The 72,089-nt window shown below is 45.7% G+C and overlaps 2 protein-coding genes across 2 annotated transcripts; both read right to left on the reverse strand.

The window, feature by feature from the left end:
- Nucleotides 1–26,464: 26,464 nt before the first annotated feature.
- On the reverse strand, nucleotides 26,465–28,632 carry LOC135918871 (protein rhomboid-like). The gene is made up of 2 exons (XM_065452563.1): nucleotides 28,258–28,632; nucleotides 26,465–27,139 (listed from the first exon to the last, which is right to left on the reverse strand). Exons 1-2 carry the CDS (start codon nucleotides 28,630–28,632, stop codon nucleotides 26,465–26,467), a joined length of 1,050 nt encoding a protein of 349 aa, XP_065308635.1.
- Nucleotides 28,633–32,006: 3,374 nt separating this feature from the next.
- Nucleotides 32,007–34,687, reverse strand: LOC135917511 (rhomboid-related protein 2-like). The gene is made up of 2 exons (XM_065451090.1): nucleotides 34,165–34,687; nucleotides 32,007–32,659 (listed from the first exon to the last, which is right to left on the reverse strand). Exons 1-2 carry the CDS (start codon nucleotides 34,678–34,680, stop codon nucleotides 32,081–32,083), a joined length of 1,095 nt encoding a protein of 364 aa, XP_065307162.1. The 5' UTR covers nucleotides 34,681–34,687; the 3' UTR covers nucleotides 32,007–32,080.
- Nucleotides 34,688–72,089: the final 37,402 nt, after the last annotated feature.

Here is a 72,089-nt window from a genome sequence, read left to right on the forward strand (position 1 = left end):
ACTGCCATAGTAGTTGCTTGAGTTACTGCCAGGAGAAGCCTCGCAAGTCTTGGCCCGACTGAGTGCAGCTGAGACCGGCGAGTACAGTTGAGTGAAGTCAAGTTTGTTCGCAAAATACAGGCTCTCCGCATAGTGATTTCGGAGGGGACTTCAAGAGAAAAGACAGAAGCGTAATGAAAGCCTTGCTGAGTTTGCGTGTCGGCTGAAGGATAATGTTTCCAAGTGGATGAAAGAATCAGGGGCGGATAACGTCAGTAAACTTGCAGATTTATTTTGCTTAGAGCAGTTTCACGAGACCCTAACGATAACGTGCGCCTCTCTGTTAAAAGGACAGGCAACAAGGTGCGTCGGTAAAGAGTGCAGCACAGCTGGCCGATGAGTACGTAGAAAGTCGTGGTTTAAAGCCACAGAGCAGTAGCGCCCAATACGATCAAAAGCCTTCCCAACGACCACAATCTTGCCCTCGAGGGCAGCAAACCACAAAAACTGAAAATGAAACAGCTAGCTCTGGAAAACTAGTTAAGCCGGAGGAAGAAACCTTTCCGATTTCCGCCACAAGAATTCCGGAAGAGAGCCAGGTGCTGAGTTACGACGATGAACACATTGCAAAGAGAATGAAACAGCTAGCTGCGGAAACGTAGTTAAGCTGGAGGAGGAAATCTTGCCGATACCCCCTGTGGAAATTCAAGAAGATGGTCAGACTGAGGAGCCGCCAATGGAAAGAAAAGAAAGGCACTCGGAAATGAGCACCCCAAGGAGTGCTAAGAGAAAGTGGCGTCCGAAATTGAGGAACGCGGCATAAAAGGCAACGTGGCCGAATAAATCGAAAGCCGCTAAACCGTGTTAAAAAGGCGCGTTCGTCGTTTGGTACGTTTCGAGTCAGAACACATCTGAGACGCCAGACGAAGAAGAAAACAAAGCGACGTCCGGCGCAGAGGAGGACAAAAAGCAGCGTGCAATTATGGTCCCCTTCGTTGATTTCTAACCTGTACGACAGGCTAACCTGTACAACACATAAGAGTGCGGCGGTAAGAGAGAGAGAGAGAAAGGCAAAGGGAAGACATGGAGGTTAACCAGAGATTATCTCCGGTTGGCTACCCTGTACTGGGGGTAGGGCAAGGGGATGCAATAGGTGAGAAAGAAAGAAGGATTAAAAAAAGGAAAGAAAAACAAAAAACCTAAGCACACACACGCACGTACACATGAACTATTTCTGTGGGCACTGTCACGCAACCCGCAAAGGCATTCCTAGTCTTACGCAGTGTCACCGCAGTGTCACCGTATGAAGGCGCTGCTGCGATACTTGAAAGACACGGGACTTTCTGACAAATTGTGACAGTACACTGTGTGGCGCAGGACAGTACGGCGGCGGTAAGGCGACGTGAAGAGGTCATACCAGGAAATGATTTCGTAGTGCTGTGCGTAGAAGGCATGTCGCCAGTACTTTAGGTGTCGGTAGTTCGTAGCGATGAGAATGTTCTACGTACACTTTGTGTTCCCTGGTTCACAAGGTGGACAAGAAGGGCTTTCCGACCGTGCCCGCCTCGAGTATGGTTTAAAGAAATGACTCAAACGTCGGCTATTCGGAAAGAATAACAGCGATACAGGTATTGTGGAAAGAACAGTTTGTTTGTTTTCTTAGTTTTAGAATTTGGTTAAACATTTATGATCTCCGATCACACACGTCGTTTCGATAAGCCAGTTTTGAGCTTTGTTTAGACAGATCGTTTAGAAGCTCGCTGATATTCTGAAAGAGATGGTTTTCACGCGAATAAAGTTTTGAAACTTTGCTCGATATGTCGTTTATTCATTTTAAGCAGATAGGCCTTTTTTTTTGTCTGTGACATAAACTTGCCCCTCTGTGTCTGGGTTATTGGTTAGAAACCTGAGGTGGTGCGCTCGAGTATCAGGTAATTTACACAGAGAAACAAAGCGTTGGTGCGTGTCTCACATGTGTATTCATAAGACGGCTGTGTTTTGAGTACCACTTAGAGCGTGCGTGGAAGTATTAGAACTAAGCTCGAATCTTTGTGTAGTTTTAGGCGCGTAATTTAGGCAACATACCTTTCTTATTTCTGAAGTGCGGGTCCCTTGTGGACAAGAGAAAGAAAAGGTTAGTGGGTGAGTCGCACGAAAGTGGAAGATTTGCGGAACCGTATTCGGAATATGTGGATGGTTTTGAGAGGAAAGCTTTGTCTTCACGGCCTATGCTTGTCTCGCTGGTTTTGCATACATTAGCAACCGTGGCCTAGGTGTCGTCCTTGCTAAACTTTGTTCAGCACCTCTAAGAAAGAGTGCTTGTCCGTAGTATGAGCCTTTCAAAAGCTAAGAAGCTGTATTTGAGGCACGAAATTCACGGTCGAGAGCAACCATTGCCATCTTACATGCCTGAAGCAAATGTCGGAAAGAACGGGAGACGGCTCAGAAGGAGTCTCATTTTCCAGGATGTTACGCTTCACTGTGTGCGGCAATGAATGGAACGGATGCCGTGCGCCCGAGACATGACGTGCCTAATCGTCGTGCTCGTCAACATGAAAGACTTCTTCGCTGGGTGGGTGCGACGGGATTATGCACCAATGCAAAACCTACTCTCCTCTCTCCTCCGTTCACCACTGCTACGCCAGAAAGTGGTTTCCCTGTTCTTCTGTGGTTGTCGACCAGTGTGTTGACCCGACGTGACCTCCGCTCACCACCTCTACACCATTGAGTTGTTTCTCTCCGTGTTAGTCTCTGTGAATTATCCCGACCTGACCTACGGTCACCACATCTAGGCCAAGCAGTAGTTTCTCTCTTATTTCCTCCGTGTGGGCTGACCAGTGCGTCGACAAGGCCCTCTACCCCGAAGCAAGAAAGAATGAGGTTGACCGGATGGTGTAGGATATAAGAAGGCCAGCAAGACACCAAGTGGACATGTTCTCTGCCCTTGCTTGCGGGAGCACGCATGCCGAACGTTTCTGTACTTTTTGTCATGGAGTGCACCGCTCACCCGCAGTGGTGGATTAGACTTCTGTTATCTGTTTTTACATGATCTCGTCTTCCCTCTCAGAGCCTCTCCAATGGTCAACATGGTTCTAGCTCCAAGCAGACGCTGTTGGAAGTCGCCGAAACTCCATCCCCGTAACAATTGATGGAAGTCTTAACAACTGGTAAGCAGCGGAAGGATATGAATCTACGAGCCTCGTCTACTAAGTCCTAATTGAATGCAGCGTTTGCGTTGGTCTACACCGGATTCTCGGCTCCAAGGTGGTGAGTGTGGGTCTTTCTGTGCTGAGTTTTGCCAGGTTTTGTTGAAGGATTGGAACGGAACGGGTAATCCGAGGTATTGTTGTCCCCTACGCTCGCGGACAACTTTCTCTGGCTATAAAGGTAAAACTACGGAGCCAAAGCGTGCACAAGCGAGAGCGCTTCTGAAAAGAGTACCGTATTTTCATCCAAATTAGTTTAAGCGGGGAGAGAAAAAAACATAAACACTTTATTAGCGACCGCTGCATAACACAAAGCACTCCGCTGAATGCAAAAGTTTGCTTATTTTGTGGCTTTTTCCTTCCGCGTCTGGGCAAACATGAAATCGTCGCGCGTGGAAGCTGCGTCCATTCAGCGTCTGTTCCAAGCAACCAGAAGCACTGTCAAACACTGGCGGACTACATGGCGCGGTAATACATGAACAGAAGCTCTGCCCCCGTATGCCTTCATAGCCACGGATAGTTGTCCGCGAGTATAGTTAGGTTGCGACAATGTGCTTGTCTACAATATAGAGAGAATTAAGTGCTGAAAACAGCCATGAAATTGAAGTTCTTGCGCAGACCGGTGTTGTTGGAGCTGGAGAAGGAACTGCAACTGGCTGTCACTGACGCACTCCGAAAAGCACACTTGATTAAGGATATTCTTACTCTAGAGGCTGAGGAAGATGAGGTTACGGAATGCCTAGAGATCGTTAGAAAGAGGGAGATTGCAAAAAGTCAGGCAGACGAACATGAAGAACGGGAACGTACAAGAACAGAGAGAACAGGAGCATGAGGGAAGACAACACGCACTTGAATTCAAGCGCCTCGAGCTTGAAATGGAACGCGCTTGAGCAGCAGGGCAGAGTACCGAAGAAAACCGTGCCGAGGGGTGGGGGGGGGGGGGGGGGGCGAGCGCTCACCGTTAACGATGACAGAGCTAATGCGGCCCTTTAAGCTCATAAGGGGTAATAGTTTGTTCTTTGTGATCTTCGACCGGATGCGCGAGATGCAAGGGTTCTCCCGCGAACCATGGCCACAGCCTCTGGTCGTATTGCTACCGGGCAAGGCGACGGACGCAATCGCTCGCTTAATCAGACAGAAAGCTGAGGATTATCATAAGGAAAGTCCCGCTCGCTGAGGAAGTGCAGGCTGTTAGCAGAAGAGTTTGCATATAAGCTTATATTAAACATGGAGGAATGGCTCAAGGAACAAAAAGCCTAGGGTGATCAGGCGAAGGTTGTTCAGTGATTTGCACTTGAACGATTTAATAACCGGTTACCTCAGAAAATAAGGTAATGAATTCAAGATAAGCGAGAAGTTAGCATGATAGCCGGAGCCGCTGAACTATAGCCGAGAGGTGATGGTAACAACTTTATTGCGATTCTGCTCAGTTATGATCTGGCAGGCCCGAGTCCTAGGATGGCCCCTTACGAGGAGCGACCCTTTCGGCCCAAGCAACGAGGGTGTTTTGTAGTTTTTGATCCGGCGTTCTGAGCAGCTCCTCCCTCATATGCTGTGAGGGACCTGGCGGATGCGACCTGGGAGGGAGTATGCCCTCGCACCTCCAACAAATGTGATTTTAGGTAGCCAGTGTTTGATTTGTGCAGCTTTGACATATTGGGTTCCATTGCCCGTTGGTAATTATGGCCAGCCAATGTGGGTTGGGGAACTACTTAGTTTGCTTTCGACGCAGGATCGAGGCTTGCGCTCGCGTGAGGCTTGCCTTTGGAGGCGGGTAGATTCGCCTTTTTTGTAGTAATTTGTTATCTCGTGGTATTTCGTTGGTGCCTCGTTCATAGGATCCTAGTCTGAGGGGCACACCTCCCGGTTGATTAGACCTCGGGCTACCCAGTCCTTATCCTTATTCCCTTGATTCCCCGAATGGGCAGGGACCCACACGAGTTCAACAGTATTTTCGTTTGTAATTTCCCGTAGGGCTCGCGCTGCACAGACGCCTATGCTGCGTCTCGAAAAGTTGACGATTGCCGTTTTGGAGTCGCGTGATAGTTTGCACGGAGGTATTCATGATGGCTAAAGCAATGGCTGTCTCTTCGGCTTCCACGGTGGACGACGTTTTTATGATCGTGGCGTTGAGGATACTTCCCTTTCCGGTCATGACGCTCACTACATGAGTTTGGTGATTTTCCTTTGCTGCATCGACATAAGCGGTGTGCTGGTTGCTTTGGTACCTTTCTAGAAGGGCCTTGGCTCTGGAAGACCGCCTCTTGTCGTGTCTCCCAGGGAGCGTGTTCTCCGGTAACGGTTTTATAACCAAACGACGTTTGACCGCACCGAGTAATGTTGTTTTTCCTGCTGAATTCATAATAGGATTCAGCCCGAGTTTACTTAGAATGACCCTGCCATTTGCGGTTCTGGAGAGTCGTTCACGTTGGCTGTTTTATGGGCCTCCACGAGTTCTTCTAGGGTATTGTATATACCTAGCTCAAGTAATCTTTCAGTGAAATTTGTGACGCGTCGGGCTCGCGAAGTCAGCAGCGGTCGAAAAGGCGATCCCGATTTCAGGCTGTGCAGGCGGAAGCTATAAGCTAGAAGGGAAGCTAGAAGGGAGGAACCAATGATGGAGGGTACCTCAAAATCGAATACTTCAAGGTCTGAACGGACCCCTGAAGCTAAGAAATTGGAAGCGAGGAAACCCTTTCTTTGCTACAACTGCAACAAACCAGGTCACATTGCTGCGCGATGTAACACGGCAAAGGTAGTGTTTTTATCGGTCGGTTGCAATGACGAGAACATGAAGCCACTCGAACCGTACATGCGTGACTTGGAAGTGAACGGGAAACCATGTCGCGTACTGCGCGACCCCGCGGCATATATGGATGTAGTTCAGAGCTCTTATGTGGAACCTTAGACGTTCACAAGTTCATGCGCCTGAATAAAGAAGCTGTTGAAGCTCACAGTGCATGTTTTCCGATTAGCAAATGTATCTATTAAAGGTCCTTTCGGCACATTTGCGACAGAAGCTGCCTTACTCCGCAGTACCTATACCTGTTCTCAAGTAGCTCGGATCAGATTCTGCCCGAGGAAGGGCTAATGTTCGGGGAGGCTAGCGTGATGACACTAATGGGAACGAAAGCTCGCTAGTTAACTGGAAAATCAGTCGCGGAAACGGCACTAACTGAGGTGGATGCCAGTTCGGAACCTTAGGAAGCGGAGATCGCGAATGCGTTTTCGTTCGAACCGCAGAAGTTTGGATCCGCTCAAGCAGTCGAGTTATTGGAAGATCAGTCGCCATATTTGTTTGTAGCGCCTACGTCGGAAGGGCTACAGCGGCTGCTAAAGGCACAGAATTCAGCCTTGACGTAAGAGTAAAACAAGGATCCTCCCAGCCTGTGGAACATCTGAACAAATCTGAACGAAGGTGTGGCACGGATAAACGTGAATTTCTATGAGAGAAGCGACCTACTGTACTGAAAGTATGCAGATCGTAGCGGTGTTACACTTCACTAGCTAGTAGTGTCTGAGGCTTATCGACAGGATCTTTTGCGCTTGTCACTGGGAAGCTCTTAAGCTGGTCACTTAGGTGTTCAAAAAACTAAGGTTCGACTATTATAGAAGTATTATTGGTCATGTTGTTTCCGCGACGCAGAGCGATTTTAATAAGGACTTGCGTCACTTGTCAGTGCGTAGGGAAGCCGGGTGAAAAGGCCAGAGCGCCAATGGCGCTAGTGCCGATCATCACTGAGCCCATTAGCGGCTCGAGGTCGACACAGTAGGCCCACTTCCAGTAACAGCCTCGGGATACCTTCATCATTTAACAGCCATTTGCCCCGCTACTAAGTTCCCCGAAGCGGTCCCACTTAAATAACTGAGTTCGGTGGAAATAGTTAATGCAGTCGTCTCAATTTTCGCACGAGCTGGTCTTCCCGCCGAAGTACAGTCCGACCAAGGCACCGTGTTTACTAGTGCCCTAACGTCGACCTTTCTAGAACGATATGAGGTAAGGCTCAGTTATAGCTCAGTGTGCCATCCGCAGACCAATTCCGTATAGAAGCTACACTCTACTATGAAGCACGCGTTAAAAGAGTTGTTCTTCGTAAGGAAGACAGAACGGGAGTGGTGCTTGCCTGCTACCATGTTTGCGCGGAGAATTGCACCTCATGAAGCAACCGGTTTTTCACCAGCAGAGCACGTATACTGCCGCTCAGTTCGCATATCACCGCTGCGCATGGTCCGCGAATCCTGTGAAGGACGCGGGGAAGACAGAGTTGTGGTCAAATACGTGCTTAAGCTACTAGAACGCTTAGGGAAGGCGCAGAGATTGTCGAAAGAGGCCACGTCTAAAGCCCAGCATAGACCCAAAGTGTATTACGACCGGACATTCAGGATCCATTGATTTGAAGTCGGCAATAAAGTAATGATTCTGCGACCATCGCAGAAAAACAAGCTCGAGGTGCAGTGGGAATGTCCCGCCAACGTAGTTCAGAAACTGTCGTACACGAACTACGCTATAAGCCCGTCTGGAAAGCGGAAGAAAGAACAGGTTTATCACTGTAATCTGCTCAAACCTTACAGGGAACGGGAAGGAGTTCTTATGCATGATGGTAAACATTCCCGAAGAAATTCCGGTAGAACTTTCAGGGTTCGTGTCAATCCCTACCGGGGAGGCTAGGGAACAACTAATTAGGGAAGTAGTCTCTAAGGTGCAACTGGAGCCTGAAGGAATGACAGAGTTGCAGAAAAACCTGCAAGAGTTTCAGTGCTTATCTGTAGATAGGCCAGGAAGGACATCGGTTCTTACAAAGGACATCGGGCTTACTTCTTCGGAGCCGCTACGTTCAGAGGCTTATCGAGTGTCACCACGCGAACGTGAGATTATGGATGCTGAGGTGGAAAAAAGTTTGACTCTAGATGTGATCAGGCCAGCCAGGCAAGGTGTTAGGGGGCTCACCCCCCTTAACCAACTTCCCATATCCCTCTTTGCAAGGAACGAGCAGCCCATTCCTCAAGTCGAATCTATCCGAACCCTAAGATTACTGATTGACAAGCGTAAATGCAACGCCAAAACGCTCACGCGAATCACGACCAAAACCGAAAGCATGCTGAGACTCATTGCTAGAGTATCCGGACAAAAGAAGGGACTAGGTGAAGACAACCTCCTCAGGATCCATCACGCTTTCCTAATGAGTCACATCAACTATGTAGCCTCGGCCCTTAACTTGACCAAAACCGAAAAGAATAAGCTTAACATTCTCATGCGCAAGACCATAAAAAAGGTAGGGTTTACAAGTAACCACTTGCTCGGACAGGTTAAGCAAACTCGGTATGCACAACAACATTGATGAAGTGATCGAAGCGCAGGTCACCGCTCAGGTAGTCAGGCGCTCATCAACCAGTGCAGGGAAACACATCCTAGAGGGAGCCGGCATGGTTCCCAGAATTCTCAACGAACAAAAAATCACCTTATCCAGGGAGGCCCAGGCAATCTTTGTGGTCAGCCCATTCCCTCAGAATATGCACCCGCAATACAATGTAGGGAGGCGATAAGCCCGAGCACGGGCGATTCTACAGAAGGCCGGCGAGAATCAAGATTCGACTGTCTTTGTCGACGCGGCTCAGTACGGCAAGTCTAGCGCATTCGCGTTGGCAATCATTGAAGGGGAAGGGGAATTACGCCTCTCGGCCTCGGTTAGGTTAGCTACGAGAGGAGTCGCAGAACAGGTCGTCATAGCCCTGGCCTGACCGCTCGCGCACCAACGTTTTCACAGACTCACGAGCGGCCATCAAACTTTCGAATAGGGTAACCTAGCCCGATAGGCTGCCTCCATTCTGGGAAAGAGAACAAACCTTGGCACTCATTTCATCTCTTGGTTTCCCGCCCATATGGGTGCGGCCATTCATCAGAACATACCTAACCTCAAGGAGCTTGCCCATGACCGTGCGCGAGATCTAGAGGGCTTATGGGGACAGGATGAAATCCAGCAGAACGATCCGCTCCTTACTTTTCATGTAATAATCTCTCACTATCGGCTTAGTAGAAGGACCTATCCTCATCCTCACACGAAGTTGGACAGGTCTCAGACAGTTTCACTTAGAATGCTCCAGACGGGCCCATTCCCCTCGCGGGGCTTTCTCAGCCGTATCTCCACAGACATTGATTCAAGCTGCCCGGACTGTAATGACATTTATTCTTCCTTAGCGCACATGCTCTGGCAATGCCCTGCGCTACTTCACGGCTCTCTATCCAGCGAAGCCGACTGGGAAGAGGCACACCGGAGCCCATCGCTTCATACACAACTACAGGCAATCCAGAGGGCCCAAGAAAGTGCGGATCATCACGGTATTCCTGCCCCGACTTGGACGTGGCCAGCGGCTTTCGCTGGTCCCCGACAGGGGCCCCCGCTGAAGCTCCTCGGGATCAAATAACGTTCACTGTCTGTCTGTCTGTCTGTCTGTCTGTCTGTCTGTCTGTCTGTCTGTCTGTCTGTCTGTCTGTCTGTCTGTCTGTCTGTCTGTCTGTCTGTCTGTCTGTCTGTCTGTCTGTCTGTCTGTCTGTCTGTCTGTCTGTCTGTCTGTCTGTCTGTCTGTCTGTCTGTCTGTCTGTCTGTCTGTCTGTCTGTCTGTCTGTCTGTCTGTCTGTCTGTCTGTCTGTCTGTCTGTCTGTCTGTCTGTCTGTCTGTCTGTCTGTCTGTCTGTCTGTCTGTCTGTCTGTCTGTCTGTCTGTCTGTCTGTCTGTCTGTCTGTCTGTCTGTCTGTCTGTCTGTCTGTCTGTCTGTCTGTCTGTCTGTCTGTCTGTCTGTCTGTCTGTCTGTCTGTCTGTCTGTCTGTCTGTCTGTCTGTCTGTCTGTCTGTCTGTCTGTCTGTCTGTCTGTCTGTCTGTCTGTCTGTCTGTCTGTCTGTCTGTCTGTCTGTCTGTCTGTCTGTCTGTCTGTCTGTCTGTCTGTCTGTCTGTCTGTCTGTCTGTCTGTCTGTCTGTCTGTCTGTCTGTCTGTCTGTCTGTCTGTCTGTCTGTCTGTCTGTCTGTCTGTCTGTCTGTCTGTCTGTCTGTCTGTCTGTCTGTCTGTCTGTCTGTCTGTCTGTCTGTCTGTCTGTCTGTCTGTCTGTCTGTCTGTCTGTCTGTCTGTCTGAGACACGACGTGCCTAATTGTCACGCTCGTCAACATGAAAAGTCTTGTCCATCATGTGGGTGCGATGGGACTATGCACCACTGCAAATACTACTTTTCTCGGTCCTCCGTTTACCACCCCTACGCCAGGGTGTGGTTCCTCTCCGTATTTCTCTGTGTGGGCTGACCAGTGACCCGGTTGACCCGACGTGACCTGCGCTCACCACCTCTACACCAAGAAATGATTTCTCTGCGAATTCCTGTTTGTGGAATTGTGACCATTGCGCTGCCAAGACCCGCTACTATGGAGTAATAGAGAATTGGGTTGCCCGGCTGGTGTAGGGTATAAGAAAACAGCGAGACGCCACGTGAAAATCTCTGCCCTTGCATGCAGGAGCATGCACGTTGCACGTTTCTGTAGTTTTTGTCTTGGAGCGCACCGCTCACTTCTAAAGATGTACTAAACTTCTCTTATTTGTTTTTACATCATCTCGTCTTCCCTGCCGGACCTTCTCCGACGGTCAGCCTGCTTCGACTTCGAAGCAGACGCTGTTTAAGGTCACCGAAACCCTGTCTCCATTGCAACTGGTGGCAGCTTTAACAAGGAATACAACTTCGAGGTCAAGTAAAGGGAGCCAAAATAATAATGCAGACAGCCTGAGCCGGGGATTTTGAGCAATGAACCCAGGTTGTTCCGTTAAGAAAACACACGTTCTGTACGTATCGCTATCAACTAATTTCTGTCTTGCTGAGGGCTAATCACAAAAACAACAAAAAGCTATAGGGGGATGGAGAGAGCGGTAGAACTTTTAAAACCGATGTGGGGCTCATAGCGTCGGGCAACCGTGTCGCTCGCGCGCGCCGGTCAGAGAGAGAGAGAGAGAGTGTGTGTGTGTGTGTGTGTGTGTGTGTGTGTGCGTTCGTGTGTGTGTGTGCATGCGTGTGTGTGTGTGTGCGTGTGTGTGTGTGTGGTGTGTGTGTGTGTGCGTTCGTGTGTGTGTGGTGTGTGTGTGTGTGTGCGTTCGTGTGTGTGTGTGCGCGCGCGCGCGTGTGTGTGTGTGTGTGTGTGTGTGTGTGTGTGTGTGTGTGTGCGTGTGTGTGTGTGTGTGTGTGTGTGTGTGTGTGTGTGTGTGTGTGTGTGTGTGTGTGTGTGTGTGTGTGTGTGTGTTCCTAGGAAGAACACCGCAATGACGCGGCAGTGGGACCTCAGCTATCAATTCGGAAGGGAACATCGATGCCTCGGGCAACATGACCGTTGCTCACCCTCACGTCGAAGGTCCTAGCGGTGGAGGTGTCTGTTACGTCTCAACACGGCCAAGGGCATTAAAAGAGCCCTGAACCATGCCTCGGGCCGGTCGAAATAACATAGCACGCGGATAAGATGCTCCGCTGTGAACATCGCCGTGAAGTTTTGCTGTCGTAAGCGCTACGTAGAGCTCACAAGCGCATAGAGAAATCACGTATCTCTCAAACGGTCAAGTTTCAACAGAAGCATGCCTCCTTACTCTCATGGAAGGGAAAAATTGTCATCCACCCGAATTGAACGCGCAGATACGCAGATACGTTTCTGATAAACCCACGCGGGTTTATCAGAAAGGAAACCTCGCAATTGAAGAAAAATTCTTCCTGTTCCGGGACTCGAACCAGGAACCAACGCCTTTTCGGGCCTGTCGCTCTACAATCTGAGTTGTACAGGACTTGCCGATTGCGGAACGAAGGCGAATTAATCGACGACTTGAGACACTGGGACACTGTATGCGGCAAATCAGTTCTGCGGAAGCCTACAATGTGAAGGAAAGCACACGAAAGGGAAAAATTGGCATCCACCAGAATTTCCACCCACTCGAATCGACATCCACCCGAATGGGCACTGAACGCGGCAAATCACTTCCGCAAATTTACTTAGAGAAGCTAAATGCCTTGACTTCGTGTAATGCGGATATTGTGGGTTTGGTCACCCCCGGTGATATTTTACATTTTCGTCCACTGTCGTCTCTTTTTTATTCATTATTTTACACATTTTCCACTTTAACCATAACTAATTACCCCTACCATGTTCTTGGGTTTATTGCTTGTTGCTTTTATATGGTCGTCATTAAGAAAAATCGAGCGCCTTTGTTTGACTTCTCGTTCACAGATGAGAAAAAGAAGCTGGAAGTCGGCTTCTCTGTCCAAAGTTAGTTGAATTTCAAGTTGACCTTCACTGCAGTACACAACGCAATGCTGTGAAGACGTATCATGAAGCAAACTAGACTGCGTTTTAGGAGATTGTTCATTCCGGCAACATTCTCTTTCATGTATCTTCCAATAAGCTAGTACACCAAGCACAACTGCACAATATTCATAGTTTAAATAAAGGCTTATCTGTATGACATTTTAGCTTTTAACTCGCCATCAAATTGACTTACTCCGATGAAACTTTACGAAAACTTGCTTTATTCTCATTTATGTGGAATCAAAACGCGACATATTACCTATACAATCATACTGATTCAATTACAGTGATATTAATGGAAACGAAACAAAAGTAGGAAGATAAAGCACAAATGTTCTAATCTATTCGAAACGGAGCGTTCGCGAGACGGTTAAATAAATTCGATATGTCTAAATGGAGGTATACGAGGGCGAATCAAAAAGTCTTCGCCCCTATTTTCATTTAAAAAATAAGGTACATACAGGCGATTAAAGTTTACGTACTGTTCTACGTACATTGCATTATACTTACACGTAGGCCCACACCGGTTCAGAGAATTGTCTCACCGCAGCACTAAATTTGAGATGCCCCTGTGGTAGAATTCGTCCAGCTGACTGTGGAACCACCGTCGGACTGCGATCTGGGCCTCATCGTTGCACGTGAATTGCTGTCCTGACAGGAACCTCTGCGGACCGAAAACGTTGAAATCATAGAGGCGAGTCCTGACTGTATAGTGGGTGATCCAGACTCTCTCAGTGAAATGACCGGAGCTTGTCAGTCAGCGATGCCCTAGGCCTCCCCGAACGCTCATTGTCATGCAAGCCTTCACGGCCTTTTGCGAACTCACAACACCACTACCTCACACTTCTCAAAGCGAGACACCTTTCGCCATACGTGGGCTTCATTTCCATGTGGATTTGGATTAGCATTCTTCCATTGCTCTGTAGAAAACGAATCTTACTTCGTTGCTCGTACGCCGTGGACGTGTGAAGCCCAACCGCGATCTTCAGCGACTGCCAGCAGCGCCGTGCCGTGAAGCTACCTGCAGATATGGCCGGGCCGGTCCAAGAACGGTCCACTGCTGGGAATGGATATCTTGACTTCACATTTACAGCAGTAATTTGGGTAAAATCGGATTCGCTTCGTGATTGCCTTTACTTTCGTCGTAATCTTTGTTCTACGTAACATTTATTGTAGTGCAATATTTCTGTTTAAGCATTGTGCAGATCACCACATTGACTGTTCATCAAGTTAAACTGCTCATGGTTCACAAGCTTCTATACCGAAATCCAAACACCAGCTCATGTGGATTCACAATTGACTTATCGACGCGGCGATGTTCTAAGCGCAAGTGCAATATGTCATGTTTGTCGTGGGATACAATAGATATATGGGCGCAGAGTAGCAGGATAGATATGTAAATAAATTTGTTATTTATATTTTACGCATAGGAAAATGGCACGGTCACGGCAACCCTATGTAGTGGCTGACTCGGCAGTCCCAAGAAACTCCGACATAGGCCATCTCACGATGGCTGTCGACGGTAATACGATTAGCATTCAAACGATGTATCGACACAATGTACGGCTGAAAACAGCTTTATTTAGGATCTGTACTGGACATTCAGAGATTTGCATTCCTTTGAATATATCCGACGTACACTGCCTTCAGGATCGGCCCACGTTGCTTTGACACTCGCTCGCTAGGGTCGGCCATGGCCATGACGGGGTAACGGTCACTGTAGGACGATGACGCAATTGCGAGGAAGGAATGATGAAGGAATGACGTCGATAGGACGACGACAGCAGTAGAACGACGATGGCATGGCTATAAAGTGATGTATCCGAAATAATGATGGTAATATAACGGCGACAGCGTGATGATAATGTGATGATAATTAAGGAGTGAAACGAGTGTGTGACTACGATGGCGTGACGATAATGGCTGACGGCGATGTATAACAATTGTGGCAAAACGAAAGTCGAATAACGATGATAGAACTACGCCCACTGTATTACGGTGAGGGTATGACACCAGCGGCGTGGCGACGACAGTATGAACAGTATGGCATGATGCATGCGAAATGATGACAGTCCGACGGCCACTGCGACGGCATGACGACAGTATGACAAAGAATGCATGAAACGACTCTATGACAACGATGCAATGACGACAATGGCATAATAATATCGGCATAATCACGATTGAATGAAACCGCTACATGAGGCCTTTAAAAAATAAATATAGAAAGGGAGCACATAGCAAGCAAGACAGATCAGGCAATATTATCTGTAGGTCGTCCATAATATTTGAGTTTGAGATTTGAGCTGCTGGCAACAGATTTTATTTTCTCACTGTGTGTGCCTTGTCACTCTCCGCATGCACGTGGCCGGATGTCGAGGCCTTTTGCGTCCGGTCCAAGTGCTGAGCTCACGGAGACACGAGTATCTGCGACGTGCGGGTCACCGAGGGTTGATATTGGGCGCACACTTTTGTTTGTAGGCCTACTTTCTTTTTCATTTCCTGAGATAAGCCTTACTCCTGGTACCGTATCTTACGTCATGTTATGGAACTTCACGACAACATGCCGACGTGTTTCATGTCTGTTTCCATCAGCAGCTACAGGAAAGCTCCTAGAATCGGCACATAATTCCCCCACCATCATGTCCGCGTTGTTACTTTAGAATTGGCAAGGAGCCATTTCCTGCGCTGAAAAAGGTTTGGGGAAATCATGCAAGGTATCTAATGTACAGTTTTAGGATGGTGACATAATGAAGTGACATTTTACACGCTGCATGCCATAAGCGGTGGCTCGTCGATAGTGAGCGTGATGCATGGGAATGTATAAAGTGTGCAGTTCATTGCTTGCTTCCAAACGTTTCAGTTTGGTTTTGCTCCCACCGAAAACGTCGAAGGTCTTCAAGACAAAGGGAACTTGAACATGAGCAAGTAGTAGAATCACGTTGTGGCCTGTATGGAAAATATAGTGCCCAAAATAATATACTTCAGCTTAAACAACAGCAGAAAGAGAGCAAGAAAGAATGATAAGGTGGCGTGCATTTTCTTTTCGTTTTATGCAACGTGAAGTTTGGAGTACTGTTAAACTAAGGGCTTACTACTAGACGTGTAGCTTGCGCCAGGTATTAACATGACACTTAAAAGATTTGAAGCACATAAGGATCGTGAGGTTAACATTTGCAATATTTTACGATATGTGTGTGCACCAAGAACATCTAGAACATGTGCCAGTCTTCAAATTTCGACTATAAGAAGTAACACTCCTCTGCTTGGATGTAGCTAGCTGGCATCTGAATAGGGCAACAGTTTTGCGCGTGAGTGTTCCTTCCCTTAACTCAAGGTCGTGTTTTGAACAGAAATTGCTGCCGATAAGTTGACAGCTGCCTATAGGTTGACAGAATGCTGAATTCGTACTGACATTGGTAAAAAGAAGTACATAAGAAAATATGCTGAGTCCGTTACTTGGAGGCGACTACAAACAGAAACTTATACGAGTCCCGTGCAACTAAAAACTTTCTACCCCGATATATACGAGAGCGATATGTGCAAGCTATGCAAGTCTGTTAGAGCCACCCTTCAACACATGTTGTGGGGATGTGAAATATATCAAAATAAAATGGCAGTCTCCCCAGAAAATCTACGGGCGTGGTGGTCGGCCGTGCTGCTCAGCTCAGAACTCCAAGACCAACTTTGGGCCGTCCAGCGAGCCAAGGAAGCCACACAGGAGCAGCAGCTCCCAGTGGCCATCTAGGCGGCCCCAGGCCCGGGCCTCTCAATCGCCGGATTCCAAATAAAGTTATCGCATCGCAAGAAAATATGCAAGCTTCGAGCACTCGAACTGCACTGAAGCCTTTCCGCACGTTGATAGCGATGATGTAACGCTTCTGGTGCGCAGCCGATAATATAGCAAATAATCACAGTCGTGTGTAACTACGCCACTATAAAGGCCGCACAACTTTAACTACCTTATGTAACGGCAAGATGAGCTGTTTATCCGCATCATACACTTCATGCGCGGTGCGTCGAAGATCTTTCCCTGAAACGGCTTTCACTTAAAACGCGGACGCTTACAGGGGACACCGCTTTTATTCAGACTTCAACAAGAAACAGCTCGTGTACCAATCCTCCCAGTTAGGTTCTTCGTATAAGTGGTGGAGCAAGACAGATGCTTTATTCAGCGCGCATCAATCAAATTCCTAGCGCCAGCACCGCCACAAACATAACCTCGCCAGGTTTAAGCGTACGACTCTGGCACGCTTGGTGCCAAAGTCGACCGCAGCGCCGTGGTGGCGGGAATAGCAACGGGCCGTTTACTGCGCATAAACGAAGCGAGGAGTTCGGAAACTGAAAAAAAGTATGTATCAACGTTGGGCATTATAGTGCGCGATGCGCACTGTATTACTTCGGAAAATGAAGTTGCTTGCCGGAGAGATTCCAGGACATGGGAGAGCCCATGTGAATTAGGGGCGTCTGGCACATGGTAGGCATGTCTTTGCTTACAAAACAGCTTCATACACTTTCATTTTCTTCGTCGTCACGTACTGTTTTCACAATGGATCCTCGGTAACCGTCCACCAGAACGTTGATTTACTAGCATGACAAGCATGGAACACATTTGAACACAATGACTTTTGAACACATTTGAACAGAATAAACAGAATGCCGCATGAAGAAGTAGCTGACTTTATCCATCAGCACTGGTTAAGAGGAAGCTTTAGCTCGGGCCCAACTCCGACGCGGCCTATTCAAATACATGTAAAAACGCAAAAACATTTTTCTGAGATAACCCCTGGACCGATTTTGATGAGATTTGTTGCATTTTAGAGAGTAAGATAAATTCTAGTGACTGTTGGGAGCAGAATTTTGATTTAGGGCTTGAATTTTGTTAGAAAGATTTTCAAAAATTTGAAAAAAATAGAAGTTTGAAAAAAAATAGAAGCATGAAGTTTACAAACTAATAGCTCTGCATCAAGAACAGATATCGCGGTTCTGTAAACGGCATCCATTAGATCATTCAAAGCGGACAAATATTATGTCATTTTACATCTTACGTGAATTTGTTACATTGTTTACGAGGGTTCTGCAAAAGTTGTAATTACATATTATTACATTTTTCGAGGTTCATGTGTAACATATCAATTTTGTCCGAACATCGATGTACGAGTGAGGTGAGCATATATGCTACCGCATGATGCCTGAAGGAACGTCAATCCAAGGTGCTGGCAAGTGCGTGGCGTCTCCCAGTAAACATGGCTCAAAAGATGTCACTTTCACTGCAACAGAGAGGTGGCGCCATCAGACACCTCGCGTCGTGTTTCACGTTGTTTTGGCATACCGGTGACAGATGGTACCACTATATTGCAGTGACATCGTGAGCATCCTGTGCTACCATAGGCTTGGCCTTCATTCCTCGATAGCGAGAACCGATTTGAAGGAAACCGCCGAGGTAAAACTTGAGCTTAGCTGCCGAGGTGATACAAGGCGTAGCAAAATTCTACAACGCCCTCTGCTTCCCAGAAGGAGGTAAACGAGTTATAAACAGCTATTCACCTCTTTCTGAAATGGGCAGGTCAAGGCAGCGTCGAGGTAATGTACAGCGATGATGCAATTTCCGTTGTATCCATGCAACGAAAGCCTGCTGGAGATTTCGACATAACCGCTTTTGCAGCGAAATTGCGCGGATCCAACGCGCATTTTGAAGTCTACATGAGGCGAAGGTTTCGTGAAGCTATTAATTATATGGTTTAAAGAGGCCCTTAACCAACTCTCGGGCTTAGTGAAACAACATAGTCCGCAGGTAGCATACGCTGCTGTGAACATCTCAGCCAAGTTTTATTGTCGTGCGCGGTGAGTGGAGTTCGCGAGCGGATCGCGAAGTCACCTTTGTTTTAAACGCTCTTGTCGTGTGAAGAGCGACAAGAGCGTGAAGACCCTGTCTTGAGCGTGAAGACCCTGTCTTCACGCTCTTGTCGATGCACTATTTCGTCATCGGACTCACTATGTCGTCATTCCCTTAGACGGCTGCTATTGGCCGATACCTCACCACCGCGGCTACATGGCGTAGATACCGCGGCCGCCGCGGGGTGCCGCCACAAGTCCACTGGCTAAGCGTGCTGCGGCTCGCCGAGGACAACCGCGTTTGGCGTATGTTTAGTGCGTCGTAGGCACCAAAGCCGGAAGTCGTGGCGTCTACGTTAACATTCAAAATGAAATTTGAACTGCGCACCACTGTGGCATTTAGAAGGCGAAGGGTTGTGGGCGCACCCCTCTGCGCCGTAGCCTTCGCAGTGCAAGGCATCGAAGAAGAAACGGGAACACAGCGGAAGCCGTATTTGATTCCAAATAACTCCGCTTCTGCTGAACGCGCTGAAATACTTATTGCGGCAAATTATTTCTGAAAAAATAACTTATTTTCACTGCAAATGCCTTTCTCTATTTCGATGAAAAGTGGTTCGTGGCACCTTTAAAGGGCCCCTCACCAGGCCGGGCCATTTTGAGCTGACATGCGCCGTGCATACCATGCGCACTAATGATCGTGCCCTAAGCTCCGCAGAGAGAGCTGAAATTTCAAAACAAACGCCGTTTGCCCTTCTCCTCTCACTGTTTATAAACATAGGCCCTGGACGGCTTCCGGTTTTGCTCATTGACGTAGTCCGCAAGATTTAGTGAGCAAGAAAGGCATTGGCTGCGCTATTGACTAGAAAGAGTGCGTTAAAATCTAGGCCCGCAGATTTTCAACAATTTTCTTCCGCACATAAGAACAATTTTACGGGTGAACGTTGCTAAGTTACACGAGAAGCTTTATGTGTTCGTCTTGAGGCGTAATGCGCATGTCTTTTATCTGAAAACTTTAAATAGGCTTTCCACCAATAAAACAACTTACAAACGCACTTGGTGTTCCGGAGCAGTAGACTGATAAGGCCCATGACCGGAATTTTCTTTGGGGCGCGCTCTCGCTGCAGTTATCGCGCGAGTGAAACCGTCTATACATGGCAGTGCTGCGACGCCGTTCACAGTGGCACGTAATTTCTAGAATTATTCAAGGCAACATCTGTCATTTGCCTCATCTGGTGTTTCAGTAGACGAATTAAAGTTAAGAGAAATTATGAAAGACACAAACCGAACGTCTGCGTGTTTTTGTTTTACTTAGAACCACAGCAACAGAGATGTACTTCCGTTTCGTCAGCTTGTTCCCCCGTCGTGCAGTCGCGCGCGCAGACAAACAAACTATGTATTTTTTTTTTTGCCGTACTCCAGCGCGCGATCATGCTCTGTGATGCGCTTACGTCTGCCTCAGTATTCGTGTATCCCTGACTTATCCCACAAGTCACGTGTTCTCGTGCAAAGCGCGCAAAATCGAGTGCTACGCGAAACGCGACAAACGCAACTGCTCGCTCGCGCGCGACGCCGTCAGCGGAAGTGTGCCACGCAGGAAGAAAGCGAGGGAAAAAAAATAAAGGCGGGGCCCGTGACGTTTGCGTCAAGCGATCCTCGAGCTCAAGTTCGGGAGAATGCAGGAGAGGAATCTCGCTTGCGGATGCTAGAAGGGGCAAATGGAGAGAGTGTCTCTCGTGGCAGTGGCACTCCCCTTCTAAAACCATGGATTCGCGGCACTGAAATATTTCCATCTCAGCTATTAATAAACCTATTTGATGAATTACTGCGGCAGAACGCTCCCTAGAGGGAACGTAACAACGTCTAGCGTATAACCGAAGGCGGGCGGCCCTTTAAAACAGTTCTCCTTCAAGTGCAACGCGTTTTGCTCCAAGCGATTACGTGCCTGCCCAACTCATTAGCAAGATAGAGAACCCCCAGCCCATTACGCGACCCCTTTGATCTACGCCACCGCGAATAACCATGTCTCCTGGATCAATTTGCTTTTCATGACGCCATCACCGGGATCAGCGCAGTTTACGATTGCACAAACTCTAGGGCCGACCCACCTTATAAACTACGCAAGAATCCGACCGAGTACATGCACCAAACCACAAGAAAGGGGACATACAAAGCTTCGTGTAAAAAAAAAGAAAAACAGAACATGCATTTAAAAACGTATATTTATTGCATCGAGAACATTTTGGACCCTTCCGTTTTTTTTTTTCACTATTGTATTGCATGGGTACTACATATGAGGCTACATACATTCCTATTTGTTATATCAGTGCTGTGTGACCTATTTGAGAAGACAGCGGCAGCGGCCAGCATGGTCAGCAGCAGCTACGGCCAGCAATGTCCCGGGGGGTTCACCTGGCAAGCTTCGCTTTAAAATGCATATGCGCTACGTCATACAGATGACGCCATCGGCATCCATGCGCATTGTGTATGGAGTGTTGTTCTCTTGGCTGCGCCACATTTTGAAAAATTGCCTGTGGCAGATAGCACAATTCGAGCCATTGATGCAATTACTCGATGATGCGCTCATTACTTCTACGAGAAGTCGAAATTCTTACTTGAATAAATACCTTAATTACGCTAGTTAACTTTTTAGTAAATTGCGTTACCATACACCTATTTCAATACATGAATTCCATTCTGTGAGTTGGCAAGGCGTATCCTTTTGGAACGAGTTTTCAGGGCCACACCAGTTTGGAGATATGAATTTTCAGAGTGTCCGACAAAATGCATTGGTGCTCCGTTACTTTTGTACTTCAATGAATAAAACTCGGCGTTCTTTAAAGAAGTAACTGGAACACCAATGCATTTGGTCGGCCACTTTGAAAATTCATATCTCGAAACTGATGCGGCCCTGACAACTCGTTCCACATGGATACGCCTTGCGAACTCACCAGCTGCTGTTCATAGATTAGCATATGCGCAGTAATATAATTACCTAAAGAGTTCATAAGCGCAATTATGTTGTTTCTTACTTAAGCCTCTTCATTTCGCCTAGAATTAACGACCGCCTCATCGCGTAATTTCAATCAAGCGTTAGGATTGTACTGTCTGACAGAGGCAACTTTATAAAATTTGGAGTTGCTAAATAAAGACCCTGCAGATTGCCGCAATTCTGTAATGTAACGGTGATATGGCACTAAGCAAGAGATAATTCGTTTGGATATTAGGATGCTACATCAAGCTTTGTAAAAGCAAGAAGAAATAAAGTTACGAACTGACGAAACGTGAGCGCTGACAATTAGGGTTATTAAGATCACCTCCATATGTCTCGCTCGACGTTTTCCTGTTGTGGGCTAACAATTTCATTTCGTGTGACCAGAAATCAAGGAAGACACAACCATATAGATTCCTGTGGAAGACGCCGAAATATGTACCTCTTTGCTGTTAAGTTTTCAGCTCCATGCAACAGCACACCCAGTGCACGTTTTATTTCTTTTTATTTGTTTTGTGACCTGCAGCCCGGGTCAAAATTTTTCGGACCAGAGAATATCGTTACACGTTTCATTTCCCAAATCGCCATAGCATGCAAAGCCGGACAAAACACTACATTGTTCCCAGCACTTTCCAAGCCACGGGAAATAGTCAACCTTTTCTGTGATTCCGCGATCCGCAAATCTTTCATGCCAGCTGTACGAGCCAACCTGAAACAAAGAAAAAATAAAGAAACAAGACGAAATACAATCCACCTGTTTGTCGTTTATAAGAACAGAGGTCGTCGAGGACAGCAGGTGCATTTTTTTAGTCAGCTATTGCAGCGCAAAGCATATGTTTCCTGCTCAGCCTTCGCCGGTGTTTCTTCTATCTTTCGTTCTTTGTTTTTCTTTTTTTTATGCTTGTCAACTTCGCGGATGTCCTTCGGCAGCCGTGGTACGTAGATGTACGTGCGGAAAGTTTTTGTCGTTCTGGCGCCTAACGAAAGAAGAATGGAAACAACAGCTGCATTCATGTGTTAGTTATGGCGACTGGCAGCTGCCCCTCCACATATCTAGGTCCGCTAAAAATCACGAGTGGGAGGGTTGCGTTGACTTCAAAATGAAAGGAGACGCCATTTTTTGTTTCATCCGAATCTCTGGGTGATTATTATGGCATTCGTCGGTATCTGCGTTTATAAGAGCGACACGTGCAGTGTTTTTTTGTTGGTGGGGACCAGGACTGAAAACTAAATTCAAGGCAGATCGAAACAAATATTTCGAAGCATACATGGAGCAGGCGCTACCAAATACACAAGCGCCAGAAAAATCAGAATACCTAAAGCTTTAAATGCACCAGGAACCACTGCACGGGAACACTCACGCTGTGCAGAGGTAAAAAAAAACCTCGAATAACTTTCTTTATCGTTATTAAGGAAAGAAAAATATTAAGGTAGATAATGGAATCGAAGTCCTCTTTAGGGCTCCATCTCGATGTATCAAACACTACTATAAAAAGATTTACAAAGCGAGATAGAATTTAATAAATAATAAAAGAAACGCTGCACACTTTAACACAAGTCACCCGGGTTATCCCGTGTATTTGGCTGCCACAGAATGCTCCACAGCAATGTCTAGGATGTCTTCAAAGCCTTTCTTTCCTGAAATACGGTGACACTTGTTGTGCCGGTAAACATCGTCGCTGCAACCCTCAGTAAACAAGGCAGCTCTAATTGGAGTGGCATACCAGAATTCTAGCATGTATGGTAAAGTCGGCGTTGCACGGCGGATTATACATAATCACCCGTACCAGTGCCCAATCACTGTGATAAAGCAAATTTCATGCGCATTTGCCAGCGTAGAGAAATAATCACCCACGAAGCCAAAGAACAAAGGCATGTTAAGAAAGCTATAGGGACTGCTTGTATCGACTTAGCATTAAGAAAGACTGAGCTTATCCAAAAGCAGTCGGTCTGGAAAGTAAACACGAATAAAGCCTGAAGACGGAAGCAGTATTGAATCGCCGCTGGATCGGTCGTGGGCGTCGGAGAGTCTGCAGCGTAATTACTTCAGGTAAGGAAGAGAGCCAAGAACACAAACGTATTAAGAGACGGCAGCGGGATCTCGCTGACCTCTGCTTTGTCTTGCCAGTTAATGAGCCCAAGCAAAAGATGTCCACGTCCTTAAGGTGCTGCTCTATTGCACGATCGTTTATTTTATCTTAAGTACAAGGTGTGATCCTAAGCAACTTTCCTAATTGAGCTCGGAAACCCGAGAAGCTTTTCTGGATAAAAGCTTCTATTAAAAAATACTTTGCCTTCATAAGCCATTGTTCCTGCAGAAAATCTCCTCATTTTTCTTTACTACGAATCCGGCCTTCGTAAGTATTTAACTTTAATTATTTGCATGAACCTCTTACAACAACAACAAAAAACGTGAATATAGTGAAACAAGACAGGTTTGAATTGTGCACATGCACATATTTGTTTAAAAAACGCATGAACTGCACAAAGTTAGTGTTCAATATTATGTTTTTCGAAAATGTGAGTTCCTATTGACTTAATTGAGCTTGTTTCTTTTCTTTTGTGGTATATCCAAAAATTAAAGGAAAGGAAACAACTTCTTCATCTGCCTCTACACGAAGGTTCATTATGCGCAAAGGAAAGCATCTCTTATTTCTTCCTGCCTTTTCTCAATTTAGATGGCAGCTTAGGCAGATATAAGTGAATCAAAACCAAGGACAGCGGCTTTATGAAAAACTCGGTCTAATGATTAAAATTACAAATTGTGTCGCACTAATTGCCGCGAATAGAAAACACTAGCGTTCAATATTTATGTCATCCTCGAAGTTACTTGACAAGTTTCGGAATTTCTGATCGTTGATCTTCGAAGACCTGCCTTCGCGAGCCTTTGTGGGATGCAGACATTTTTTAGGCGCGTATTTCGACAGGCATGCATTTGTATGCGTAATCAGATTCGCTCGTAAATTTAATCATGTGTTTCTTTCGTAGTGTTTCATTGCCCGGTAATACCTGTGTGAGGAACGCGTCTCTACTTATGCGTGCATGCAACCTCCCGGATTCTATGTGTGTGTTTTTCCAACTCCGTGGTGTGCCCTCTTGTGTTTATAGGTTAGACATTTCATTAGGAATTTTTTCACCTATAGGTCAACACCTGGGCAATTTCATCATTTGTTTTTAGAATAAACCATAAAGTTTGAAGACTTTGAGAGTACAAGAATTAGAAGCCAGGTTTTTTCAGTTCAAATGAAAGTACTCTTTATTTTTTTTCGCAATGTGGTGCCGCATGTTACAAGCACACAGGCGAGGCATCATCATGAACAAACACATGCACAAAAACTGCAAGTGCAATGCTGAAAGCGCTTTCAGTACAGAGAACTGGGTGTTAAATAATGTGTTTTTATATATTTGTATAAATGAGACAATACTCGAACAGGGCACAATAAGCTCTAATAGAAGAATGAAGGTTAGCACTTTGTCGAGTGCACTAACATTCACTACAAAAAGACACAAGTGCCACTTTTGCTAAACAATGTAGTCGTAATATAAACCATCCATCAGTTCATTAGTTGGTAGATAGACTGTCTGACGCTCTTCTCTAACAACAATTACCTGCATTCGTGTGTGTTGCCCTTTGAGCAATCTAAGTACACTACATTAGCCATTATGGTGAGCCTCTGAGTTGCTCCCAATAAAGCGCCTTTTTTTTCTTCTTTACCATGACAAGGCTACTACCTCGCCAAGCAACGTCTACTAACACTATAACAGTTAATGCCTCAGGTATGTAAGCAGCTCTGAACACCGATGTACACAGTAGCCAAAAACAGCGCAGGCATTCCGTTAAAACACTTGAGCTCGAAGTTTTATGGTCAGAAGCAAGCATGACTGGGCAAGTGACCACCAATTTATAAGCGTCGATAAGCTACGTGGGTGCTCCTCTGTCTCAGTCTCTGTTACTATTATTTTTTTCTTGGGTGCTGCGGTCTGCAGCGCTGCTTAAATATTTCTGACAAGCGCTATACTGACCCGACAAGCTTCAGTATTCTAGAACGGCTCCCTGAGATGTTCGCACATCTTATCCTCACAACATGCATATACATGGGATGCGGGCTGGTATATCGCGTTTCCCCAAGATCAAAAATATAGGGCCTGTCTGTTTCCATAAAAAAGGAATGCCCTTTCGAATCACTTACGATCTTTGTTTACGCGGGTATATTGGGAAATGCAGTGCCTCCCTGGTGCTTCTTTTATACTTGTGGGCCATGAAAGCTCCGGCGCCCAATGAATTCGGGGTATATCTTTACTCTTTTTTGTACTTATCCTGTAACGCTGCGCATGCTGTGAATGCAATGCAGTATTAATTTGGACATACCGCTAAATCCTGGTTACGTTGTTCGGAGCTCCGACTACGGTAAATGATGCCCGCGTTTCTTTCCGCCCCCTAACGAAAGCGTTTGTTGATTTGTTTCCTCATTTTGATATTAACCAAGAATACTTTATTAAGCATTCTGTAACGTCTCATAAGGATAATATGCGAAATCTGCGACACTGCGCATGACAATGCAACCTGGGCGCATGAGAATTATTCTCCAAGCGAACTGTTATTGCTGCCCGCTGAAAAGGGGGTGGAGCGTCCTCGTCGCAGCCACGTAGAGACCTGTGATTGCATTAGACCGCTCTTCGTGACGTAGACAGACAGACAAAGAACTTTAATAACAAGGTCCTGAGAAGCTTTGCCCTAGGGCAGAGCTGCGGGCCGCTCCCACATGGGGACGGGTAGGCCGAGCCTAACCGCCGCATCGTGGGCTCTCTGGACAGCCCAGGTTTGACGTGAAAGGTCTGAGCTCTGGATGGCAGAGCTCCATTCTTCTTCTGTGATGCGATTGGGTCCCTGTAACGAGGGGCATCGCGTAGTTCATTGAAATTACAACAGGCTTGTTATCATCTAGCGAAATCCTACGACGCTTTGTGATTGACTCAGCACTATGGTCGCAAAGGAACCACTGTTTGAGCACCAAAACTTCACGGCAAACTACTCAAAAGTTGTGCACTTATAGTCAGTACTGCTTTAGGATTTTTTAAAAAATTATGGTTTCTCTATTTCTTTTTTGCACCATTGGCAAACTCTCCTCACATACGTCCTAATACGTCGATCCCCTTGTGGCCTGCCAAAGCGAAAGAACGATCACTGCCCAGTGAAGGTATTTGATTATGCCATAAACCCACTTCTCCCATTTCTGGCCCCGGTTCTTGCGCAGGATCACGATGCCCATTGTGCAGCCAACTACGACACCGATAAGGTGAGGCAGAGTGCCTATGCTCTGCAGGCGATTCAGGTAGTACACCTGAACCGCGTCGGCAGCGGTGAAGAGGAGGACCATGGCGACGCGCCCAACGACTCTGCCGAACTGGGAACGGTTGACTAGGACGTCGACCACGTGCGCCCAAACTACTGAGTAGAGAGCCGCTGAGGCCCCGAGGGTGAAGCAATAGCCGCAGATGACGTTCAGTTGAGCGGCGGCGAACGCTCCGGCCACGTAGATGAACGGTATCTTCCAGGGACTGTGCAAAAAGCTGACGGGGAGGCAGAACAGCATCTGGATCACTACGCTCGCTACAAGCGACAGTCCGTTGTAACTGACGAGCACAAACGATACGTTGCGCCAGAACTCGCGCTTGCGTTCCACCGCAAGGACGAGCTTGTCGACGAAGCGAAGGTAGTCCTCGACTTCCTTGGCGCTGCTCGGACAGCACCAGTGCAAGTACTGGAAGTACGTGACGACCTGCGCCACCGAGATGAGGACGAAGAACAGGACCTGCAAAAAAGGCAGAGGCAGCTTGAGTGCCTTGGTTCGTAAGACACTGTAACGAAGCACTTAAAGCTACAAATACAGCAGGAAAGTTTGTGCCAGAAACGTCCGGCCGAAATCTCGCGTTCACTCTCACATCTAAAGGATAATCTGCCTAGGTACGAGTCATAAAGAAAGTACAGAACATGTTCTTGCCATCGTATCCTCGTATTTTGCTTCCTTATCAGTCTTTATTGCCAATATGTGCTCAGGTCTCTTCATTTTGATTTGTTGTATACATGGGCTGCTCTAATTACGCAGTATTCTTCTGGGATCACGCCGTAGCAATTATCACACTTACTCGTGGCCGCAATCAAAAATCATCCTCTCGCAGCTGAACAGGGCGTGAATGAGCGAAGCCCGTTTGTTACCCTCTATGGACAGCCTTAGTGTCAGCGGGAGTTTACATTACTCTACGTAAACATTGTAAACACTGCATTTCAAGTGCCAGAGCAGCAGTGAACGATACAGCAAATACATTTGAAGTTTTCATACTTTATAACACTGAAGCGAAACGCATTCGCGTTTGTGTATCTTAAAAATGCATACGTCACTGTCAACTAAGTAGTACACGAAAATAGGTGAGTATTAAATCCCTCTAATCGTTTGGTACTCCGACGAGCGAAATCAGAGGATTTCAGCCTTGCGGGACACATAAATCGAGCTACAGGACATTTTGCTTAATGCGCGTGCTTCAGGATTATGTCGGCAAGCTGCAAAAGGGCATTTGTCCACCGCTTGTACATGACACAAATAGGCTTGACAAGGAGAAGAAGGTTTTTCTGGATGCGTACGTTTTGTCAACTCTGGGCGCTGCTACAAGTCGTTACGTAAGCATGCAAGAACATACCTTAAGTCGAATGTCTTTAAAAACAAGTTAACCACTGCTTTTCTTCCTAAGGCTGGTCTGGAAGGCTCGAATTATCCAGTTTCGAGCCGGGAAACAAAGCGTTCATACATTTTAGTCACCTGTGGCCTTTCCTATAAACCAATGTGACATGAGCCAGCAGCGTGTCTGTGTCGCGTTTGCTGTGTCTCATACCTCCCGCCCTTTCTATCGTGGTTCACAGCGTTGTGAGCATTACCTGAAGCAAAAAGAGGGGGTAGTCGACCATGGCCAACCGTACCACCCTCGCCCGCTGCAGCTTTCCGGCGTAGACGTTGGCGGCCGCCGTGACGACCCTGTGGAATCGCCTCTGTCGGACGGTGGCGGGGCGACCAGAGGTTGTGATGAGGAGGAACTGTTCGAGCGTGAGCCAGCTCGTTTCGTCTTCATTCACAAGCTCATTGAGCTCCTCGAGTACACTGGCAGGGCACTTTGACATGGGTTTGAGGAACGCCATTAGTTCCGCTGCATAGGCCTTGTCGCCACGCTGTAGCTTCCTGTAGATATCGGCCCAGAAGGGAATCTCCTCCAGCCATATCTTCTGTTTTCTGGCCGCCGCCATGCCACTTCCCATGTTTCTGATGCTGCTCGAAATAAGCCTGTTTTTTCCCGAAACGTAGCAGTTGACGCGGCGAGCGAGTGCGGTCGACCGATGCGCGCGTTTCCAACCGTTGGAAAAAGAGCACGCTCGAGGGAGTCGACGGAAAAGGTGCTAGTACCAGGCGCAGCTTGGCTTTCTCAATTTGGTGGTACATGCAGATGTCCTCTATTCAGGGCGTCACGGAAAACATGAACAACGCCTTTGTTTCTTGTATTTTACCTCGCGCCAAGGAGATATCAGCTCATGAATCTTTCGTCATATTTTTTTTCGCACGATCATGCCGAAAGCTAGAGCACGTAACAACATACGTTGCTATGGTGCACCGTGGGCATGGTGCCGCTACCATTGAATTTGTTGATGACATGTATTGATCAACATATTAAGCGTGCCGAGATGTGCTAGGTGACGAGATGTGCTAGGTGCCGCGATGCTATCTTTTTGGACGTCTGCGTCTGATGCTTTTCTTTCTGCATACATTAAAGTGAAAAGTGCTCTGACTTTGAACTTTCCCAAACAACAATTTCTCTTTCCTTCAGTGGCTATTGTTTTATAACAGACTGCCACAACACTGTTGTGTCTGTGCGTTTGAAACTATTGCAGAAATCGCAGACGTTTTGCCTCATTTGAAATAGCAACTAATTTTCTGAATACTCCCGTTTTTGTTGAACTATTAAATTGTGCGACCTCTGGCTGCCCCTCTACCAGCTGCCCCACTACCAGCTGCCTCTCTGTCCTTTAGCTAACTGGCTGGCAAAATACATGCTTTACTGAATGCAGCATTGAAATTTCGAGCTTTAGGAGGAGCATGTTAAGCTTTCGGTTGGTTACGAATGTGTAAAGTTTTCATGGCAATAGTGAGCAACCCTTAGTGGCGACATGGTAAACAGAATACACAGTATGAAGTACATGACTTAAAAAGCCTTGTTCTGGGCAACTGTGAAAAATAAGGGGGGGGGGGAGAGAAAAAAAACAGCATTTGCCAGCTTACGCAAGTGAAGGCTGCACGCATGAACAAACGTAGTATTGATGCACGAATATTTCTTACGCACTTTCCGGGAGCTATGTTTGTCTCTATGCATGTCTATATCTGACAGTTTTCCCGCCAACCCGCCGAGTCACTGGGCAGTAAGTGGTCGAAGGGGCAGATTATCGGGCTGCTGTGCTGAGCGAACAGTGTGCCGCTGATTGAAAAACTCTTTCAGGCCGACTTGCAACACTGGGTTTGTGCCACTCCCTCTGGGCTGACCTTCAGTGAACCTCTTTAATGACAACTTGAGTCACATGGTATGTGCATTTAGGTGCGGGCCGCTCTTGAATAAACGTCTTTGGCGCCAATGTGGGTAACACAGGCGTGCACTACAGGAGATGTGCCGCTCTACACTGCTGAAAAACATGCCTTATGTTTCTCCTGTGCTGAGTGGAATCAAACCCACCTCACAAGGGATCCGACGCATTAGGAGGCTGCGTCACAAGTACACTGGGTATGAACTAGATTTTATTGGACATCTTTCACGCCAGGGCTTTGTCAAGCTGCGCATTGGATGCACAGGGTATGTGGCGCTCTGCAATGAACCTATCGCCAGCTTCGGTCAATGAATATGTGCCACTGGGTGTGCGGTAAAGGAGAGAAGAATTCTCAGCGCCCGCGGGCACCGCAGCGCCACGCTTCTCGTGTCGGAGGCCACACGCGGACATCACGGCATAGCCACTAGATGGCGAAGCGTGTCGAGAAAGAAGCGCAATAGAGGCGTCCGGTTGCTAGATGACGCGTTTCGCAGGCGCCATGTGTCTACAGCGTGTCTCATAATCAGAAAGTGGTTTTGGCACGTAAAACCCCATAATTTAATTAATATCACGCAGTAGTGGCTGGCATCTGCCTGCCCAGCAAACCATGCAATGCGCAGGTAATTGCGCATTGCCTTTGTTAATTATAGACAAGTCATGGTCCCGAGCCATGTCATTGGCACATCTTGTCGCACGTAGGGCTTCCCACATTTTAGCGGTATGTCGTGTATAACGCCCGTCGCACATTTCAAGTATGGCAAAGTGTGGTTTTTCTGGCATCCTGACTTTTTGCCAACGCTGCTTATGCTCGGACACAGTTCAGCCAACTTGCGTGGGCCCGAAAAAACAACTGGCCCACCAAGCCTAGTAGCGACTTTCTTCAAGTTGTGGGAAAGTTTGTGGACGTATGGCACAACTGCGGGTTTGCATCCTTTATGGTCAGGGCTAAGGATATGCTTTTTCACCTTCACTTTCTGGGGCAATGTTTTTCACACCACCTATATACGACCGAGTTCGGGTATAGCCGGCTGTGTGTAGCTTCGTCAACTGCTTTTCCAAGCAAGCCTGCCTCGCGTGATGGCACGACTTCATGAGAGCAGATTCAAGGCAGGCAAATAGTGGCTATTCCTCTTTTAACTAACTTTGAGTGTGTCGAATCGTATGGCAGAAATTCCTTGTGGGCAAGTGGGCTCCGCTGCAGTATAGTCCTAACACTTAACAGTTTCAACGGTGGCAATATGCTGTGTCGTTATATTGATTCAATGCTAACGCGTTCCCGTCGACAGTCATCGTGAGATGGGTTGTGCCACAGTTTTTATTATTTGGTTCTTCTTATCGTGACATACGAAGTGGAAGTTTACAAAAATCCAGAGCGCATAACTTTAGCATGCACAGAGAGCCAGCTTCACGTATTATAGCATAGCTGGTGATTCTAGCATAACCTCCCCATCTTTCTGCACCCGATTTCAGTCTCCTATTAATGAATGGCCGACTTCAACGTGTCGTTTATAAATAAGGTAGACTTACGTAGATACTTTCCATAAATTTGTTTCTTAGCAGTGGTCGTAGCATATGGTCATAATTTTGCACGTCAGCAACGGGAGTTAACAAGACAGGGTCACTTAAAAGAAGCCGAATGCAGCCATAAAAACACAGGGCTAGGGTAAAGCATTTATTTCGGAGTAAAGTCAAACATCTGAGCAAAAGAACAAGGCCATTGGACGAGCAGCTTCCTGGCGACAGCTTTCAAGCTGTCGGGTATGCTTACAGCAAGGGCGCAAAATGAATGAGTGAAAATTCTGAACCGAGCTGATGGCAGTCTAATATTGCCTATAAATGCTGTGAAATCTGGCATCAGCCATTCATTAGGGTATGTTGGGTGTTGTAAGAAGCAGTGTGCAACAACGATATGTCGCCATGTATCGATGAAATTCCAGTTTAAGCAAGTTGTAGGTTGCTAAACGTTTCAGCCTAGTATGCACAGAACCATTTCAGCGAAGTCCACACAACGTGGCGACCTTTTGCCTGCTTTGGGGAGAGAAATGCAGCAACACTGGTATGGACATGGTCTTTATTTAAGTAGTGATGTGAATTTTATTAAATACACAATGTGTCAACAAGCACGGCGACACATACGTCAAAAACAGGGGCGCCTGTGTCGCGCAGAGTTCAGCACAGGAAGCCCTATCACCAAACCAGCCAGCGCCCCACCATAGTGACCAGCGTAGCTCAACACCTGTCCATGGCGGCTCTGGGGGCCCCGTAAGATCGAGTACAGGTCGTTCAAGTACACGAGAAGCAACATGGCTATTCTGAGCCCAACCAGTTCCATGTCCCGGATGTTGGTCAGGATGTGCGCCAAGTGTGCTGTCTGAAGGGAGTAGACTCCGCTCGATGAGCCCGCAATATATGCATCGGGGTTTAGCAGCGACTGCGCTAGCGGACCGCACAGTAGCCCGCTGACGTAGACGAGCATAATTGGGCCCCACGAATGGACTACTTCCAGTGGGAAGGCGAAGGCAATCTGGAGCAACACGTTGCTGCCAAGGTGCAGGAAACCGTCGTGAACGAGCGAGTAAGTCAGGAACCGCCACAACTCGCGGCGTTTGCGCGGGTTGAAGATGAGGGAGCTGTTGCAGGGTAGTTGGCAAAGCTGCCGATCCTTCGTGAATTCGGAGCACGAAGGCACCGCGCAGTGGTAGCTAAACGTTGCCACCTGCAAAAAAAGATGTTCTGATTTGAAAGATGATCTCTTACGCTTTTGTTGGGAGTAAATCTGCCACACAAAAAACGACTGTGACTTTATACTTTCGATAACGTCGGCTTGCTTCAATCACACAACTTAGCAAGAAAAACTAATGCCGCGCGCTGAGTGCAGTAGCAGAGCATCTATCGCTTCCAGCATCACATCAAACAAAAGTAAACAGATTATCGTTCCGTGGCGAAATCTCACCTTCGCGCAAACTTATCGAAGAGACGCTTCACGTTCATACATCATCATAGTGCGACTCTGTTCGGCAATTCATACGAAGTGCTTTACAATTCTGAATGATGAGCAAAACAAGAACAGGGTAAAAGCGGGAGCCAATGTATCGACAAGTGGACTTCGTGTACCACCTTGAGAAAGACAGGCCCACTTGCCGATACGTCGGCTTGCGCTTTTACCTTGTTCTCGTTTTGCTCACGGTCTTGAATTTCCATATCCCACCTTCCCCGTATTTTCGTTGGATTTACAATTCTGAGTAATTCATGTTCCATTATGTTCAAATCACTATAGCCCGTTGCTGGGGCGTATAGTGACTTATTAATTTCAGTGCTTCCGAAACTGTTGTCTCCGCACATTGTTGTGCCATTACCACAAGCCCGGATTCCGAATCTGCAAGATGCAGAATTTATCCTGCGAGCGCCCCAATTCTCCCTTGAAAAGTCAAGATGCTGAGCCGTCAGGCAGCGGTGTCCTGCAGGAGAAGCATCGGCAGGCAACGTGTTCAAACGTGTCAGCAAGTGCCAGACAGCCCGGCGCCGCACCTCCTATTGCCTGGGGGTCACCGCGCGCGCGAACTTTGAACCGGGTGGCCAGCGCGGTCGCTGGTTGGACCTCTTGGACGAGCGCCGAGTGCTGACTTTGTATTGGGCCGTTTGAGTGACAATGGTTCTCGGGGAGTATAAAGCCGCGAGCCGGCCGCCTCGAAAACCGGATCCGCCGACCCACCGGGAGACAGTGCCGCTCTCGACTGGGGTGAGATGTGTCACGCGCTTTCGCCGGACGTCGCCGTGCGGGAACAGTCGCGTTTGCTGTGAGATCTCGACCCCAGTGCCGACCCGTTCATGTCCTGTATAATGACCTGTATATAGCGTATAAAGTCCCTTTTGTTATTCTCGTCGACGCCTGGCTCGGAGTCTTCGCTACCAACGCTCTGTCACGAAACGGGTGACGAGCGCTACGGGACTACAAAGTCGTAATAGTGGTGCAGCGGTGCAAAGTCGTAACAACATCAAAGCCGGCCAGCGGCAATCCCTCTCGGCGATGGTAAACCTGCGTCGCCCTTACATTGGTACAACTCAGTTCAAGTCACCGGGGTACCGGATATCTTCCACTAGGTCCTGAGGCACACGTAAACGCAGTAGCATCATAACATTTATCTCTTAGGCTACTTAGGACGGAAGCTTAAAAACTTATTGACACCTTTATAATGAGTTATCGTCAAGCGTCCAACGCACCTGAACCAGTGAGACGATCACGATGAAAAGGGGAAAGTGTGCGACAACGCCACACGCCGTGGAGCACATCTTCACTCTGATCAACGGATCACTGCGTTCCGGCAACGAGAGACTCCCAACGCGCTTCAGAATCGCTGATTGGCGGCTGCGTTTTCCCACGACGAGTATGGTCGAGAATCGCAGGACGTGCAGCATCCAGGGCCTCGATTCGAGGTACTTTCCGGCATGGTAGGCGTCCCGACACTCCCGCAACGTCAGCGAGTCCCTGCCTTCGGCTTCGGAACTCTCCACGTACTCTGTGAGAAGGTCGCCGGTACGGCAGCAGCCCAAGACCCGTCGAAGGTCGCTCACTTGAAGCCTTGTCGAAGTCGGTGCCGGAGCGCTCATCAACAGGTCGACGAGCTGCTGGTAGTCGCCGCGGCTCGCTTCAGTTGCACATCCTTCCCGCAGTTCGTCTACGTCGTTATTTCTTCCTGGAATTTCCGGAACCTGGGCGCCCTCGAAGTGTGACTCCATGTCTTCTTCCTTTATGATGATGGTGATAATGCTTCTCTGCTTTGGTACATACCCACTAAGGTGGATTGAGAATCATGTTACGGGGAAGAGACGCGTAAGTTAAATAGTCATTCAAATGAGCCAAAAGGAATATGCAAAAGTAAGGACGCTATAACAAGAAACAAGAATATTGCATAATTTTGCAGGAAGATTAGCTGAAACAAATTTATGGGTACGGTAGGTAGGATTAAATGGGGCCTAACCGGAGAGGTTCAATGCATTACCCCACCAGCCACTCAATTCCACTTCTATGTAAGAAATAAAATTGCGTTAACGTTGATAAAAGGTAAGGAATAAAAAACCATTTCCTGCAGCGACACATTATGAAACACCGCAATAATAAAACGAACTGGACGATCACTTAAATTAAGTGAATTGATCAATTTAAGTTGAATAGTAGTTAACAGCAAGCTCTGTTGCCATATTTTCGAATTATTGCAGTTACTGTTACTACTGAAATACAAATCCCACTGACGATCAGCTCACCTCTTAGCGTAAGTGCGGGTCTGTGTATCTATTAAAGTTGTTCGACCCAGAAATTAACAGCATGTGTGCCTATAAGTGTGCTTGATTAGGCATCTCGCAAGCACTAACAGTGCTTAGCCACAGCAAGTGAAATACAAATTTGGAAATACCGGAGAAAGCTAACAGTGTAATTCCTAAGGGAGATTCGGGGATGACTGTCCTAGCGACTTAACACAAAGTTATGCGCAGAAAAATCTTGTCTAAAATTCCACTTTGTGGAGAAGTAAGACCAGCGAAGCTGTGTGTGTCGGCCCCTTCATGGAGAACTGCACCTCCGCCGTGGGTCTGCCCGGTATCGCCCTATCTTCGGGATCGGCCCATGTATGGGGAGAGCTTAACGCCTGCTTCACCTCCAACGCAGATCGGCCGGACATTGCACTATCTTCGGGATCGGCCCACGTATGGGGAGTGCTTAACGCTTGCTTCACCTCTGCTGCGGGTAGACCGGGCATGGCACTATCTTCGTGATCGGCCCAAGTATGGGAAGTGCTTAACGCTTGCTTCACCTCCGCCGTGGGTCGTCCGGCCATTGCACTATCGTTGGGATCGGCCCATGTATAGAGAGCGCTTAACGGCTGCTTCCCCTCAGCCGCGGGTCAGCTCAGCATTGCAATATCTTCGGGATTTTTTTATGTACGCAGACATGATAGTGGAGAAAGTAGACCCTAACAGCTTCGCTCTAAACGTCAGCGGAATTGCGACATTGCACTTGCGGAAGAAGTCCAGCCTCGTAATCATATATATATATATATATATATATATATATATATATATATATATATATATATATATATATATATATATATATATATATATATATATATATATGCAGGTTGGTCTACATAACTTGAGCCAAAGTTTTCAAAATGAAAGGCACTGCGGACGCGAGTTGAACCGAGTGCGGCTATTTATTATTTTCCCCTGAACTTACAGCTTCGATATGTTTAATTAATCAACTTTTTAAATATTGGCTGCAGACCCTAAGTGTGATACGCAAAGTTCTAGAGCACGTTGAGAAACCTCTCAATAAATTGTTTCCAACGCGACATATCTCACGTGGTCCTTTCTTCCGCGTTCCATAGAAAGCCTGCGAAATAACAAAAAAAGCACGGGACGGGGCTATTGCGCACTTTTATTGTGCTGCTTTCAAGTGTGCAATGGATGAACAAGGTCGGCTTCAGCGAAACTGGTCCGCGACAGGGCATTATGTCTGGTGTAGGTATCGGGGCATGCGGCTTTTATCGCATGACGGCGCAAACGCGTGCTGCTGCCGAAGCGATAAAGCGTCTAAGGAGACGAAAGAGAACAAGAACATAGTTATTTTTTATGCTTGAAATACGCAAGAGCTGGAAGCCTGCCGACGGAGTGTAATGGGGTGGGTTGGAGCGGCTGCGTTAGGGCCGGAATGATTTTCCAGTGACCTTAGAATGCAAAAAGCGCCCTTTGAATATAATGCGTGTTCGAAGAAATCACCATCTGCTGCAATGAACGTTTGGCATCTCATAGGCACATTTTCCTAGGCGCTCTTGATCACGGTATCATGGATGGAGTTGAAGACTCGTCTTATTTTTTTTTTCTTTTGGGCTCTCTGATGTTGTGGTTGGTGTGCGGTATACTTGATCCTTGATGTAGCCCCAGAGAAAGAAACAAGGGGAGTTCAATTTGGCGACCATGCTGGCCAAGCAATGGGCCCATGCCGTCCAATCCACTGATGCGGGAATACTCCATGCAGCCATTTGCAAGCTTTGCTCCTGCCGTGCGTGGAGCATCGTCATGCTGGTACCAAATATCTTGGATCCTATGTAATGGAACTTCGCAAAAAAAAATCCTCAAGCGCCCCATCAAGGCTGTCGTTGACATAGCTTTCTCCTGTAAGCGTGTTATCAAAAAACACTGGACCAATGATAGTGCCACGGGAAATTCCCCACCACACATTAACCGACCACTGATATTGGTGATGTGTCTTCTAAACCCAGTGAGGGTTTTCATTGTTTCAATAGTGAGCGTTGTGAGCGTTGTGAGTGTTCACTGGGGCATTACGCGAGAAGGTAGCTTCAATGGTCCACAGTATATTATTCCCAAAGCCTGGGTCCTCTTCCGTCTTGATTAAAATCCAGTTTGGAAAGTCTTTTCGCCTTTGGAAATCGCGAGACTCCAACATCTGGTCAGCTGCACGTGGTAAAGGTGACGTTGCCTCTTCTTAAGTATCTCTCCACCCTGAAGACTTTGACAATCCAGCTTCAGCGCCCTCTCTACGAATAGTTGCATGTGGGTCTGAAGATAACTTTCACAGAATATCTGTCTCCACGTCCTTGCCCAGGATTGAAGATTTATGTCGTTTATTCGTAAAAGTCCCAGTTTGTCTCAGCGTTTCATATGCGCGCACAATCGTCATTGAGCTGGGACACGTGCCTCGATGCCAGCGTTGAAGTACATCAACTGCGTCAATCATCCCCTTGACACACCTAGAGCCAAAACCAAATGCGCTCTTTCCTCATTGGAGTAAACCATAGCTGCTACTCAATGTACGTTGGTCACAGCCAGATAGCGTTGCTGTGGAGAACACACAGGGATACGGGCACCTTAGGAGCAGTGGACATATTGCAGTTTGCTGGGATTGATTCAAACGAGGCACATAAGTCTGATCCACATCCGGTTAACTGGAACAGCCTGCAAGCGCTCCCTCAGGGACTGACGCGCCGGTCATGGTGCACAAGTGTGAAGCCAGACGCTGCCACCCGATACTGCGACCACGAAGCGATGCAGACATGCAGGGTGGGAAATCAAAAAAGAAAGTCTGGTAAACAGTAAGTGTGAGAAGGAGAGCAGATGGACCCAGTGTGAAAAGAGTCATCGTCTCAAGAAGACAGGCGTAATCTTCTTTGAATATAGCGAAGGTTTTTTTTTTTACCATTAGCTTTGTCCCCGCGTGATATATGCGCTCTTATACGAGCCCTAAGGTGTGAAGTTGTAGCATCATCGTTCATTTCGAAAACTACTACAAGGTCATTTGTGTACAAGGGCAAAATTGTAGCAGCCGTCATCACCTTCCATCGTTCCCACGCGCTTCGCCCTCCTTTCAAGTACCATTAAAATGGTAACCACCGGGGTTGCTCAGTGGCTATGGTGTCGGACTGCTAAGCACCAGGTCGCGGGATCAAATCCCTGCCACGGGGCCTGCATTTCGGTGGGGGCAAAAGCAACCGTGCACTTAGATTTAGGTACACGTTAAAAAAACCAGGTAGTCGAAATTTCCGGAGTCCTCCACTTCGGCGTGCCGCATATTCAGAAAGTGGTTTTGGCACGTAAAACCGCATAATTTTAATCAAAATTATGCTTTCGTCTTTTCTTTTTCGTGGCCTTAGACGCTTTAGCTCTTCGCCAACGCTTGGCCAGCAACACACATTTGCACCGTCATGCAATAAGAGCCGCATGCCCAGATACCTACACCAGAAGTAACGCGGTGTCATAGGCCATTCTCTCTGCAGCTGACCTTGTTCATCCATCGCACGCTTGAAAGCAGCACAATAAAAGCGCGCAATCACCCGTCACGTGGCATTTTTTTTTTCGCGGGCTTTCTACGGAACGCGGAAGAAAGGACCACGTGAGATACGTCGCGTTGGAATCAATTTATTGAGATGTTTCTCAAGGTGCTCTACAACTATGCGTATCACACTTGGGGTCTGCAGCCAATACTTAAATAGTTCATTAATTAAACATAACTAATATGCAAGTTAAGGGGAAACTAATAAATAGCCTGAGACTCTAGGTCAGTGCCAACACTATGCATTTGGTTCAACTCGCGTCCTGAGCGCCCTTCAACTTTAACACTTTGGCTCAAATTATGTGAGACAACCTGTATATACAAGAAGAAAGGGAACCGAGTAGCCCGATTTGTATTAGTCATATCCGGCATGAGAAGCCAACAAACAATGAGACGAAGGACAGCAAAGCGAAGCCCCAGAAAGTGAATGGGAAAACGGCGCCACGATAGCTCAGTTGGTACGAGCGTTGCACGCGTAATGCTCAGACGTGGCTTCGTATCCCACCAGCGGCCATTTCTTTTTACGTCTACTTTCATTTCCATCTATCAATCATTTCTTTCACTCAAATAAGAACTCCAGACAACTTTCCCTATGCTCTCCTTGGTCTCATTGTTTGCTGGCTTCTCTTGATATGAACATATATATCTATATATATATATATATATGGTTGCCACCGCTAGCCCTCAAGCAGTTATCTCTGCTTCTCCTAAACAAGTCTAATTTTGACCTCATACACATTTACATGGACGGTTCCATAAACTCCAACCGCTCTACCGGAGCAGTCGTTGTACGATCGAACGCCATCACTTTGCAATTTTAATACTCTCGCAATACCATGTAGACCGCAGCCGAAATTGCGGCTCTTCAAGGTGCACTCAATTACGTACTCCAGCAGTCACCAAATTGTGAGACCATTTTCTGCGATTAGAGGGCAACCGCAAAGCTCCGCTGTTTGCCTGCGTCATGGGTCACATGATCAGCTAGTGCATTAAATATGCGGGCTCATCACCACGCGGTCGAGAAAGGACACGCCATTGCATTTCAGTGGTTGCCAAGTCACTGCGAATTGTCGCCAATGACAGCGCTGGCGAAGCTGCGTGCTCGGCTCGCCAAATAACGTCAGCGGGTGCATATGAATAACACTTTCAAGGACGGATGCTACGCGGCAACTTGAATCACTTGTTCGCCACGACACACGTATACGATTGAATTCACCGGGTTTCACTCGTTCACGCGTGGACTCTCTCGACGCCAGCTTGCGACTTCGCATGCCACCTGGACTCTCCCGTCGCAAAACAACTTTATTCTCGAAATATTTTTAAAGCGCAAATAAGAAACACATCACAACAAGGTCATACACAGGACAGGTGCTACTTTGAACTGAAAACAGCTGAAAATAGTTGAATGTAGTGCCTGTCCTGTGCATGACCTTCTTTTTGTGACGTGTTTTTTTTTTTGTTTGCCCTTTAAAAATATTTGTCAAGTAAATATTTGTCAAATATTTGTCACATGAATATGTTTTCCGGAAGCCATGCTGTGCTGACGTGAAAAATGAATTAGATTTTAGAAAATTGACTAAGTTAGTACACATTATGTGCTCGAGCAGTTTACAACAAATACTATTTAAAGAAATAAGCGGTAATTAGTCGAGCACTCTTTATTACCAGATTTATGCAGTGGAACGACCTTCCCAATTTTCCAATGTCTGGGAAGTGTAGACGTATCCAGTGGCTGTTGTAAGGAAGGAAGGAAGGAAAAAGTGGAGAAGGAAAGGAAGGGAGGTTAACCAGTTTAGCTCAACAGGTTTGCTACCCTACACATGGGAGCGGGAAGGGGGGGGTGATAGATGGGGAGGAGAGAGAGAGAGACAACATAGCACAGCACACACATCGTCAGTTATAGTCCGTCACTCTTGCGGGGTACGTGACATCACTGTCACAGCCGTTTTTGACTGCTGGAAAATTTTAGTTAGTATAATGGAACTGTAAACGCTAGTATTTTCCAAAAATTTTGTGATAATACTACTGTTTTGTGATAATACTGATAATAACCAGGAGAAGAATCATTCTTGAGTGAATCAATCAGTAGTACGACGCCAAGTGGTTCAACAATCACTAGTGACATAGGTAAATGATTGTGTGAGCTCGCAGTAGGTAATTCATTATGGCTATCTACAGATAAATTTTTAATGAAAGATTCGTTAAGAACAGTGGCGCCATGATTTTCACTAATCTGGTTACCGGATGAGTCAATCAAGGAAATATGGTTGTCGGATGGTGGGTTAATGACTCGCCAAATTTTTTTGCGTTAGTTTGTAACATAGACGGCAAAACGTTAGTAAGAAAGTTATCTTTAGCGTATTAGAGCGCACCTATGTAAATGGTCGATGCACATTTGTAAGCAGCGCAGCGCAGGTGATTAGTAGGCAGACATCTGGCGGCACGATAGAGACGTTTCTTTCGGTTAGATAGACGTTTGATATAAGCATTGTGCCATGGAGCATGTGCGTTTGAAGTGATAAAGCGAGTAAAAATATATTTCTTTGTTAGACGTTCGACTTCAGCTACAGACATATGCCAGTTCGACTGCACTGAACGGGTACCAAAGTTGCTTAAAAAGATGTGTAAGAATTGTGCAAGTTCACAGTTAATCATGTCAAAGTTTGCTTTGCTGTAGTCCCGTATCGTTCTCTTCTTTTTTTGCATTTTTTGCTTCTTTTGTGCATTAAATAAAAACGAAAGTAATGAATGATCACTGATTTCCTGTGTATAAGCTATAGCGGTAGCGAAGCCTGGTCGAGTCGTTAGTAGTAGATCGAGAATGCTGGTACTGTTATTGGATGTCCTGGTCGGCAACGTTACTGGTTGAGGTAGAGTTAGAGTAGAGTTAGAGAAAAAACTGAACATACGTTAAGAAATTCACACGGTTGTGGCAAAGAGGGCAATGAATAAGATGGGTTTGCGTTCCATATCCTACTCGGAAAGTTGAAATCTCCTCGTAGAAACAAAGGATATGAGCGAAATCGTGTACAAACTATATTATTTGCGTCATACAGTTCATTGATATGTGTTGAAGATGAGGAGGGAGAGCGATGGCATATGCCTAATATAATCTTGTGGTAGCCAATGGTTACTATAGCCCAGACTAATTCGAGTTCAGTGTTAATATGAATGTATGAAGAAGGAGCGTCCTTTGAAACGGCAAGAAGGACTCCGCCTACCCTACGCATTGTCCGATCACAACGGTACATGTGAAAGCGGTTCGCATCGTCAAAGATTTCATGATCACGGAGAGCTTCGTGGAGCCATGTTTCCGTTAAGGCGACTATATTTGCGCTACACGTGCCAATAGCTGATGATAAAAAATTATACTTGTTTAGTACACTTCTAACGTTAGAAAAAAGAACTGATAGCTGAGGACCTGATTTGCGGCCAACTCTCCTCACGCGTTCTCTAGGTAGACGTGCTAGCTGAAGAAGTACGGGCATGACTGGCATGCTCTATGCGTTTATTAACCTGTAGAACTTCATCGCAGTCTGGAAAATACATGTAACATCTCTTATTAATTAGCAATTTGTTGTAACATAATTTAAATTTCTGGGGAACCGGGCTGAGCTTTCCCAAGGTCAATGAGTTTTTTACGAGCATGCCGTGTTGCGATTTAAAAGTCTTCGCTGGCTGTGATGTTCTTATCCTTTAATTGATTACGTAATGACAGTACTTTTTTTCTTTTATTTTGAAATTAGTAAACTTAGCGACAATGGGACGACACTTAGAAGGTAGAAGGTTACCTAAACGTTGCGCTCTTTGAAATGGTTCACTGAGAAACTTGTCAGAAGCGGCAGCAATAAATTTTTTTTATTTTAGTTCAGTTTCCTGCCAGGTTTCCTTCGAATCGGGAATTCCAGGAAAGATTAAGTTGTCCCGTCGCGATCTGTCCTCTAGATCGGTTAGTCTGGATTGCAACTGATTATTCTGATCGGTGAGTTCTTTCAATGATTTTTGCATACTACGACGGGTTGTGTTAAGAATTCTAATGGCATTAAGAGGAGGAATGCTCTCAACAGTTGTTCGCCCTGTATCTGGCGCAACTAGACTTCCGTGAGCTTATGTAACACCTTCGACGGCTTGGAGTTAAAATGCATACTAAAATGCTATCTACACAAGAGCGAATGCAGAAATACGCCAACAAGAAGACAATTATTGCACTACCGCTCATCATGCCAGGCTATCTTTTTCATCCTCTACGGTGATTTACTCACCTGAATAGCAAATGACGTGGCATGCTTTTACTTGTACTTATGCCACATGCACTTATGCCGCTTTTACTTGCACTTGCCTTACTTATGGCACGCATTCTTTCTCGTGCGATAAAGAAGATGTACATGTGCAGGGTAAGAGATGCCGCCATTTTATTAGCTGCTAGCCAGAATATCAAAGCAAGGAATATATATATATATATATATATATATATATATATATATATATATATATATATATATATATATATATATATATATATATATATATATATATACAGATATGATGCGAGAAAAGCCGACAGGTGGAATATTATATCTCAGCAAGAAATTGGAAGACCGTGATGTGTGCTGCATTTTTTGGTTGTGAATCTACCTCATCTAGCGTGGAACTCCCCAAGTCCTTACTAAGCAAGTTCAGTTCAGTTATACCCGTTGTGGACAACGAGCTTACTTTAGAATTACTACAATGTCCAGAATAACATTTAATGCTTTCCGGCAGATAATTTAGTGCTTCTTCGTGGTCACAGGTTTATGCGACATGCAAACCAAGCGACATTACATGCGGACGAGCAGAGTTGTAAAAGAAGGCTGGCAAGCACAATATTTCGATGCTTCCTCAATTAGCATGTACCGGTCAGGTCAAGTCCGCGTTCGTACAATATTTGCATTAACGCACGTTGGACAGGGGATGCACGGAAACGCCCCTTTCGCTTCGTTTCCTTCCTTTAAAACGTCCTTGGGTTGATTTCACGCGAAATCTCGAGACATGTTCAAGGACAAGGAAGGCGAACTTGCTTTCTTCGTTACTTTTCCTGCATGAGAACGAGCGAGCAGGTTTGCCACCGACACCATATGTCGAAACCAGCTCGTTCAGCCAAATCCGCGCTTGACAAAATCGACTCGACCGGCGCTGATACAAATCGTGGCCCATGGATGCCCCCTCACGAATAATTGTTTCGTGTGTGCCTCTCTCTTTTTCTTTGTCATTTTGTCTCCAAATGGCAGAGCGAAGAGTCCGCGATACCTGGCCGAGCCAAGGTCGGGTCTCACTTCACCTACGTCAAGCCTTCCAAGGTCGAACACCCGAAGCAAGGACATGTTGAAACGCGACGCGCGCTGAGCTTTTTTAGCGAGTCGCTGTTCTACTCCGCCTGTACATGAGCAGACAGTCACGCTATAGAGGCGGTACTTTCCTGCCCTCTGCGGGAAGCGCTGACGTGAAGAGATAGTCAATGCGATTCAATTGCTAGCGGCCCAGAAGAATATATTCCGGGCATGCGGGAAGAGTTCGTGAAAGAAGTTAAGCAGTCAGACCAGTGATACATGACGCATTCGTGCGTTACTCAGTAATGCCAGAGTGAGTGGAGGCCCCCTTTGGCCTTGAGGACTGCCTTGCTACGGAGCGATCTCTGTGTTGTGGTAATATTTACTCGCTGGACATTTGGCTCTTGCAAGGGGAAGCAACTCCCGTTTGTTGAGGCAGGTACTTCACGTGTATACCCCGAGCAAACTGGCCTGTTGGCTTGCCAGTGATATGGGTGCACAAAGGCAGAGCCAGTACCTGGGGCGGAATTCACTAAGCGAATTTACGAACAGATTTTGCTGCAATTAAAATCTTATTGGGCGTTCCCAGAGTCCCTGATAGAGCTCCGCAGAACGTCGCCCACTCGTTTTTAGCTAGATCGTTGGTGTGGCCTTGGGCCCATGGTCTGCCAAGAGAGCGATGCGCTGTCTCAGGCGTTTGTTTAGACGTTGTTTTTACCACGTCCTGGCTAGTTTCCGCCTGTTCTCCCATAGGCCGACCTGGTGAGAGTTTATCACCGATGCTTTCACTGTGCGCTCAGTGGCTTTGGGGGTGTCCCCATGCACTTGTTGAAGGATTTTAGTGCATTCCCGCATTTTGGTAGGGGTGGTATCCGACACTTCCAGTGCCCTTTAAGTTCTCTTTAACGAGACTGGTCGATTAAATTGGTGATTGCTATTTTTCGCCGTATGCTGGATGTGCACAGCATTGTTTTGATGATGTCGTGATCGCTTCCCAGGTTTTTGTCGTAAATAAGGCTAGCGCAAGTAAGTTCGCAAGTATGTATATAGCCAGTCCAAAGGTTATGCAATATTCAACGGTGCAGCACCACGTTATTTTAATGTGCTCGCCCTTCTGTCTCCTATCCTCGACACTCTCGAGTGTTGAGGAGCGTAGAGCAATAGGAAAGGCAAGATAGGAAGGTTCGCCATTGCAAAGACTGGACGGAAACACGGAGCGCCTTGCCATTGTCTCTTCTGCAACACAGTAAAAAAGGAGTAGGATTGAAACTTTTGATGTACGCTGGAAGCAGATATTTTAAAATGAAATGTGCATATTTCTTGTTATTTTTTCATGTAATTTCTTCTCTCGGGTAGTTTTCAATATCCATGCTTCTTAGCTATGCTTTTGGAATAGCGGGCTCATCAGTAGCCAAACTGCTCGTATTTTCATATTATTAAAAGAGAACGACAAAATGTATATATTTTGCCCAAATATTCGAATGTTAAACAATTGTTTGCCTTCGATTATCCCAGTATATATTTATTCGCTATTCCTGCAGTGGCTTAAATTGTTCAGCCTCTACGTTACACAAGTTACAAGTGCTTGTACGTGTGGTTGGGAGATTAATTTCGTTGTTGCGCAGTCTTGATCCACATTTGTGTGCACCCGGTGCCTTAAACCTGAAAGGCCTTGTACGTTGGCAGATGTATACATGTACCGCCCATCTTGGGGGACCGCATTTTCACCGGCCAACAATTTGAAATTATCCGTCAGCACAAGACCCGCCTGCGTGATTTGGGACTCACTGGAACGCTATTGTTGATTCTGCCTTTTCGTCCTTGTTCTCGCGTGACGGCACGACGCGAGTTGTGTTACACTTTCGAGAAGATATGCGAGCACCAGCGTTTACGCTGGAAACTTCCACGAGTGATGCATAAAAGCCGACGCTTTTGACCCGTAGATAAGGTTTCGACGATCGCCAATTGTGCATGCTCGCCGCTGTCGCTGTGGATTGAGTGTCGCCCATTTCCGGGCGTAGATTCATTCAGTAGACAGTCTGTTTTCGTTGCTCACAGTTTTCACTGCTGTCTGCTTCTTCGCCATCGCTCCAAGTGACAATATCAGCCCTTACAAAAATCATTGCAGACTTGCTGCAGAAATTCTGCATACCCCGAGTCACCCGGGATGCAGAATATCTGAAGACAGGTGACAGACTTTCTGTCACCCCCTGTCACCTACCAGCGCCCAATTCGTACACGGTAGTTCGGAACAGCACTAGTGCTGTTCCGAACTACGTGTTTTTCTTTTTAAATTAGGTAATATTCCATTACATAGAGTTCAGGGAGGTCTAACTACTTGGATTCTGAAGCTTTATGCATAAGTGGCGCAAAATCATCATGTAAAGGTCTGGTGGCCAAGAACGGTCCAAATAAAATTAATACCCTTACTAAAAGGTAAAAATATGCGTGCTTAAAGGTGATGCAAGGCGTGCTACAATTTGTAGGCCTGTCACAAAGCCCATATACGTCCACGAGGAGAGGAGGAACGCGTGTGAAAGCTACGGCGCTGAGGACTGTCCGGGCCGGTGTACCAGAATTTTCTCCTCCGATAAGCGGTGACCGCACAGCGCATCTAGAGCTGGTCTAGAGCTCTTTTTTTATTTTAAGCAACAAACCTACAACATTACTGAAGATTATGTCATTACCGCCCCATTTATAAATGCTCAGGAAATCTAAGTTAGCTAAATTACAGCTGCTGTGAGGCGCTGTTTCTTCTCTTGCTTGAAAATGCATGCGCGACTGCCACCGTAGCGGCGTATCGTACGCTTCGATTACGCTAATTGAGAGAGAGTGAGAGAAAGTATACTATTGTGGCTCGGGGTAACGCTATTGTAGCGCCACCCCGAGTATAGTATAAGTATACTATTGTAGCGTGCGGCAGTATGAGCGGAAGAAAAGGGGGCTATTTTGCATTATTTGCACTGGCTCAAAGTTCTTGTGCCACACTGCATCCCTGTCATCAAGGCAACGGGCCCTTCCTCCTTCCCTTAGCTCTTCAGAAGTGGTTGCCCTTGTGCTGAGCTTCAAATATCCACTGGCAACCTTGACCTCTTCATCTCAGGCCAACTCGTCCAACTATTGTATTAACCTTCAAAGTTCCACGAAACTGCCGGCCCCTTCCCATGGACCGAACCGAGAAATCCGGTTACGCAAAGCACCAATACTGTGGCCGCGACGAAAGCAGAATGCGACGCAAGTGACGTCAGCACCCACACCGCCTCGCACCTGCCGACAATGGGTCGTTCAAGGGATTTAGGGCCGATTTACGCTCGAGCCGCCCCTCGCCGCAAGCCGCACCGCACGCTTGCGGTCGCGCCAAAAATTGCACGTATCCAGCACTTGTGCTGGATACGTGCAATTTTGTGCAATACGTGCGAAAGGGGTCACAGGAGAACGATAAACAAGTACACCCTTCTGTGTATAGGGAGGCAAGGAGGTTACACAGAGGGAGCTCTGATTAGCTACCTTGCACGGCGGCAAGGTGTAATGAGATACAAATTGAATGAAAAAGGAGTACAAACGGTGTGAACCACGTTTGCAATCCCATGGCAGCAACAATGGCAGATAGCGTTGTTAAAGTGTAATATGTAGAGCTGTGGACCTCAAATATTGACTTCTACATGGAGTCCCTTTGGCAGCACTTGTCTAGGATTCTCTGTTCTGATACTGTACAATTGTATCGATTATATCAAACACTGCGCACATGAATTGGCTCCGGGCACTATATCAACTCCAAGTGAATGCTCTCCCCTTAGCGGCCGCGCCTAGAAACAGCCCATCCCGGTTCAAAATTGAAGTGAAAGAGGGCCCCCTATAACGGCATGCGCGAATGCCTCGTAGCTTTCAAATCATCGTGATGCCAAATGCTAATTTCGAAATACAAATATCGAATACTTTCGAATACAAATTTCGAAGGACTCGTTGTGTAGAATTAAGTGTGCCATCGCGATGGAAAGACAGCGAGGTATGGTTTCATCTTTTCGCCAAAAAAAAGCAGACGACGCGCATCGTACAGCGATTTCGACGAGAAACTTCGCATTGGGAAAAAGTGACGACTGATCATCATCATCATCATCATCATCATCATCATCATCGTCAGCCTGGTTACGCCCACTGCAGGTCAAAGGCCTCTCCTATACTTCTCCAACTACCCCGGTTATGTACTAATTGTGGCCATGTTGTCCCTGCCAACTTCTTAATCTCATCCGCCCACCCTAACTTTCTGCCGCCGCCTGCTACGCTTCCCTTCCCTTGGAAACCACTCCGTGACCCTTAATGACCATCCGTTATCTTCCCTCCTCATTGCATGCCCTGCCCATGCCCATTTCCTGTTCTTGCTTTCAACTAAGATGTCATTACCTCGCGTTTGTTCCCTCACCCAATCTGCTCAATCTACCCATCATTCTTCTTTCCATAGCTCGTTGCGTCGTCCTTAATTTAAGTTGAACCCTTTTCGTAAGCCTCCAGGTTTCTGCCCCGTACGTGAGTACTGGTAACAAACAGCTGTTATAAACTTTTCTCTTGAGGGGTAATGGCAACCTGCTGTTCATTATCTGAGAATGCCTGCCAAACGCACCCCAGCCCATTCTTATTCTTCTGATTATTTCAGTCTCATGTTCTGGATCCGCGGTCACTACCTTTCCTAAGTAGACGCATTCACTTACCACTTCGAATGCCTCGCTACCTATCGTAAACTGCTGTTCTCTTCCGAGACTGTTAAGCATTACTTTAGTTTTCTGCAGAATAATTTTTAGACCCACGCTTCTACTTTGCCTCTCCAGGTCAGTGAGCATGCATTGCAGTTCGTCCCCTGAGTTACTAAGCAAGGCAATATCATCAGCAAATCGCAAGTTACATAGGTATTCTCCATTGACTCTTATCCCCAATTCTTCCCAATCCAGGTCTTTGAATACCTCCTGTAAACACACTGTGAATAGCATTGGAGATATCGTACCTCCCTGCATGACGCCTTTCTTTATTGGGATTTTGTTGCTTTCTTTATGGAGGACTACGGTGGCTGTGGAGCTGCTATAGATATCTTTCAGTATTTTTACATACGGCTCATCTACACCCTCATATCCTAATGCCTCCATGACTGCTGAGGTTTGTACTGAATCCAACGCTTTCTCGTAATCAATGAAAGCTATATATAAGGGTTGGTTATATTCCGCACATTTCTCTATCACCTGATTCATAGTGTGAATATGGTCTATTGTTGAGTAGCCTTTACGGAATGCTGCCTGTTCCTTTGGTTGACAGAAGTCTAAGGTGTTGCTGATTCTATTTGCGATTACCTTAGTAAATACTTTGTAGGTTACGACTGATACGATATTGGTTTCTTCGAAACACTTCACTCAGGACTTCTTTCTTCCTAGTGACCAGAACATTGCTTTTTTTATATTTTGATGGTGTTTTAAATCACGGAATGTGCTTTGTTCAGGCAGGCGCTTTAATAAATTGTTCGTGAATCTGTATTAATACTTTCGACCATGTACGCGTGCTACTTCTTCACAACACGATATAATGTATAAAAGGTTACCATGTTCACGTGTATTTCTAACGAAGCCAAGGACAGAGTTCACAGAGCTTTCTATTCGTAACTCATGTTTGACATTACGTGAAAACCTTCGCCAATATGTTCGACTCCTCAGTTAGGTGGCACTTGTCCTTACGGACAGTCCTAGCGTAAGAAGTGTTTCGCAAAAAGTGGCGCTAGTCTTTCAACGCTGGTGCGAGGGCTTCTAGTATGTATCGTCAATGCACGGTAATTCGCTAACAAACGCCTACAAAAGCAAGGAACGAGGAGCCATTGTTAGTGCGAGCCCTCGGCGCAACTGAGGGCTCGGCGGCTGTTCGCTGCTTCAAGAACGTGAAAGACGTATTGCAACGACCTGCCATCAAACCGACACTCTTTTCTTTTGTCCAGCATATTTCGCCACGAGCAGCTCTTATACACGAAAAACCCGGTGCCGCCAGACAGAAAAAACAAAATATCGAGCTACTATTGATCATGAGCCTTACTGCAGGCTCAAGATTTCTTCACTGCCGAGCACAGAACACATAGTATTGTGAAACAGACTGTACGACGCTGGCCCTCGGAATTACTTCGATCTCGATGCTCCCAGGCAGCGATGCGCCGGGTCTATACAGTCTTGCTGCAATCCCTTTTTTTTTTTTTCACGCTCTGACAACATTATCATTTTTTTTTGTGATTGTGCGTTCCCTGTCACGGTTTCGACACACCTAATGTGTGGCAACTTGGCAACAGGCACACCCGTATATGACGCGCAGAGAAAACTCCCGCTCGTTGTTAACGTTTTCAGTTATGTATCATGCGACGTGAATGAGGTATATAGTGTTTCTCAACATTCCTGCGAAAGGATCTGAAAATTGCTTTGCCAGACAAGCCTATACCATTTCAAAAGAGCGGGGACTCGGTTTCAATTATCTCGGTTAAATTGTTGTGCTTTAGTTAAGCACATTCCCCTTTAACTTTACCCGGCGAGAGGCGCATTACGCACAAAAAGTAGGATCTGTTTTTAAAGCGAAGCTTTCATTGCCTGAGTATACCCGGGGTTTTGCGTAACGGTGTCCATGCTTAACGTGTTGCTCACCGAATGGACAACTTGTGCAGCCGTAAGCTTTGAGCGACAGTGTCGTCCTAGGGCATGCCACCTGCGCTCTGCGTAACGAATTAATTAATCATGACATAACACCTGTACCATAACGTCGGCTCACAGATATCTCAAAAGCCGACAGAACTCTTATTAGAGCGTATGACTTTACACGGCTTACTTATATACTGCTCGAAGCTTAAGTTTCGCGGGGGAAACGGGTTCCCTCAAGTAAATATTTAAAAAGGATAAAAAGGAAGTATAAAAAAGGATAAGCCACATGGGGGGGGGGGGGAGGAGGGACATCGCGAGTCGTTGAGCAAAGAACATCCTCTTCGGGCGCTCGATCTGAACAGCTTAAGCTGCGCTATGTGAACCTTGCCTTTTTTTTAAATATATTGATCGAAAAAAAAAAGAAATGCATTCATTTGTGTGTGTATATGTGTGAGTGTGTGTGTAGGGGGGGGGGGGGGGGTCGTTTTCTTATAGCTGCAGTTGTAATAATAGCAGCGCTTAGGCATTGTTGCAGAGCTTCCTCACCTATGGCAGTGCAGAATGATGAGGCTACCCGGCCAATGTGAAGGCAATAGCCGCGACGGCTATGGCCTTCATTCCGCTAGGCAAGAACTCACGCGTTCGGTTCCTTGGCACGGTGGCAGCATTTCGATAGGATGGAAATGCAAAAAAAGCACACGTGTGCTTAGATTTACACGCATGTTAAAGAACCTCAGGTGGCCGAACTTAATCCGTAGCCCTCCACTATGGAGCCCCTCCTGACCGCACAGTGTTGCTACGAGACATTAAACCCCACAAATCACTCAATGGGGATGCGTACGAATGTCGGAGACTCAACAAGTTTCCTAGAAAGTGAACTCGAACGCGCATTGTTGGAGTTCCCTTCATCGAAAAATAACGGGCGCAAATGGAGCGTAAGCTAATCAGAGCTGCAGCACTGGAAGCTGTCATTGCCGACATACTCGTATAGAACGCTTTAATTACTGCGCTCAGTGCGTTACATTTAGCCCCACCCGTAGTCACTGCCATGGAGGACTGTTGCGACGAGGCCAGGGTTAATTCAGATTCAAGCGAGGCCATTCTGGTGCGCTTATTGATCCCGGAGATGTCCCGAAGGCGTTTGTTGTTCTCAGAGATGGCACCAGGTGCCGCACAAATTAGATCGCTTTCTTTCGCTCTTGATTTGCTGCTTCTCGCTGCTTATGGAAAGGTCGGTGCTGGCGCCGCCTGTCTCTTATTTCGCAGCAAAGCCTCCGAAACTTTTTGCGAAGCTTTGTTTCCAACGTGCAAATTACTTTTGTTCCGTCGGGTCGAAACTGAGACACACGGCAGCTAAGAGACGGGGGAAAATTTAACCCGCCATGCCGTGACGCCGTTATCAGCGATTCATCGCAAACTTATGATGCATTTTTGAGACGCTGCACGCAGTGGCACTCTTGTGAGACATATGGGTGTGTGTCGAACTCGCTGCATTTCTAAAAAGCGCGATAGGATGCCTACCACAAAGAAAAACAGACTGCTGTTATGCATAAGTGCGGGAGAGCAATTGAATTTTCTACTTTCAAGGTCGTGTTATTCTCTTAGGTTGAGCAATGGCACGTGTGCCACGGTGTTGGGGGTGCCATTGTTATTTATTTCCATAACAACGCACTGGTTTATACTTTCCTGACCCATTTACGTTCTTTTCTTTTTATGCACTTTTGATGATCACAGCCGCGAAAACGCAAATAATCAAACAAATGAACTCACGAGAAATGCAGATCGGCAATATTTTGATGGAACATAACATGAAGAAATTCCAAGATTAACACGGATGTTCAATATTCAAAGAGTTTCTCAAATGACAGTACCCTGAATATCTCCATGGAAACAACAACCGCAGCTTGTTTTCATCAAGCGCTAGCCTTCCATCTTTCGTCAATTTATACCAGGTGGTTTTTGCTTGTGCGGAACACATTCGTTTAAAAACTGTCATATCTACTTTCTTGCCATCTTCGCACATAAGCTTCGTGCTAGGCGGACCTTTGCAGCACGTAAACGTTCGACAATATTATCGCTAACTACCTAAACGGTATTAATTAACTTTATTCACTAAATTCAGCACTCCTGCTTGAATTGAGAAATTGAACCAGATAAGTGGTGCAATAACGCCTGCTTAGCTGAAATGCTTAGGCTAGCACCGCTTGCGAGATAAGGGACCTATAATGTGCACTACGATATACATCATCGCTTCACTTAACACTTTTCTAAAAGTGTGCGCCTAGCAGTTCAGAACAATCTTAACTCGAACTCAGAGGCGCATTTGGCAGATTTTCAACAGATTCGTACTGGCAGTTTCAAATTTTCGTCGCATAAGTTAACAAGGCTTTCCAGAAAACACTCGTCGAACTAGAAGACTCACGTTCGTATAATACGTCTTTGGGGGAAGGGCGACACTTCATGAAACCGTGCTGTATAGTGATGTGCTTTTTGTACGGCTCTGTATGAAAAGGTTCCCGATTCCAGGATGCGGGGTGGGATCGAAAGAACTTCCCACGAAAACTCGAAGGAAACAGTCATTGTAATGCTAAATTCGGGAAACATTATCAAAATGAGCCATCCTCAAATACCTAGAACAGCTTATTTGAGGAATATTATTCCCTTTGGCCCTTTCAAACGGCGCTATATTTAATGGGCACAGATGGGCTGTACAGCATAGTCGCGCGCCATTCAATCGTCTCGGAATGTAAGACTCTAAAGGAGCGTCAGAAACATTTGATTGAGTTCAGTTAAATTATATATTCCATGTCGTCTCTAAAGAGTTGAACCATGATCAAGTAGTATGGCTCTAGTATGGCTCAGTGGCTGCGATGTTGTGGTGCAAAGTATTAGGCCGCGGGTTCGGCTATCAGTCGCGGTGACCGTGTTCTTTTGAGAAAAGGTGCAACGAGAACCCGTCTGCATTGCATTGTATGCTCGTAAAGAGTCTCCGGTTCCCTAAGCTAAGCCGGAACCCCCCCCCCCCCTACGCCCCCCACCCCGCGATATGGCCTCTATCATTACATATGCATACCACGAATAATTCTTTCATCCACATAGCAGAACGTATACAAGAAGCATTATTCAGTCCCGTGCGAAAAGACACAGAGGCATAAAGAGACGAACTCTCTCTATATATATAGCCCAACAAACTGCGTGGCAGCATATTACAGCAATAATGTGTAGTTTATGCAGAACGTTCGCTGTATGCAGAATCGGAATATTTGTCCGTTATTTTTCTGTGTTTTTCAGGACAGCCGAGGCCTTCCGGAACCCACTGCGCAATTCTCGAAGTCCGCCATTTCGCACTGAACGATTTCCGTAGCAGCTGCAGCATGCGTTCATGGCCTTGGTTCTGACTCATCCTAAAGGGTCTATTTGTCGTCGAAAGCAGTGCATTGTTTCGAACCGGATGCTTTTTTCTGGCATGAATGCAGCGATTTCTACTGACGAGAAACTTGGCGTGTTGGTAGCATAGCGAAGAAATAATAATACCGCGAAACCAAGACACGAACAGCGGAGGCGATACAGATACGCGCGTGTGTATATCGCCTCCTGTGCTATTGCCTTATTTTAGCGGTATTTGTAATAAAACAAATATTTGTTGGCCTACGTTCCCTGGTTTGCTGTGGCTGTCTGGCTGTTGGGTCAGCTGCTATCTCGCCGCATATATGTTCATAGATATCCATGCGAGCTTTATATGAAAGCAACCGAGAAGTTGCATACATGACCCTTGCATGCTAGCCATGTACGCGCACCTCTATCCTGTGCAGGATAGAGGTGCGCGTAAAATCTGAATTCACTTACGTGGACAATGATTCACTCATTCGATCATTCAATTATTCACTTACTTGGACAATTATTGTTAAAATAAGTCGATATCCTGAACGAACGCAGGAACTAACGCGTGAACGAGCGAACGGAAGAGCGAGCGAACGAACGTTCTCCTTGCCACGTCCGACCACCCATTATATTTCACCGAAAGACGTCCCACTGACTGCCGACCAATCACGGAAACGGCCGAAAGAGCTAAAGAAATCTATTCGCTTTAAATATAACTTCCTGCATAAAAATAATTTCAGCTCACAGGCTTCTGAAAAACAATGGATCTTTTAACGAAATGGTGAATTATATAATTAACGAATTATTTGATTTAGTCATTTCGGATGTGGCCACTGGGCGTATGCCAGTTCTTGGCCAACCACTCCAGAACGGGCATGTCCCAATAACATTTCTGCATAAAACCTGAACATATGATGTGGGCTCACAGATGCCTCAAAATCACGGCAATTTTTTTAGGGAATGGTGAACTTTGTCGTGGGCGAAATAAACATTCCATGAGATTACAGGCTGAAAGTAAACAAGCAAACATCGGACGAGAGTAAATAAAATTTTACGCATAGGCGTGAGTTTAAAGCATTGGATGGAGCGCTTTACTTCAGCTTCGCTTCCCATAGAGTTCAAAATGTGCGTTGGATCTGCATATCTTTTTCGTCCTTTTTTTTTTTTGCTTACGGATTGTGTCCTCTGCAGAAGTACATCTTGATATTGCAGGCATTTTCGTTGATTTTGCTCACTCAGCCACCACGTGACCCAGATAGGCCTTCGCTACACTGCAGATTTTCGTACGAAGGATATGCCACAGGAATTTCGGATGCAAATGTCTGCGTGCTTTGCGAGTTCATGGAAGCATTGAAATGAAAGAAAGTACATCTATTTATTTGAATCCTGTCTTCGTAGCTTGAAAAAGAAAGTGTCGTCCGTTCATATATCAAAACATTGTTGAAGATTCCGCTTTGTTCCTATATGTGATAAATGGAACAAATCTGCCTTTTACAGCCGCTGGTCATTACTAAATGATATGATAGATGATTAATAAGACTATACTGTTGATGCGTGAGCAAGGCGTTAATAGGTTCTACTAGCCCTTTTTCTTATATTCTTTCTGCTCTTGCACTAAAAAGGTCATTATCGAAAGAGTTATTCGAAAGTAGAAGAGTAGCCTTTGTTTCTTTTTCAGGTGTTGCAGTCCCTTATTTTTCTCGCCCAGAAATTGTGAATTTAGAATGGCGTAGACTGAGAATGTAGCCGTTACTTATTACGTACTTGTTCAAACCCTTTGAGCTCAGGAAGCCCGGCGCATCGTCGCTCTGTGAAATAGCAAATAAAAAAGCTAAAAATACAGCAATTTACAAGCTGCAAAAAAAAACTCTTACATATGTTACACCATACAAAACGCAAACTTTTAACGCAAGTATGTAGCGTGGAGAAACGAATGTTTCTCTAATCAGCGCAGTTAAGAATTTTCGTAATGACGTTTAGGAGAAGAAAAATGATGCGGTTTGTTCTGCGAAAGTAAGATCAAATTCTATGTTCTTTGGGTGTTTGAGAAACTGTTTCTTTCTAGGGACGCGGAGATGGTGGCTGTACCGAAAAGCTCGGGCTTCAACAAAGTGACTAATGTAGTTCATTAGCAGAAGCACATTCGCACAGACAAAAATTCAGTATTGTCGCATGTGCCAAATGGTGAAACGAATGTCCCCCGGTCTCTGAAGGGAATTCTCAAGACGAAGCTAAATAAATGCGGGCCCTGAGCAAATACGCTTAAGTGGTCGACGAAACAACATCCCTATGCAATATCGGTTGCCAAGCAACTTTTTTATTCATTCTTTTTCGCCTTACGTTGGCAAAACTCCCTAGCTCCTTTCTGCAAGCATTAGATTAATTTTTAATGCATGTCGCCGCATTACAAGCACGTCTACATCACTTTCACAATGGTGGTGCTCCTGCTCTCAACGTCGTAAATTAAATTATTATTTAGAAAACGAACAAAGAAAGATGACACAATAAGGGTCAAATGGCTTCACCGGGCGCCTTTTACTACAAGCGTGTTGCTTCACGTCGGAAACAGATCTATTAGAATCTGCAGCCTTTGAGATTGGTCTCTACTCAATCCCCGCAACTGTGCTTTTATATCGGCATTAGCTATTTCGTTCTTCTTTTTTTTCCTTCTTTTCATTCTTCTGTTCGCGGCCATAACTACTTCTCCGTCGAGCTGCAGCCATGACCTCTGGCGTTCCTTTGTGTCTCGCACAAATTGCCTCACAGGGACTCGAGCGAGACAACAATTCAGTTTCGCAACTCACGAGGCATCTGGCCAGTATATTTAATTTTTACTGCGCTCGTGTGCCCATGGATTCTTACTGTTTCACAGTTGCGTGCAATGTGATCTCTACCGCTGCCCAAGAATTACGTGCGGACGCAGGGCTCAAGGAAAAGCAAGAAGGTCCTACGATATTTGCGATGACGCCAATTTCAGAGGCTATCACAACAGGTGGAGGACCGGAGTCAGTGTCAGTTGATAATTAACACTTACTTGGGGCAACTGCATCGAAAGGGAAACAAAAGACAAAGAACAAGTAACCCCGCTGTTTTTCAAAGGTTTTCCCCGCAAGGTGTTTTTCACGAGTGCTTACGCAAAACGTTGTTCGCTTAGAAACATTTCTGCGCACTTGTATGAAGGCAACTCGCCGATTACATTTTTTCACGCGCTCTTTTGTTCAACAGACACACCAGTAACCCAAACTCAAGCAGAGCGGCTCTGCGTGGAGTCCATTAACTTTCTTCCAACATAGATATATAGACTTCAGTACGCTGCACATGTTTCAACCAATGCTACAGTCCTTGGGTGCGGGCCACACCGCTCGAGATTCCTTCACATAAATCCTTTGGCGAAAAGGCTTCCAGCCAACACTGCAAGGTCCTTTATGCAACTTCATGCCGTGGCGGCTTCCATTTATTCGCTTTACGCACTAACCTAGAGACTGTATTGAGGTGGAAAAGTCATACTAAGGGACAACGGGCCAATAACTTAGTTGTACACATCTTTGAAGAATCTGGAGGAGCAGATGCGCCGGTATATTCACCTGTACTTGAAAAAATGTAGAAACCACGGAGCAACATATAAATCAATGTTTTCTTCATTTTCGTTAGTTATTCTTTGCTCGCACTTTTATTTATTTACTTATTTATTTATTTATTTATTTATTTATTTTCTTCCTTCTTGATTTATTTCCTTGTCGATGTACAGTGTCATTTCGTAAATACGTACTCCCCTCTTTCGAAATTAAGATGCATGTTATATGAAATATTGGCACGTGTAGCTATCTGTCCTTTTCCCGGGGATATCATTTCCCCCGTTAACAAGTTAAAGTGTTCACTCAGAGTAAGAGGCCTGCTTGATTTGGAACTTACTCGAATGTTAACGTTGATTCTATCTATTGTATGCGTTCTCCCCGAACAGTCTGTAATCAGACCGAACGCGCGACACCAATTGTGTGGCACTTCCTGGAAGGCACGCGGTCAGCAGCGATTACCCTGCAACCTTCCAACAGTCATGTGTAAATGTCTACGCGCTTGACCCGCATATGAGATTTTCGACGATCGCCAACTCTGGTCGACGCTATCATCGTATCGTTGTGCTTGGCAGCTGGTTGTTGTTTCTGGGCACAGCTTAGCCAGATGCCCAGAAACGCGTCAAGCCAGATGAAGATTATAGTTATGTGGCAGAAGGGGCACTCCAAAGGGTGCAACTTTGCCTAAGAGTGTATGCCCGCGACTTATGATTTCTTTTTCTGCATTTCTTTTTTCTTCCAGGAAAATATTCCATCACTCAGCAATAGAAAACGGGGGTGGGGGACCTATTTCCAGACTTAATTGTTTCACCCGACTTAGAACTCACACACGGCGAGAGCAGTTACTCTACCGACTGCCCCCGACAAGTCCAACTTTATGCGGTGTTCATGCAATCTTCTTCAAACTACTTTACCACTTTGCAGCTGTACTAACCGGACGACAACGAAGAAGCTGGTGGCATGACAGACGACTACGATGATGAAACAGGCACCACAATAACTACAGGACGCTGACTCGCAATGACGCCGGCATATTCACCTGTACTTTAAGAAATGTAGAAACCATGGAGCAACATATAAATCAATGTTTTCTTCATTTTTGGTAGTTATGCTTTGCTCGCAGTTTTATTTATTTATTTATTTATTTATTTATTTATTTATTTATTTATTTATTTATTTATTTATTTATTTATTTATTTATTTATTTATTTATTTATTTATTTATTGACTAAATGCGTCGTAGTTCAATTGACTGCGGCAATTGCACTACGACGGCACAGCATCAGTGGCACGTCAGCGTGAGGATAATGAAGGTGACGATGACCCGACGACAGCACTACGGGCAATATTTCTTTCACTGACAATTGTGGGTTCACGTCCCATTTTGCTATATATTATTAAGTGTCTTGTTATGAAGATATGTGTAGACACGTCAACCGTCTCATCTATGAGACTGTCATGTGTGCTTTCAGACTCTTTTGTGCACCTTCGCTTGTTAGAAGAAATGTGTGGGTATTTTATTGCCTCTGTAGTCGCTTCAGTGTCTTTCTTTGACCATACCGGCGATTTCGCAAATGTTCGTGATATTTCACTGCCTGCAATGTTCGTTATTCTTTTTTGTGCGTTTCATTTTCCTTGCTCTGCCAAAAGGAGTATATAGCTGTCGCCAACAAAAAACATACGCGCCAGCCTCTCCTTTAATTAAATATCAGTATATTAATGAAAAAATATAGGCGTATTTGTAAGAGAAGCGCTGAGAGTGGGAGCTGTGCTGAAAACCGGGCAGCGAACGACTGTTGCACCGCGTGCCGGCCATGCGAAGTGAGCGAATTCGCCTTCTGTCCCTCCAGAAATACCTGCGTAAAGGCGTACGCTTTCATAGCTGCTGTTGCGCCAACTATGCAAACCTCCCACGAAGTGCCAAGTTGAAGCAATTCCGCGACAGTTCGGTGGTTAGCGCGTCTGGTTCCCGAATAAGCATTGCCGCAGTTGCCCGAGTCCATCTCTCGGTGGCACCGGTCGACGAAGTTCTTTTAGTTTTTTTTTCTCTCTCTCTCTTCAATATACGGCGAGTCTGTGAGGCTTACGGTGAGGAAGGTAGCACGAGTACAACGACTACAGCGTCGTCATGAGTACAAAGGCTGAACGGACAGCGGGAGCGGACAGCGCGTGCAAAACAGTTTCGAGCTTTTATCCGCTGCATACGTACTTAACTGAAATTGCTTCACATAGTGCGTGCACATTCGGTAACTCCGCCTCTAGTATAAAAGGAACAAAAAGAAATTAAAATTGATCCACTTTTTAAGGGACACTAAATCCCCGTTATTGTACATTTATTCTCAAAATGATAAGACCGAACATTTTGGCAATCACCTCCATAACATCAGAGCGTCACATTAGGGGCAGCATGACCAGTGCTTCCCTCGTTCGCCGGTGACGGGCGCCAGATGTGCAGTAAACATGTGCGCTCGGCGCACGCCAAACTCCACTCGGTGTCTGTCGCAACCTGCTTTATATAGTTCTAGGTAGTTGAGTCTCACGCGCTGAGCGCGTGGGGATTGTTTACGCACCTTGAAACTAGACGAAGGTCGTTCGTTTTGCCCCCGAGCGGCCCGCGTTGTGGAAGCACGACTAGCAAACAAGTTACACGCCGAGAAACATCTGAACAGCTGCGTTTGAAGAATTTGATTATATAAGTTCTCAGAAGCAAGCGAATGCGGGGCTGACAATGCAACTTTTCTTTCTCTGTTCGGCTTATGGTTCTTCACTTTCGACTCGGAGTGGTTCGGTCAATACTTTTGATGCTTTATTTTGCCTACATGCGTACTGGAAAGACACACAGCGTTTTTGGGCAAATCAAGTAAGGTGTTGTTATTTTTCCATATCTGTGTAGGATAACCTTTCATTTCAGAGGTTCTAGTTATTTAGTTTGTTATATTCCACAGTATTCCTACTGCATTCTTTACCCCCCCACCCCCTTTAAACTTATTCGAAGTCGATCCCTCCGACTGAGTTTGCCGCCATTTCAGTGAGGAACAACTAACCAACTTTCACCGATATCAACCCCACCCCCCCTTCCCCCTTTTCAGGTACTGGCACACCACACTGCCTATGAAGAAGGCTGTCTGAAGACGGATGTGTGGTGTTCATTTGCTAGCACGGATTATTCTTAAGCCGGAATATAGCTTTCTTTTTTCTATTGATAGCGCCTTCAGAGATCATATTAGGCTTGTTCTAGCGCTCTTTAGGAATACGTCAAGTTCATTCCGATTAGAGAGAGAACTAACTTTTATTCAATTTTTGAGAGGATACAGAGAAAATCTGTAAGGTTCATTCTTTCACGTTATTATCGTACTGACTCTGTTTCCGAAATGCTTCGGTTGCTTGATTTGCCTCCACTGGCTCAACGGCGGAAGTTGGTTAGACTTAAATTTCTTTTTTTGTTATCAAAAGGCCACTTAAATATTGAAACCACACCCTATCTTTCTCCCAGGCAGGCTAGAAACGTCAGGTCAAGCAATCACTGCATGTTCTCAATTCCAAAAGCATATTTGGACAGGTACGCTTATTCGTTTTTCCGCGAACGATTAAGGAATGGAACAGTTTGCCGGCGTCTGTTTTGCAGTCGAGTAGCATTAAAATCTTTGAGGAACGCGTTAAAAACCTTTTATGAAATTGAATCTTAGTAGTGCCGTGCAAACATTGTCACACTATTCTAGAAATACATAAAATAGTCTTTATTTTATACTGCTTCCAATATCACTGTCACAATGTTAGAAACAGTGACCGAGTGGAACTCGCAAAACTTACGACTGACACGACTACATCGACTAAACCCCTCCCTGCAGCTCCGACCTCCACCCGGACTTCCTCGACGTGAAGCTACGCTTCTCTGTCGCCTTTGGTTAGGAGTGGCCTTCACAAAGGCATACTCTACATTAATTGGAGTGACTGACAGTGCAGCATGCGAGGTCTGTGACACCGAAGAAAACATCGACCACCTGCTGTGCCACTGTCCAAGATATGCCCTAGAGAGACAAGAGCTTGCCAAAGCTTTCCAAAAACTGGACAATCGGCCGCTTTCTGTGTAGGTGCTGCTGGAACACCGCCCCCATCGCCTGTTGGCCCATAAAGCGGTGAAGGCACTTTTGTGTTTCTTAAGGACGACAGGTTTGTGCGACAGCCTGTGACTATTAAGGCAATTTCTGTAAAACTACACGCGTCAGCGAACTTGCCGCAATTTCCTTCTTTCCTTCCCTCCTCTCTCTCCCTGTGATCTTTGTTTTCCCCTTTCCCATTCCCCCGGTGTAGGGTAGCCAACCGGACGTTATTCTGGTTAACCTCCCTGACTTCTTCTTTTCTCTTTCCTCCTCCTTAGCCGAACCATTGTATTTCGTTATGTGTTTTGCATTGTATTTCCAACATTCATTGCTTCATGTCCTATTTACGTTTGTAAAGTGTTTACATTTTTTACGCTATGTGCAAACTTGCTGTACCCACCCTGTTACGGCCAAGACGGCCAACAGTATTTGAAAATAAATAAATAATAAACATTTTCGGTTGTTGTGCTCCGAGTCCCCATTCCAAGGCCTCAATAGCCACTGCTACTTAGTGAGCATAACGAGTAAACTCCAGCAGGGTCCGAGATTTGCCGCGGTGAAAGACCTACTCACACTGCGAATGAGCAAAATTATCTTAAGTCAATGTTTCATTGATCTTCCCTGGCCACCTCCCCTCTGCTAAAAATGTGTGCCTGCTTCATTAGTTTTGCACGCTGATACAGGGTGGCCTAATGCACCGCTAATACATGGTGCCTAAATGTGCTTCAGATTTGCGGCTCTGTCCTTGTGAAGCTGCCCTCTTCGTTTCGTAAACTTCAATACATATACGTCGAAAACTTGCCGTAGGCGGTCCTGGTGCTGGGATCGCCTGCGGCTGGAAAAGGATAATGTGGTGCAGACACGCGAAACAACGAGAGAGACGTCGAAGGTCTTCGTCAACGAACCTCTTGCATGTCTCAGTCACGTTGAAAAAGGCGAACAGCGTGCGAAGCTAGTCGAACGTGTCGAAAGGAGTAGCGATGGTCGTTTTAGATGTATCTCATGGCTCTACGGGACACCGGGTGCTATACCCTGTGACCAAGTCAGCTTTACTGAAGAGAGTATAACCACGGAGAGATAGAACCTTGAATGATGTGTGTTTGAATGAAGTCCGGGCAATAATTAACTCACATAGAATACGGGCCGCTGCATGTAGGCAACTACTTGCAATATGTGTAAGGTTTGTAGTCAACAATGATTCGAACAGCGCACTAGTCGCGCATTAGCACCGTCAAACATGGCGACAGGAGTGTGCGCAACCAAGCTGATGTGCCACTACTGCCAGCTTCGGCTTCTTGGTCTTCGCTGCGGGAGCCGGCTAAAGCCTAGGCTACTAAACCTCTAGTCCACCGACACGAACGCTGGCATCAGGCAGAACATTCACGCAGCATGGTTGGTAACACTGATGAACGATCAATCGAGTGATCGATTAAATGTATCTCGCAAAACGATTGATCTTCACTGATCTCCACCTTTCGTTCAATGGACTCAATCGATTGGACATGTTCGGTTAATCGTTCTCTCGAGTCTGACAAGAGTGGCGCGAAAATCTTGAAATCGTGCTAGAATGGCGGAGCACGAGCAGTGACTGTGCGGTTGTGGTAGAGTGACTGTTTGTACCAGCCCCTATTGAAGCCTAGCCGAGCGCTTCCTGTCCGTTTTCAAACCACGCCACCCGAAGCTGGAGATGTGAGATGTCCTCGCACCTCAAAGCCTCCTCTAGCAACCCAGCCGCTGATCGTCCTGTCGCTCCCAATCCACTAACGATGTGGTGCAGCATTCGCGCCGGTTCGGAGCATGCATCTGACATAGCGATGGAGTTCGTGTCTATTCCAGCAAATGTATAGCTTCCGAGCATCTGTTCTCGCATGATGGTTGTGTAGCCATTCAGATAACATGTCGATTTCACCTAAATATCCTATTGACATTCTTTCGCTCTGTAGAAAAAATTGTGCGGCCTAAGATCCTGAACCAGTAATTTTGTTTTCCCCTCTACATATAACAATTTCTTCCGTATTTAGGGTGGACTTCACCTACCACTTCGGCATTTTTTTTAATTTCTTGTTTAACTGCACTGCACAGGGATTCACTAGTGCCATGTATCTTGTTTGATTCTGCTTTAAGAAACCTGTTTGTTTCACTTTGTATGTATTTCTCTAAATGCTATTGTAGTGCTTCCGTTGGTGAGTATATCTGTGCATAAGCTTTTCTGTTTTACTGGTTATGTTTTGTTCCCCCCTACGTAATTCCTTTGTGGCAATTTAGGTAATCTGTAAATAAAAATATATATAACTCATATTTCTTATTTTTTTAAAGGCCACGAGTGCGAATTCTATTCGGTCGTTCACAAAGTAAATATTATTCGTTATCAAACTTTATACACCTATATATCGAACTTGGTTCCACCTTCCAAACATTAAAATAGGGTCCTACAGAAGTATAAAACAGTGTTTCCGCCTTTTTAAGGTGCCACACAAAATTTTCGGTTAATCAATTAATCGACGAAAAACCCTGCATCGAAAGCGATTAATCGATTAAAGCCTAAATTTATTAATGATTAATCGTTAATCGAATAAGGGAACTTAACCGACCGTCCCTTTCACACAGTACAGTAATAGTTGCGATTTGAGAAGAGGGAGAGATAAAGACAGGGATGTTACCCAGTGTAGACCAGCTGGCTACCCTGTGCAGGGGTAAAGGGGTAAAGAAAGTTAACCAGATATGAAAGTAGTCCATGTATTCATGGGAGCTAACACACTCAAAAGCACGGTCTCCTGCGAACAGATATCACAGTTGTAGAGTCACCAACACGTAAACCGGATTTCACTTGTAGGAAGCGTTGAAAACAGGAAATTGCGGAAAGAACATGGGTAACTATGTTAACTAGACCAGTTGAGCTAAACTGGTTAATCTCCCTGCCTTCCTTCCCCACTTTTTTCTTTCCTTTCCTTCCTTTCATTGCTAGCTCAACAGCAATGTTTAGGTCCCTCGTACGGGCGCACCTGCAAATGTTTGTGCCTGTAGAACTTCGCATGCAATAATGCGCATATATCATTGTCACTGCGTCGCACCTGGTTTCAAACTGCGAAGTTACGGCGAAAATAACTTTATGACAGGAAGAGCACGCCGTGTTTGTCTCTCACGGTCTATGGCTCTTTTGCAATGTCCAGCTGTTTGCCACACAACTTAAGCTATATTTGTACTTAAATATTTGGCGAAAGACGTCAGTGACACTGTTTTATACGTTCTTTGGCAGAATCCGTCCTACCTGTTTTGGCACGCCCGGAGACTTATACTTCCTGGTGACGTCAACAAACACGTTGGGTTATGCAAATCGGGAGAAGTGGTGCCAAAAGCGAGTGTGTGCGTGAAGGAAACGCGCTGTAACTAGCCATAACTCTGCGAAATGTATCGCGTTGCATCACGAAATGTAATAAATCGCATAGTATGATATCGTGTTGTTTCGTAGAAGTACAGTGAAAGTTTCTTGACGAATGTGACGTTAGTTCGCTTCTTATTTTGAGACAGCTTTAATTCGCCGTTTGGAGAACGCTCCCGACCGTTCGCATAGATAGCATCGCCACCAGGAAAGACAACGCTAAATATTAATTCAGGGCAGTCTTTCTTGCGAACAACTTTGAAACGAACAAAAGAAGAATTAAAGAGATAAAACGAGATATGGGACCAAGTTGCTCTCCATCTTTTACTAAGATCCTCTCTGTTCTTTTTACTCAAACATCATAAAGCAGACAACTAATGAATAATTTCCCTGCAATCAGCACATCAAAACGGCTAGAAGGAGATCACCGATAAAAACGCAGCATTGCTGCGGCCTCTTGAGGCAGCTGTTGGCCTATGATAAAAATGAAGTCGGGTTTCCGTTCTTGTTTCCGCGGAATACTTTCGGACAGAAATTTTCCTTTAGAATCGCAAAACCAAGCCGACAACGAGAATTTCCCCCGGCCACTTTGTTAGACAAAAAAAAAATAGTGCCGGTGACCACAATCCGGAACAGAAGTTATAACGGTTCCAGTTTAGGCTCCCCTGCGCACAACTTCATGCTGCGCTTGAAAAAGATCATTTTTCTCCCACCTTCTATGCAAATAAGTTGGCATAAAGGTTGTTTCGCTGCTTCGCTAAGACCGACTTCTTTCCTGGTTTGCATTGGGAGATTGCAGAGAAGCTTGTTAGCCGACGCCGTTCCGTTGTCATTCTGCTACGTGACGCTTCGTCGCGTAACCATTTTCCTGCACAAATGATGCACGGCCGCATAATGCTTCATTGCCAGACACAGCTTACACCCAGCATTTTCTGTCACCGTGGGTTTACTCGTTCTCTCAGCAATCAAGATTGATTGGTTGATTGATTGATTGCCTGATTGACTGACCAAAGTGCTATGGTAACTGCACCCGTAGCACTAGACACATACGTTATTCATGTGTTTGAATTTGAGTTTATTTCCTCGTCCTTCTTCTAATATTCCATCTCCGATTTATTTATTTATTTATTTATTTATTTATTTATTTATTTATTTATTTATTTATTTATTTATTTATTTATTTATTTATTTATTTATCGAAAGGGGACTTCGTCCTTGATGCGTATCACATTCAGTGTCAATGCGTTTTGAAAATGGTTGCTTTAATTTCCCCTTCTTTTTTATTGCTTCATGTTACCCTACACCTCGCGCATACATATCTACGGCTTCAACGTGTTCAAACACTCTCAGTAAATTTAATGGCGCCCATAGCACCTGCAAAACCAATACTTACTGTATACACTCGTCTTCACTACGTGAATTCTTGCTGCTCTTTACAAGTACCGCCCGTTCCCTCTTTAGTTTCTTGATTTTGCGTTACAGTGCCATCGTTTTTCTCCATCTTGCGACGAAATTATCCTGCTAGTACTTAGCAAGTGTTATTTGTGCATTTATTACGTTGTCCTTGCTCGTCCTTTGAAAGTTTACAAACGCAGGTCTCTTTGGCAGCTTTCTTTTCTCTCGTTCATCGAAATCTTCTCCTCCCAGTGCTGACACGCACTTCTTTGCACCCAATAAATGGCTTCCACTGAAGCCTTCTTTACACGGATAGATGTTCTACTTCTAGAGTCGCATTAATAGCACATGCAAACTTCGCATTCCAATTTGATATACGCAGATCGCAGTGCCTGCGATTTTCACATTTGCGAGACATCTATAGCTGCAGACTCAAATATTGTTTGTGCCAGGCTATCACAGTGTTTCTTTCTTATATGGGGGGGGGCGGAATAAATACATACGATTGAGCAATTATCCTCAAGTAGAGAAAAAATAAAGTAAGAACACTTCTTGCTAGCCTGCTCTTTAGCATGGCAACGAGCAGGCTAGCAACTTCCACCGGAAGGGGCACCCCGCCTGTCTATTCTTGACGAAGAAGGGTTATACAAACAGAGAAACGTAATTTTGGAAGAAGTGAAGGAAAGAGAAATGAAAAATTGAAACAAAAGTTATGTGCACAAGTCATAGACGATGAATTGTTAATGCCAGTGAATAGCCTCACGCGAACATTCGCATTCTGGGCCACGTTTCGCAGCATCCTGGATGCGTTCTTGCTCGGCGCGGCGTCTTCTTCGCTCTTTCAACTCTTATTAGGTAAGGACGCCCTTCCCGCCATTTTATAGCACTTATGAAAGCTAATTTCAAAAACATACACGTTCTTTTTTTTTTTCTGAGCAATAGAGGGTGGTCGAAACGAACAGTCAAGCAAACGGTGAAGCTTTTAGAAAACTATTCATTTTAACTAAGAAACAATCCGCTCGGAGGAGTATATTTGTTGTAATGAGAATATTTAGGCAGCGTACGTCGCTCCATTTCGTAATTCGATAGATCGTTAGAGAACAAGGCCCGTTAACCAGCAAGCACATCGGTAGCGGCAGAATAGAAATAGGTTGCTATAGATGTGAGCCGATTCATCGTGTATGTGTGTTGGCTCCAGGGGCACGACCGCCGGAGTGCAAGGCGACCGTGATCCTCCCCTCCCGCCACAGTAACCCTTTCCCACAGCCGCGACAGGCGTAGAGGGCAACGAAATAATGTGAGGGATATTATTGCCCAGTGTTATACACTCTCGCGCGACCACACGTGTTTCTCAAGGAGCTATAGTGGTTGGCGCTCGCCGATGAACGCGTGCCCCTACTCAATTTGCACTAAGGCACGTGCTTTTTTTTCTTTTTTTCCTTTTCGCATCTGCGCTGTTGTATGAGCAATGAAGGACCGACCACCTTCGGCCACCACGAAAATGGACTAACAGGCGAGAGAATGCTATTCGCTATAAAGCAAGACGAACTATGACAAACATCGAATCGATGGCTCGTTCGTCAAACCTGTGGCGTTGCCTGTGCGAAACATCAAGTGGCATTGCGCCACCTTCAACCAGCCTGTACGGTATGACATCGACAGCGAGCTGCTTTTGCGGAAGCATGGTGGCGGAGCAAACTTTCCGTGGTAAAGTGTGTGTAGCCAACTGTCAAAGCGAACCCATGAGTGTAAAGCGGATGTGAATTTCTCCCCCACAGTCCCAATGCTTCGCGTCAGACTACTGGTAGTTGGTGGCACTGGTAAACCTTTACGCACCTCTGGAGTGCCCTGACATAGCTGCAGCCAGCAGTTGCAGCTAGAGAATGAGTCATGACAGCGCTGCACATGAGAGTTTTGTCCATAAGCGCTTATCGCACTGTACGTCGAGCCACCCTTGATCTTGATTTTGTTACAACCTGTGATGTAACCGTGCATGTGGAGTGATCATTTTTACGTTGCACGCAATTTTTAACCATCACCTGCGTCAGATAGCATTATTCTTGTCTTTGAGCTGGCTTATTTGAAGAGGCGGACATTACTAGCACGACAAATCGAAACACATATTAAATAAATAGCCGAAAGTTTACTCACGAACGTAATGATTCATTGCTTCACGGCACGTATGCAATTTACAAACTGTAGCCGGTGAGCTTCGAAGACGTATCCACTTGAAATATAAATTTCTCGGATGACACCAGTTACGAGATATTATATCCCAAAGTGTGGAACAAAATACATAAGCGTCTCACTTGGTTGTGTGCTTCAATGCATTAACGAGAGTTTTGTTAAATAAAGTAAGTTGGACAACAGCTCATTTTTAAGAGGAAGCTTTAGCTCGAGTGCTCCTATCTAAATACATGTAAAAGGAGAATTCGTTTTTTTCGGCAACCACTGCACCAAATTTGACGAGCTTTGTTGCATTTAAAAGAAAAACTTAAAATCTAGTGACTGTTGGTTTCGAATTTTTGAGTTAGGTCGTGAATTTTTTATTAAAAATTGGCGAAAATCGAAAATTTTCAAAAAACGAAACTATCAAGTTTCTAACTCTGTAACTCAACCACTAAAAATGATAATACGATTCTGTGAATTGCATCTAGTAGTACATCCAAAGCGGACAAAATTGATATGTTACACATGAATATAAAAAAAATTAATCATAAGGAAATACAACATTTGCAAAACCGTTGTAACCAACGTAACAAATTCACGTAAGATGTAAAATGACATATTGAATTTGTCCGCTTTGAATGATCTAATGGATGCCGTTTACAGAACCACGATATCAATTCTTTATGCATATCTATGAATTTGTAAACTTCGTGCTTCTATTTTATTCAAACGGTCAAATATTTGAAAATCGTTTTAAGAAAATTCAAGCCCTAAATCGAAATTCCGCTCCCAACAGTCACTAGAATTTAACTTTCTCTTGCAAATGCAACAAATTTCATCAAGATCGGTCCAGGGGTTATCTCATAAAAACGTTTTTGCGTTTTACATGTATTTGAATAGGCCGCGTCGGAGTTGGGCCCGAGCTAAAGCTTCCTCTTAACGGGGAGTTTTATGACGCCCATATCGAAATGGCTGTCAGCCTGGGAATTCATTCCAAGTGGGTACGCCTCGCAAGCTCACTGGCTACAACTCGCAAATCTTAATATATGCCACAATGTAATTAATTAAAAAGGTAATTAGTGAATCTTGGTTTAAGTGTTGCATGCGGGTTTAAATTTCTCTTTGAGTAACGTCCGCTCAAGGACAACGATAAATCAGCTCAAGGACAAGCATTCTTTTGTCTGAGACAGACGATCTTTACTAATTTCGCAAAACTTACAAATGATAAGCCTGCATGCTTTATTATAAGCTATGCTTCCTTTAAATACAAGTGAATCGAAAGAGACTGCTCTTCACTGTGAACTCACATTACTTCCTGCGCAAATTTCGTGTGTTGTGGCATACAATGTGCTAACGGTTGAACTTTATGTGAACTATCAGTTAACGCTTTTGGGCATGTATCTATATTTCCTGCTGATATTCTACCTCATTTGCTTCTGTGTTCTGTATCTGTCTCTCTTGCTGATTTGTTTGGTTGAGCTGGCCCATTCTTGCTATATATGTGTTGTTTGCCTACGATAGAAGGGTGCAGCGAGCATCAACCTTGACGCCAACCTCTCCTACGCACACATGATGTGAAATGTTGTGTTCATGCAGGAAAGGCGTTTTCGTCGCCGCAGGAAAGTGTAAGCAACTGAGTGGAGGACGGATTAGACGCAATGTTCTCGCCTGAAGCCGCCGGGGTCAAATATGAAGGGAAGCTGCGTGGTTGACAAGTAATTTTGGGCAACCAAATACAGCTTAAATCTCCTGATGGATGCACACTACTGTGATTTCTCTTATGTACGCTTACGTACCCGAACGTCCCGGGACAAGTCCCAGTCAAGGAATGTACCGATGTTACTACCAGCTGCGCACGTGGATCTACTGAATGGCTTGCACACGGTTACGGCTACTTTATGGTCCCGAAATATCTCGAATTTATGAGAGGTGCCCCGAAAAATCGGATTGTTCCGGTTGTACACGTCTTCTATATTTGTTGCAGTCACTGAGTATTGATGCTTGTACTCCCTTTGCCATTGAACTGCACGTGATACCGGGGTGCGCGCACTATTTGATGACATAATGACGACTTCAGGAATAGCATTGGTATTTCCGTCAAGATTCGGTATACTCGTCCCAAATATTTTTCAGTGCTTCTGCAGTGTGTGGCTTTTCTTATGTATTGTTATTATTTTATTTGTAAATACTGCAATCCCAAGTTGGGATTTTAGCAGGGTGGAGTTCAGAATGATGTACATTTGATAGGCAACGTGGAAAGGAAATAAGGTGCAATAATATATGCAAGGTTCAATACAAATCATCAAAAGAAACACATCTTGTTCTTGGTAAATAAAATATGGAATTGCTATAGTATAAATCCCATGTCCAGGCGCGAGCAAAAGAGATCTAGAGAAAACAGTAAAACTGTATCAATATCTAATTTATTCTATTCCGTAACGAGTCTGTTAAGACCATCTTCAGCCTGCATGATTGACAGAATTCGGCTTCGACAATGTCGATGCACTCGGATGAGGTAGTGCGTGTTGATGTTGGCCAGTGCTTCCACAACAGCAGGCTTTAGCTTGTTTTTGTCATTGTTTGGCTGTTTGTTAGTCTTTATTTCAGTGACGCCCGCCATACATAACGGCGTACAGGTCTATATTTCAGAACTAGGACGCCATATCGAGGGTGACGGGGTCACTGAAGTTCGCAACCAAAGGTTCTTGGGGGGCGCAGGCACTGTAAGCGAGAAGAAATCCAAAACTTAGTAATGGCTCCTAACAAAATTGTGCACAGGACGCTTGGTTTTTCATTCTGCCACCTGGAGCTCATCGTCACTGGTCATAATCGGCGTTTCAGCGTTCTCACTCATCACGACCTCCACTTGCTGGAGAATCCCAGCCGTCTGATGATATCTGACCACTGGCTGCGCTTAAATGTCATTGTCACAGATGCTAATCGGCCACGAAATCTTGGTTAACCCAGAAAATCAACCATGCGGCAGTCAAGAAACCGGTGTTCTCTAAGTTCCTGCGTTCATCGGGCAAGGCGACTAAGGGAATATACTGCTTCATCTCCAGGGTCGAACTCAGAGGTGATACCTTGAAATTAAATTTGCTATATAAATGACAGAGGAGTGCGTGTAGACGATGTCAATCGGCTACTCAGACAGAATGACAATCTTAATGTTTATGACGATTCACAGTGGTGCCCTCAAATACTACGCGCAACCGATATTTTAGCCTTGTCAGGGAGTGCTAGGGTTTTCCTCTGTCTATGTGCTCACGGAGTCCGAGTGACTTGTGTTGTAAACTGCCTTTCATTGCTTCACAATTGCAAAAAAGAAACAACGGTTCCACTACTACAT

The sequence above is a fragment of the Dermacentor albipictus genome, chromosome 2, assembly GCF_038994185.2.
Source record: "Dermacentor albipictus isolate Rhodes 1998 colony chromosome 2, USDA_Dalb.pri_finalv2, whole genome shotgun sequence".
NCBI lineage: Eukaryota > Metazoa > Arthropoda > Arachnida > Ixodida > Ixodidae > Dermacentor > Dermacentor albipictus.

Bases quoted from the DNA above. Each gene is read 5' to 3' on its own strand.
- LOC135918871 (XM_065452563.1), bottom strand. From the start codon at position 28,632: ATGGGAAGTGGCATGGCGGCGGCCAGAAAACAGAAGATATGGCTGGAG. The intron at 27,140-28,257 runs GTAATGCTCACA...CCTTTTTTGCAG, and splicing joins ACCCCCTCTTTTTGCTTCAG to GTCCTGTTCTTCGTCCTCAT.
- LOC135917511 (XM_065451090.1), bottom strand. From the start codon at position 34,680: ATGGAGTCACACTTCGAGGGCGCCCAGGTTCCGGAAATTCCAGGAAGA. The intron at 32,660-34,164 runs GTGCGTTGGACG...CTTTTTTTGCAG, and splicing joins TGATCGTCTCACTGGTTCAG to GTGGCAACGTTTAGCTACCA.